Here is a 72,089-nt window from a genome sequence, read left to right on the forward strand (position 1 = left end):
AATCATTTATATTAATAAGGCTAATTTTTCACATAAAATTAAAAAATAAAGATGTGAACTGCATTAAAATTCAAGACTATAGGGTCACGGAATTGGTCACACATCTTTTTCATATGGGCACATAAAAAAGGATCAATCCTGGCCTTGGATCCTGCAGAGGGGTACTAACCCCTCTGTATGATTGAATCATCCCTGATTTTCTATGGGATAGTAACCAAACAAGTCCTATGTATGATTAATGATTTAGTCTGTTTTTGGGTCTTGTCTATGCTACCCGGCCCATTGGGGTAGTGCCCAAATTGGATCCAACGGTCTATTATTTTTAGCATTTGATATGATATTATTTTAAATGGGATCATTTCAAATGAAAAAAAATATGGGCCCTTGGATCTAGTACATGAACAGTGTCCATGTGCTAGCATAGACAAAGCCCTGTTTTTGGAAGGTGCAGCCTGTCTAGGGGGTCATAGCAACAGTGCCGCACAAGGCCCACAAACGGAGAAAGCCCTAAAAAAATCATTTATTTTTAGTAATTTTATTTATGTTTTTCTTTAATTGTGAGTATATCGGTCTATTTCTGATTGAGAATTGATAGGTGTCGAGTTTACATATCTGAGATTCTGAATGTGTCATTTCGAGTCCATTATACATTGTTTTATTGTGTCGAGTCCGCATTTTATTCATTTATTTCATAATTTGTTCATATGGGTCACTATTCACTTGAGTTGGTGTTTTACATGAGGAAGAGACAAAAACATGAAATCAAGGCTTGACTAAAAGTTGAACAAAACTTGAAAATAAATAAAAAAAAGATCAGACTTTTATGATGCCACATTCGAATTTGCTCGAAATAAATGAGGAAGTAGCATAAGAAAGAAGGCAAAGAATCCCGAAAATAACTGCCCAAACCCTGTATCGGGTCTAGAATAGAATTCGCGCGGCTTCGTAAAAAAATTGATCGGAAAATTGCTACGAAAAAAATATCCGAACCCTTATACAAACCACACAGACCCATTCCAAATGGGACATGGAACTTGGTCCGAACCATGTGTCCATTCACAGAATATTTCCCCATTTCGTGCAAAATTTCGGGATTTATGTAAACTTTTGTTTGAGTTTGGTTTTTAGACATTCTTGGTCACGAAATATTAGGAAAATTAAGTTTTCTCACGAGGGAATATAAAGGAAAACATTGGCGCAACTTGAAGGATTTTGAAAAAAAAAATAAAAATTGACGGCTAGGTCATGAGAGAAGGGGACGAGACATGAAGAACTCAAGAAGGAACAAGAATCGCAAAAGCTTGTTTTTTTTTTTTTTTTTTTTATCTTTTTTCCTTTTTTTTATTTTCATATTTGTTGGGATTTGGGTGATCCTATCCAAAACAATTATGTTTAATTTGACTTTTTTTTTAATATTAAATTTAATTTTTAAGCATTCTTGATTCTGTTATTGTGTTTATTGCATCTTTGATGCATCATCTACTTCGAAGTTATTTTTATATGTTATAATCGAGATCGACAATAGATTTTATAACATGAAAGAATAACATAATTCATGGATCTATAACTTATATAGACATATGAGATTGAGTAAATGTCCAATAGGTCAAAATCTATAGGATTCCACGGTTCTTTAATGTGAATGCAATTGGTAAATAATACAATGACACGCGTCACCTGGTTATTTCATTTTGTCAATTAGATCAATATAACACGACATAGTATATTGATAGTGATAGGATCGGTTGAGGGAATGAACTTAAACTTTTTGATAAACGGAAGTCTCGAGTTACTGTAGCAGTTAACTCTCAAACTACTTTAATTAGTTCAGTTAAGGTTGATCAACTAAATTTTTTTTCTTCTCGTGTGTCGATGTTAATTTGCAAACAAGTTTGTTATGCGAAATTAGGGGTGGGTCGGTATGGTATACCGTACCGAAAATCGATTACCGTATATCGTACCGAAAAAATCGATATGAAATTTTTTCATACCAATACCGTACTGTATACCGAATAAACCGGAGTTTCGGTATGGAAAAAATCTATACCGTGTACCGATATCGAATTCAAAAAAAATTCGGTATACCGAAAAATTGTCGGTATACCGAAAAAAATTCGGTATACCGGCAAAAAAGTCGGTATACCGAAAATTTTCATATATATATTTTTTAAAAAAAATTATTTTTTGGTATATACCGGTATACCGAAAAAAAAAATTTACCATACCGATACCGATACCAAAAATTTCAGTACGGTATATACCGATTTTTTCGGTACAGTTTTCCGGTATTTCGGTATTTTTTCCCACCCCTGTGCGGAATAATGCAAACTAACATATTGAACTTGCAAAGATAGAGTAAGATTGCACAGGGGTTGTTAATGGATGTTCGGAGATTTCAAAAACTCTTACGTCATCCCTTCTTCCATCTCGAAAGGATTCACTCAGAATTTGACTATTATAATACACTTGCAACAACCCACTCCAAGATTAGGACTTACACATACTTCATATCTCAGAACTCCTAAAAATACTCAAGAACACAGTTCACGACTGCTTCTTGTTATAATGATGTTTGTAGCACCTCAACTGATTACACTTGTTGTTACACAACACTTTTTACAACACTTAACACTAGTATCCTTCACTACACGTATGTGCTCTTTCGTGTTCTTCGTCTCTTCGAATATGATCCTGAATTATGCTCGATGTTACTCAACTAATGTGAGGACCTTGATTAGAATCATCTAATCAAGAAATAATCATTCAATCGATGTTAAAAGTCAAGGCAGAATAAGTAAAAAAAATATTTTTTTTAAAGAACATGCCCGGACCCCATGCACACCTCCGTGCATTTATCTAAAGTGAACACGGACCCCGCACCACCTCCGTGTCCGGGTCCGGGTCCGTGTAAAATCAATACACTAAAAACCCGACTTTCTGTCTCACCACACGGACCCTCACCCGAAGGTGGCACGGGGTCTGTGCATGAACAAAACTGCAAACTCCAAAAAAGCGAAGGTACACGGACCCTTGGACGGATGTGGCACGGGGTCCGTGCCCTGTTGCACTAGCAGAAATTAAGGCATGGCAGAACAGATTCCCAAAGTCAAATCAACTCAACACATATAATTCAACATGCATTTAAACTCGAAACTCGTAAAAAATCATACAAGCAGTTCTAGAGTTATTCGAACATTACATAAACAAAACACATGCTTCAGTTCTGAATTACAAAGCCCAAAATACAATCAAGTTCGAATAAACAACTCGACTTCTAAAACACCAAGTCCTCACTTCTATCAACTCAACAACCTAGCCATGTGATCTCTGAGTTGATCATGCCCCACCTGTTTTCAAGCACACATACAAAGACAAGACAACAACCGGATAATCCGGTGAGAATAATATTCCTAGTAAAAGAGACAGAACATGCAATATCAAACATATATCAAATCATGATATATAACAACCATATAATTCAAGAAGAACTATAAATGAGATGCATGCCCTTTTAAATTCGAGATTATCAATTCGAATAATCAAAAGGTAATTCGGTTCTCTGATTCTTCTGTTGGGATCCCGAGGGTAAAATATCACAACAATCACACTGACTCTCCCCTCGAGGTGGATGATGTATATTTCAATCCTCTAGACTCCGGAGGAACTATAGAGAGTTGATCGGTCATCATAGTAATTCGCGTACCAATGTCACTCGACTATAATCCCCAGAACGTCTAATTCAAAATAAAACAAATCAATTGGATCAATATGAATGCATGAAAAACCGTAATACATTCAATCATATAAAACAGGAAATTCACTTAAACATGCAAATATGTGATTCTTTGAAATACTCGAATCAAGTCGGATTCGAGTAACTTGTCTCATTCAAGTCGAAGTCGTCTTATACCTTTCTCGGTAAATCCAAGTGCTCCAAACCTGGACAATCAACGATAATCTCATATCAAAACTCGTCCAAAATCAAAACAATCGTCAATAAAGAATCTATAATATACCGGCTTCAACTCTAAAAACGATCCAAAATCCGCAACCTCGAACTCAAGTGCCTTCAAACCAATCTGTAAGGAGCGATAACAGATCAATAAATATATTCAAACTCAAAGGAATCCGGTTCAAGTAATTCAACTCATACAATAATTCAAAACTCCGAATCGGCGGCATAACGACTATAATTCGACAATCCAAAATCACAGACAGCAGTAATACAATTCAACCAATTCATAACAAGTCCCATCTCAATCAAAACCATCAATCTCCAAATCCCCATTTTCGAAAATCACTAAAAAATTCATAATAAATCCAACCGTCGTTCTTTTTTCCGACCCGTCTTCAAAATAACGATAAGAACTAACTCAAGAACATCATACCCAAAAAGAATTGAATTCCAACAACATCCAAAAAATGAAATATAACTGATCGGAGAAATACTTACGATAGAACGAAGCTCTCGTTGCCGGGATCGCAAAACTAACTTCGGATTTAAATTCTACCAGACGGATCAAGCAAAACCCGGAGCAGAAAAGCTTGAAGATCTCGTTTCTTCTTTCAATGGTGGGCGTCGGTTTTGGAGAAGGAGAAGGGAAGGGAGAAAAAACTTAGTCAACCCATCAAGTTGTAGATAATATATAAAATCTCTATTTTGCACTTTAGACCCTGAAATTTTTGAAATTTGCAAAAAAGTCTCTGATCAATATCAAATCAGCCTTCCATTTTTGTTATCTCCGATTATCTCGAATAAATTCAATTAAGATAAATTTGGGGTGTTACAGTATGCGAGTATCTTTTTTAAGCCGGATGATTTGTAGTGTCCCAAAAAAATGGGTATTTATACTCGGTGGGTAACGGCTCATTTGAATTCAAATCAATTTCGTTACCTTGTCTCTTCCGCAGGCATTCCCTGACACGATGATACATTGTTGTGTCTCTGCTTTCAGTGCTTGGTCTTGTATGAAAAATTTTATCCATAAGAGTTTCGTTGATTTGAATTGGCTTGCTCAGACTCTTGATCATTTTAGACTTCAGTTGAGTTGAAGCCAAGTGATTCAGTTTAGCTCCGTAAACTGAATCGAGATGTACTCATACTTTCAGTTGAGCTCTGCTCAATTGCTCTGATAGCTGACTGAAACTGATTCTGGATTGACCATGTTTAGTTTATCTCTTTGCCTTTGATACGCTAAGGTCAATGGTCAACTCAGTTGATCTGTGATGTAGACTGAATTATGTCAATATCAAAACTCTGTAATTCCAAAAGATAGATTAGAGAATCCTGTCAAAAGCATGACTTAAGGATTGAATTAAATCATTAGAAAAAATTAATGGATAGGTGAACCGAGATCCTAACAATCGTTTGTGTATTGATTGAGTTTAATTTATTTATATTATATTTGTTTCATCATTTTATTTAAATTTCAAATTAGTTTATTCACATCTTTGTTAAAGTTAACTAGAGAATTATGTTTGAGGTAATTTTGTTGTAAATCAATCTCTGTGGACGATAATTGTAATTGTTACGGTATATTAAAACTTGATTCGTACACTTGCGGTAATATCGAGAAGCTTTGAGAGATCTAACTTGTGAATTATTTGTGGTATAAAAGCTCAATCAAGAATCAATATGAGAATTCCTAAACTTTAAATCACTAAACCTAAGGTTGTATATATATATATATATATATGGAATATAACTTAAATAGTTAAATGATCCAGTGAGTTTGACCATTTTATGTTTTAGTCTTGTAAGTATTCAATTTTTGTTTTGGTGTTATAAATTAAGTTGTGTTTTGGTTTTAATTTAGTGTATTGATCATAAAGTGTTGACGTGACATCGGAAAAAACTAATGTGGCAGATGAAAATGTCTACGTGACATTGAAAAATGTTGATGCACCTGCTGCCACATCAATACTCAAATGACTAAAAACCAAAACATAACCTAACTTACATGACCAAAACCCAAAATTGAATATTTACATGAGGGATAACAACATTTTTAGTCTTGTTATTTGCACTTTTTTGATTTTTTGGTCTTATTAACGGTGAATTTGTATTTTCATTTCTGTAACTTTTTTAAAAATTTTTTGTTCTTGATATAATTTTTATTTTTAGTCCTCTAACTTGTGTATTGTTTTCATTTTTCATCCTTTAACTTGTATTTTTTTTTAAATTTTTGATCTTTTCGTGATTAATAAAAAAAGATCAAAAATAAAAATAACTACAAGCTAAAGGACAAAAATGTTAACAACATACAAGTTACAAGACTAAAAATGAAAATTCACCATAATGACAAAAAATGAAAAAAAAAACATGCAAGTTATAAAACTTAAAATACAAATTCACTATTAAAATAGACCAAAAGTGAAACAGGACCAATAATATAGTTCTCCCACTTACATGTCAAATTACAAAACGAGCAAACTTACGCAATTATTTTAACTATTATCTCTTTTTTCACCAAAAAATGAATTGTTTTCCGAATTCATTCACTGCATACAAAATATTACTATTCCAGTGGCGGTTGCATATGCATATGTAAATTAATAAGTTTTTTTTAATATAATAAAATTGAAGTGTTTGAGATCCACCATGACCCAGACAAAACTGAATGCATTAGCTATGATTTCGATTGAGAGTGAGTTTCAAATAAAAAAACTTGACTATGAAATATGGATGGATGAGTTTGCAAATAAAACTGCAAGAAGGCCAGTTTTTCATAGTTAATCGTAATAAGAGGTTTTTTTTGCCCTTAGCTATATTTCTATTACCTTTTTTTTTTGAAGATTCTATTTCTATTATCTAATGACACTAATTATTGACAATGTGGAATATAAATATAATGTTGTTCATATAATAAATATCAGTTTATGTATTCAGTTGATAAAATTATCTCTACAGCATCAACTTTATATATATTTTTATATTATGAATAAAAATGACTCAAACTTTATCTTCATAATTTGGAAAATTTGTTTGACGAAAGCCGCTTTTTAAACTATACTTCAAAATCTAGGACCGACCTTACTTTTTGGTTTATGTCGATCTTATAGACAACAAAATATTTTGCCATCCATATATCCAAAATACTAACGTGGTTTGGTCTCACTGGTCAATCAATCAGTATTCAGTACTGATTGATGCGTATTACAAATTAGAATCAAAAGATATTTCCTCCTCTGGTATGTGCATTTTTTGTATATCACTCGAATCCTGTAGAGGCGTTATTTTTTTTTTTTTTTTTGTATAATTCGACCATACAATCTGTAGTGGGTTTTTTTTTTTTGTTTCTGGAAATTGGTTTAATGTATATGGGGTACTTGAAATTTGTAGCAATTCTGGGGAATTACAGGGATATAATCTCGTTTCCTTTGATAAGAGGTTTGATTCTTATACAATTTTGGCAAACACTACGTTTTCTTATCTGTTTTTTTTTTGGGGAGTTGCATTTTTTGATGTGTAAATTAAATATCATAATATTGGAGGGACTCTGGATGACAATGATAAATAGAATTGTGATAAATGTATATTGACCGCTTAATTCGGTATTAACTAGCAAGTGAACTAGGTCAAGTAATAGTAAAATGGACAGAGAGTCCAAGTATCGATCCCACAAAGACGGTAGTCAATTTTCAAAAATTAATTATTTAGCTTAATCTAGACAGAAATAATAAATAGGAGGCAATAAACTAAATAAAAATTTAATTATTAAAAATAATAAGAAATAAAATAGCTGAAAGATAAATTTAATTAAATTGAGACAACCAAGACACACGAAGGTACCGAACAATTTATGCAAACAAGTGGCAAATCTAAGATCCAGATTTAATCTTAAATCACGGGGAATTATCTTATCTTGTTTAACAGTCTATTTCTAGAATATGTTAAACCTATTTAAGTTAAAACAGATTAATTTTCATAATTCTAATCAAACATGAATGCATTCAATATTTGTGATAATTCAGTTTTCACCTAAAATCGCATACTGAAACCGAATACTATTTTTAGTCGGTTTAACCATATGTCAATTATTGGAGCGATCGAAATCAATTCTTCCTCTGTCGACTTGGAATCAATTAACAAGCAAGTAAATAGTTGATCAGAAATCCAACAATCAATAATATTAACAAAAATCCAAAAATCCTAAATAAACATCCAAATATTCAACATACAATTGTCTGGCCCAATCTCGCGATTTTGGTTAAATAAAAACTACTCAATAATTGAAAACAATATTCAAACAAAATAAAAAAGAAGAAAGAAGAAACTAAGATGGAGCGTTCTTCAAATCTTCAATCTCCAAGCCTCCTAGCCGCCGTTTCTCTGATGCGATTCCAACCCCCACTATCTGATATTTTATCTCTTATTTATATGTCTTTGAAAGCCCATAAAATAAAGCCCAAAAAGTTAAGAATTTTAATTTCCGAAATTTTATTTTTTTTGATTCTGCGACATGAAGGGTCCGTGCCAACCTCCATGTGCCATCTGCCTCAAATTATTTTTTTCCTCGCGACATGTCCGGACCCTGTGCCACCTCCGTGCATGGGACCGTGCATACATATGTGTTAGCGCGCAGTTTTCTTGAAAAAATCATATCTTGAGTTCTAGTCGTCGGATCGAGCCGAATTTGGATAGCAGCTTTAAAATATCTTGAACTTGATTTTGAACGGTGGAGATCAGATTTAGATCTCTCTATCATTAAAAATGAATTTTTGATCATAGTTGCTCCGTAATTCATGCTTGTGGCTCTTCTCTTGCTCCAAAAATTATGATTTCTTTAATATTTCTACAAAAATCAACCCGAAGAGTGAAATGCACACACATGCAATAAATCATGAATAAAACTTATAAACAATATGAATGCATGCAAAATAAACATAAAAATAACACAAAATAATGCATACAAAATGCACTTATCATACATATAAGTTACTCGTAGTTTTTGAAATTACAAAATTATCTCGAATGCACCGAATGCAGATGTAACTGTGTACGTACATACAACATTTTTCGATATTACCTCCAAAGGTAATTCTTCCACTGGTGAATTATCGTACCTACCTTGTACTTAAAATCAATGAGAAATCAATGATGTATTGTGTAAATTTTTTAGTGACATGACAAAAACCATATCAACCAGCAACATCAACAAAGTGCTCTAATTGCAATACTTCATCCTTTTTTTTTTTTTTTTTTTTTGCCTTGACATGCTAAATGATCGACAAGAAAACTAGATCCAACTAGAATTTTCGACGAAATATTTGCTTTAATCATATTTTGTGTTCGAGTTGGAGAGCTTGAAAATTTTGAGTTATTTCTCATTTATGGTTTGTTTTGCGTTTACGATTTCAAGGTTGTTTAAATTTAATTTTTGTAATTTGATTAGATTATCGTCCATAAAAAAAATATTTTAGGTTGTGTTTGAAATCAGTGTGTTTCAAATTCCTCACTCAAATAAATAATTTATGTTTGGGTAAAAGTAGATATTTCAAATTTCTCCTTTTTCCAATGATGTTTACTTCAGTACTTTGCAATGTTTTGAAATGACAACAAACTAATGTTATTTAAAATTCACGAATTTCAAATCCTTCCTCTCATTTGATCCAAATACAACTTAAAAGAGGCAAATTAGTCTATTCTACTTTGAGAGTTTTGTTACACTGCATAAGGTGAATTGCAACCCATGTGTAAAAAAAAAGGCAAAAACTCCTATGAAACGGTTTCAAGGGTCATTTTTATGAGACGGGTCATTTTTATGAGTTATCCATTAAAAAGTATTACAATTTATGCCAAAAGTATTACTTATTATTATAAATATGGGTAGGGTTGACCCGTCTCACGGATGAGACCGTCTCACAGGAGTGTTACTAAAAAAAAAATCCCCTAAAAGAAATCTTTTTATAATAAAGAAGACGGTGCATTGTATATGACTTTGTTTCGAGATATAATTTGCCAGTGTTAGAAGCCTCTTATATGAAGTTGTTTTGGGGCTGTCACTTAAATCTTAATTGTATTCCATGGGATTATGTGAAATTCTTATCTAGGGTTGTCTGGCTTAGCTTGAGTTTATTATCAACACAAGCAATATTATGAGTGTAAAAGTACTTAATGAAAAAAAAAGGTTTTTTTGTCGATTTTAAAAGTTTGATAATTATTATTTTTTTTGGGAAATATGTTAAATACAATATTCTAATAATTTGTATTTGCTCATTTTTTTTTAAAAAAAACAAGTTTACATTTTAATTTATGTATACAAACTACTCCATATGAAAATTGCCAACACTGTGTAATGTGTAGTTGACTTTCATTTTTTTTTCTATACTTGTTGTATAATAATGATATTCTGAAAATGCACGTTTTATGCTTTTATATTAAAAAAATGAGTTTATGTTATTTTGGAAAAGTCACATTTGCTCTCGCTTTTGTTTCATGTTATTATTAATCGATTTTGAGGGTGTTCTTTGAAATCTATATGTTAGGTCATAAATCCAATATGAGTTTCACCCCAAAAGGCTTGACTATTGGGTGATATAACCTTCTGGATTTATAAACTATTCTTTATTAGTTTTTAATGTTCGATGTGAGACATTTACAACATTGTCGACCCCTCGAGGATCTAACGTTCACGACTGTCCACTCTAAACTGCTTTACACACCTTTCAGCATTCAATGCATGCATCATCCACTTTAATTCAGCCTATAATTTGCTCTTTAATTTTTTGTACAATTATCCAATGGTAGTCCTTTTATAGGTCGTCCTTTAGGTTATAAATTCAAGAGGACTAGCATCTCAAAAGGCTTGTCTATTGAATGGTATAACATTTCTGGGATTATAAGATACTTTTTGCTAGTTTTTAATGTCCGATGTGAGACATTTCGAACATCTATATGCAGATTCTTAGAAGTTTGTTATATGATTCATTTGTTTAAGAAAAAGATAGAGATAGAGAGAGCTTTCTAATATTATCCTCGTCATTTTCTTCTAATTTGACAGTGAAACTAGTTTTCAAAATACGCATTTGGAGATTCAAGTGAGATTTTCCATTATCCTCTCTTAATAAATGGGGAGAAAATGACAGAATAATGTGTAAGATGGATCATAGTTTGCGACTCTGATTGATTTCTCTGGTTGAGTTCTAAGTTTTCCTCTCTGAACTGGAAATTCTCGATTCATATTCTATTTCATGACTATTTGAAACCATATTCAATTTTTTCTTGGGTGTATAGAAATTCTTACAAAAAATGGTTTGCTAATGAACAAACTGAAATGGTGCAAACTAGTTTAAAGATGCACTGGTAGGTTTTCCGCTAGCATTATTCATCATACTCGTTGAGCAGCAATGTTTGATCATACTGACACACAGATCGGATAGGATTTTTAAGTTGTTATGCAGCTTGAAATATTTGAGCTATATGTTCAAATATTTTGGTAACACGATAAGTATCTTATCTACAACTGTTGTCAAAGCCAAAAACACGTATCTAATTCTCATTAGTTGAAAGTTGGTGCAATAACGAGAATTGAATCAACATTTACCTTTGCTAGCAAATTAAATTAATGGAAATGTGGTGTTTTGGCTGTTACACAGCAGACAATATTTATATAACTCGTTATAAAGTGGCAAATGTTTGGTCTTGCAACATACTTGCATAGTTGCTATAGCACAACCATCTTAAAGATGCATTTATATTTTGAATGAAGTTTGAGGTTTTAAAATATGTAGGGGAGAAGGGTTTGTTTGCTTTCGCCCCACCTCATCAAGGCATTGATGGAGAATGGACTGATCGATCTGGAGTGATTTTGTACAGATGGAATGATAAAGATAATAGGCCTAACACAGGTAGAGCAAACTGGAAAAAGAGATGGAGTTGTTGTGGAGAATACTTACCTTATCTCTTTAGTAATTTACATGTATATCGCAATGTAAGTTAGGATTTTATATTGTGCATATCTAAAAAAATATTTGCTAACACCAAGCCTTGTCGACGGGGATGGCACTCGTCGTATGATGATGGATCCACTTTGTATTAATTAGTAGATGTTTTTCACGTAGTCATGGGGAATTTCTTTGTTGCTTCTGAGAAATGAGCAGAGGAAAGAAGTTGCTTGATGTGTTTTCGAAAAATAGTGGGCATTAAAAGAGAATATAGTTCCAATTTCATTGCTTCAGAAGTTCACATTGCTAGATAACTTCCTATTTTTTCGTGTGGTATTTTTAGGGTCATTTACATTCACTTTCCCTATACTTTACGTATTTGGTACTAAACTCCCTTATCAAGTATAAACATTTTAACATGTAGGTGAATGCAAATTACCCGACATTTTTTTTAAATATACATATCAATGCAACTGTGAAAAGAAGAAAATTTGGACTACCTACTTACAAAGTTACGATATAAGTCGACGTCAGGTTAAATTTTTATTTTGTTTGGGTTTGTTTATGAAAGATTGTTTGGTGAGGGAAAAGTTATAAGATCTTATTTTTTGAACCTCTTCCGAACAACTCGAGTAATTTGAATTTCTTAATTATGCCCACTATCTTTTATTCTAGGATTGATTCAACAATAATCAAGTATATGACGTAAAACTTTGGAAATAGCAACTCCTTTATTGAGTGCTTCATGTAAAAAGGGGGGAATTCACTTGTTTCCATGTAACATGTGTTGAAGTTTTAGCTTCTGTTTGGACAAGTATTTATAAAAATTTTCAAATTATTACAATGTGTTGAAGTGCTTCATGTAAAAAGGGGGGAATTCACTTTTTTCAATTTTTTTTTATAAAATATTTTAAAATTTATTTTAAAAATAAATATGTGTTTGGACAACTGTTCTATAAAAATATTTTGACATTTCAAAAGTAATATTGTTTTGATATTCATCATTATCTTCCACTCTAAAAAAAACACCTGAATTCTTCTTTAAAAATTATATTTGGATAAAACTTTTCAATAAATATCTTTCAAAAACATGTTATAAAAATATTGTCCAATAACATGCTTTAAGTTTTTTTCACTTATAAAACAAAAAACGTTTTTAAAGTTCTTGTCCATATAAAACCTTAGATTTTACATCATGTATATATATGCTAATACATAAAATGATATAGACATCATGATACAAGGATGAATAAAAAGACCAGGTCTTATGTAAAACGGTCTCGTGAATTTTTATCGGTGAGACGGTCATATGGATATTTATTTGTGAGATGTGTCAACTATGTTCATATTTACAATAAATGAATAATATTTTTCGTAGATTGAATTAAGATTGGAGATTTGTCCATAAAGTTAACATGTCAAACAAACGCACCGGAGTTTTTGTGATCACCTGCACCCTAGGATGCAGGTGATCATATATATATATATATAAGTATTTTTCAGCTGCTCAACAATATTTTTCCAACTCGTTCCCAACCACTAAAACCCGATTGTTTTTTTAAATTTTTTGCATAACTAAAACACGGTACCGAATTTTAGTGGTCGGCAACGAGTTGGGCATCATTGATTGGGCAGCTGAATATATATATATATATATATATATATATATATATAGAGTTTTGCTATCCTGTCCACCCACCGTGCCCACCTAATGTGCCCACCATGAGGTGGCACTCAACTATTGGACGCACAATTCATCACATCCAATAGTTGAGTGTCACCTCATGGTGGACACATTAGGTGGGCACGGTGAGTGGGCAGGATAGCAAAATTGTATATATATATATATATATATATATATATATATATAAATGATGATATAACCTACGACCTCTGCATTGGATGTGGATTGAAAAACTCGAAACAGACGTAATAATTTGTAAATCACGTAAACAAGACGTACATATTCAAACCATCACGACTATTATATGGTTATATTCTATACTATTTTACACTATATTATAAGAGAGAGCATCTTATCATAATTATCTCGATATAACTACTTAAAAATTTCAGTGACGACCCTTACTTTTAATTTATTTACTAATTATTCTTTGTCTCTTTGTATTTTTTAATTATGGTTTTTTTACTCTTATTTTTTAGATTATATTTGTTGACACAAAATTTTAAAATAAAATATATTACTCTATTTAATTAAAAAATATATTATTCATGAAAAATAATAATAATTATTGCTCTTATTATTGTTATTATTATTATTATTATTATTTAAACATACCACCTGTTTATCGATCTATTTTTTTTTAAAGAATGAATCTATGTTATGATTATAATTATTATAATGATAATGATATTATTACGTGGAAGGTCTAATCCATGCTGACATCATCATCGGGGGAAATACTGGTGGATACCATTCCATATTAATTTAAGCTCGAATGGCCAATTTACCCTAAATTCGCTCCCCAATTTCGCATTTCTCGAGTGGCAGAAGCACTCCTCGGCCAGCCGCGAATTTACTTGGGGCGGATTTCATACAACGCCATGTCAAGGCGGTAAATGATTTTGGAAAATTCGACTTTACCACCTAATCGTGCTGTGAATATTAATTGATTCGTGTTTTTTCCCCGAGTCACAAGATCTGTGCTTTTATTTTGTGTCAATCGGTGGTCTTGGGTATCTTTGGCGTTGGGATTTATATTTACAATCTATCTGTGTGTTTTTTTTCCTAAACGACTTGGAAATCCGCACAGCTAACCTGTGTGTACTGACTAAATCTTTGGGCTAACACGAAATCGCAGTGAGTAAGCCCTGTGCGACATAATTCGCCCAAGAAAGTGTTAGTTGGGGAATCAAATCTAACCAATTATCAAGAACTTACCTGGTCGGACACCCTTGGGGGCTCTGTGTTCTTTTTTCGAATTTATTTGGGATGGGGTTAGTGTCAAATTAGAGATGCTAGGGCAGTGTAAAAAGAATTGAAGCGTACATAGTTAATGGGTTTACATTTCAATTGGATGGGTTGTCGACTTTCTGTGTTCAACTGGGTAAAATTTGTTATCCCATCTGTGATGGGGAGAGGATTGTAAAATGCTGTTCAAAGAATTAGTTTTGTCAAATGTTCTTTACTTGCATGACTTGGCTGCTGAATATCATCTAATTTCTCTCTGTCGGTATTTGGATAGTCTTTTACCTAATATATATTGAATTTTTTCATTATTTTATTTTGCCTATTTGTGTAGCACTACTCATGTGTTCAAGAAATGTGACCAATGTTTTGAAATTGTTATTGCTGAAGAGTTGAAGTTTCATACATTTGTTGGAATGCCATGGTTTTTAATCAAGATTATTTTGGCTATAGGTTGTTTTACCACTTATATTCTCTTCCCTGTGTTGCTTATAACAAGATATTAAATTATGGTTGCTTAGTTCTTTCAGACATCCACTCAGTTGTCCTACTAGATTGAATTCTATAATTTTTTTCCTGGAGTTGGTGCATAAAATTCTTTAATAACTAGTGAAATATCATCAGGAGAATTATATTTCTTTTAGTTTGTCTCTTTGAGAACTTTACTTATTTCTATATTTTTTTATTTGTCATCTCCCAACAATTATTGCAAAGAAAACACGAATGCGTGCGCATAAGTGTGTCTTGGCTAGATGATGTTGGTTTTTATGCCTGGACTAGGATTTAGGGCATCCTTACACCTTAGCATGACTTGGGCTTTAACGCCTATCTCCACATGCTTATGGTTGTCGGTTTTGCACCACCTTATTTTGTTAAACTATATATCAGTGGTTTATGGACAGGTTTGAAGGGATTAATTGACATGTTTTCTCCTTTGTCTTCTACAGGGTTCAGTGCAAATTCTTTGCTCACGGAGCATGTTTAAAAGGAGAACATTGTGAGTTTTCACATGACTGGAGCGCCCCTCCGAATAACGTAATTTTCTGTCAACCTGCTGGGGCTTAAAAGCAATTGTTTATGGTATAATGTTATCCATTTTTCTATGTTATTCCAGATATGTACCTTCTACCAGAAAGGAATATGTGCTTATGGCAGTAGATGTAGATATGAACATGTCAAACCTTCAAGGTTACATTCTTCGGTTTCATCTACTGCAGCAGAGCTTTCCTTCTCCGTGGTGCAGTCTTCGGGAACTGCTGGATATGATGCTTATAGTTCCCCAGCCTTAATTGCTGAACATTCAGCTGCTAATGGATCTTTCCATCCTCCTCCTAAACCCGCGTGGGGGGAAAATTTGGGGTATCAAGATTTACCAGAGAGTGGTCAAGAAGCTAGATCTCTGAAGAGTGTTGATCCTGCTGACCAATCTATCTGTTCGTTTGCTGCGGCTGGTGATTGTCCTCGTGGGAATAAATGTCCTCACCTTCATGGTGACCCATGTCCTACCTGTGGGAAGCTGTGCTTGCATCCTTACAGGCCACAAGAAAGAGAGGAACATATGAAAACATGTGAGAGAATGCAAAAACACTTGGAAGAATTGAGGCATAGTCAAGAAATAGAGTGCAGTGTGTGTCTTGAGCGTGTCCTCTCAAAGCCTATATCTGCGGAAAGAAAATTTGGAATATTATCAGAGTGTGATCATCCATTCTGTATATCATGTATCAGGAATTGGCGTGGTAGTTCTCCGACATCCGGTTTGGATGTTAATGCTGCGCTAAGAGCTTGCCCTATTTGTCGAAAACTTTCATACTTTGTCATTCCTAGTGTCATTTGGTATTCCTCAAAAGAGGAAAAGCAGCAGATTGTCGATAGCTACAAGCAAAAACTCAAGTACAGCTCCCTCCACTTCCTCCTATTTAGCTTTTATCCCCCCCTCCTTCTTTCATTAACAATTACTTATCTTCCAGGTCTATTGATTGCAAGCACTTCGACTTTGGTAATGGGACCTGCCCATTTGGGACAAGTTGTTTCTACAAGGTATTTACGGTCTCCCTAAAAAACTACGTGTTAGACCAATCCATTTAACTTCCAATGGTATTTTAACTTCCTTTAGTTTTTCCATTTCCTAAAAGTTTCTATGGGCCATTGCTTGAACATAGCTTATGTTAGTTTTCTATTGGTTTAACATTTAATTGTTAAGAGGGTGGTATTTTGGCTCTTTTGTTGTGATATATGATACTCAAGAAGATAGATAGGCAGCCAATTGAGGCTGTGACTGTTTGTTGGAGGTTCCTAAACTTCATCTCCCAGGTCCTGGCCAGGAAATAAAGAAGGAAACTTATTAGAGCTGGCATGTTTGTAATAATCTAGGTTTCTGTGTTTTTATGAGATATGCAACTGGCTGTTGTGGATACAGCTGCTTAAGTTTCCTTGGGATCGGAAAATATTTTGCCCCATCTTAAAATAAGTGCAGGTCAGTCTTTGGAACTGATCTGGTTGGTGTTTTTACTTTTTTGTGTTTGAGAATAGTACTATGGAAATGATGGCTTTTAATGCAGTTGGCTTACGTCTACTTATTGCCAAAAGAGGAAAGAGCTATGCTGTTTTGAGATATACTTTTAGGCATATAAGTTAAAGCCAACGATGCATTTTCCTAGACACAATGCCGATTTCTTGCGCATAGGGGCATTCCAAGGCAAAACCCTTCAATGAGGCGTGCACCTTGGCCATGAATCCCATGTTTTTGTGCATATTAAAAGTTCAAATCGCATTTAAGCATGCCTCAAATAAAAGAATTATTTATTTCAATTGAATTACAATTTATCAATATTTGATTAAACGCTACTATTTTTTTTTCTTAGTATTATTATTCAGATTCAGTGGTTTGTAAAGTTTATATCAGATGCTTGATGATATGCTTTTCGTAATACCTAAACTCTCGAATTTTACTTTTAATTCACCTAGCTTCAATGAGGCGGATGCCTTTGATTGCCCTTTGAGTTTAAGGTCCGTGACTCTTGTGCACTTTAGTGCTTCTTGCATCTTTAATGATCATGATTTGGTGGCTGCTATCCTACGTTTGTGTTTTTATTTTCAGCATTTAATGAAGACATTGTAAAATTGTTGCCTTATTTGTGGTATATCCATCTAAATGATTACATCTTTAAATTCATCGTTAAAATGCGGTTGTGAATGTAATTTTTACAATGCAGAGGTGTTGCCACATCTAATACGAAGGGAGTATTGTTGTTTGGGTATCTTTATTCTACTTCTTGCTCCTTTCTGTTAGCTGTGGTATTCAAGATTTTTATGCTAAAACTTCGCCAAGAATTTTGATATTTCGTCGTCTAAAATCTGTTTCATCGATTCTTGTTGGGAACTGAAATTTTGATTACGTTTGGTTACTGGTTTATTACCTTGCTCCTTGTGGAAATCTATGTGCGTACCTAATTTTTTTGTCGTATTCAAGTGATATGACCTATGGATTCGTCATTCTGTGATGATAATGATATATGTTCCATATTGGTGTAATCTTTTCTCCCGTTTGCTTATTTGAAATTTAAATAACCTCAATGCTTGTATTTTAGTAACGCATAATTCAAATATGTTTCATGTCAAAGCAAACATTCAATGCAATATGTTACTTGATTTTTTTGTCATGGGTTTGAGTAATCTGTTTTGAAGTTATTGTGATCTAAGTAGCTTCTTTCTTGATATTTTTTCATTTGTAAACCAAAAATTCATGCAAAGTTGTCTTATTTTAAATGATTTGGGAAAAGTTGTGAGAATGCGTTTGAAAAATAAAAAAATATATGTTTTGTATTATTTTTTGGAAGTTTTATTGTGAATCCTGTAAGATTTTTTTTTTAAAAAACATCAATTTTAAGGTATGTTTGGATTGAATTTATGTCAATGAGATGATTGAGATATTTTACAGTTTTAATTTAATTAATTTAATTTAAAATATATTATATTTGATAAAATATGATACATCAATAGAACATATTATTTTTAAGAAGTGGTGGAAAGTTGAATTATAAATAAATATTATGTCAAGATGTGTAGAACTTGGTTAGATTTTTTTTTTCCCAAAAGGATCGAAAGTGGGGTGGTTATATTTGTTTTAACCCGGGCATTAGAAATGGTCTTGGAAAAAGGTCAATTTTTGGTGGCCCTTTCTCAAGCTTTTATGTGTGGTCTGTGAATTGTGAGTCAGAGGAATCAAGTGATAAAATGGGCTGTAGACATTGTCTTTTGCACGAATAATGTTGAAATGGTTTTGAGAAAGAAGTTCTTAAAAGAGAGAGCTCTTGGGGGATGTTTCCAAGCGAAATAGAACTTTGTACATATTTTGTTAGTCAAACAGCCTTTAACAGACGCTGAGATTAGATTTTTGGCGTCTAGATTTTAAACCATTTTCCATGTGTTTTACTTCATGAAATGAAATATTTCTAAGGAACTGTAATTTTTTTCAGAATTTTTTTGCAAGTAATTTCTTTGCTTTACTGTGAAGTATTAAATTCTTAATAGTTGTGATGATTTATTCCAAGGATTGGGCAGCCGGCTTGATTTTGATTCCTATATCAGAATTGAAGTGCTTAATTCATTATTAGATATCTCATATCTGATTTTGAAATTTATATTGATGTTATTTTGCTACGATGTTTTCTTCTTATCCTCTCTTTGTCTATATCAAAGACTTTACGAGCATGTTGCACCTAGCTTTCTAAAGCAGCATTATCACATACATTTGACCATTAGCCTAACCAAAATGCAACACAAGTCCAAAGTGTTCACTACACCTATTATCAGCCTTCTTGATGATGCAAGTCTTTAATGGTTCGATGCTCATCATGATTACTTTTCATGCCATAAAGCTACAAACATTGTCTTGCCCTAAATGGTGTGAATTTGTGGACAGATTATTCAAGCTACCTTTTGAGAATGCCCATACCCTTTCCTGTTATCATTTTCATCTTTTGTTTGCCAAACATTTTAAGTAACTCTTTAACCCTCCAATCTTTGTAGATCCCCATTTCGAGATGAACCATCACCAGGCTTTATGAAGAAATGACATCCTTTTGTTATAGTGTCTTCGTAAATAGATAATATATTGCTATTGATGTTAAAGAGTGAAAATCATGACATGGCCACGAACTGAAATAATTCTGGAAAAAATTATCATGATTCACATGTACATTTGGGATTATATTTCTCCACATTTTAAATAAATCGCAGCAGTCCCTGAAGCTTAAATTTCGCAAGTATCATCATTCACCCTAAATATTCGTTGTTGAAGTTTCTAAACCTTAAACATTAGCATATTCTGAGGCTAGGAAGTTGTAGAGATCATTAATTTTGTATTTTGTGGGTTTATTTTATGAAAAATGAAGTTGGTGAGTTGAGATTTCATCATCCTGAAAAATGTCAAATGTTACTCTATTACTCTTTATATTGTTGATGGTAGTTGATGCTAATTATTGTTCACGTACCCTTATAAGTTATCATTGTATCAAAGAATTAAATTCCTAGGGGTGGAGACCATTGTCTTAGTGTGGGATACTTAAATCCAAATTTACATCTGAATTGGTATCTCTCTGAATCCTAAGGCAAAGGCATTTTGTACTCATTTTATTGATGGCTTTTGAAAATTGTGGGGAACTTTTACTAGTTTTAATCTTATCAATGTTTTATAAGTAATTTTCCTTTAGCGCACTCCTTTTCTTATTGTAAACTTGGTTGGCTTATTCCATTGACACATCAGTTTGTTGTGTTCCAGCATACTGTCAAGCCTGGCTCATTTTTATGGAATGCTTCATTCCAACCTTATTTAAACAGGTCAAGATTTCAGGACATAGATGAAGTTCAATCGAGCTCTGACATCTTAGCTACGAATGGCTTACTTGACCAATTTTATGGGAGCAACATTCCAATAGAAAGTGAGGAATTGGATAATGATACTATTGAAGATTTAAACAATATAGTGGCAGAGATGAGGGCGATGATATCTATCCTACGGGATAACTGATGCGAGTGACTATATTAATGAAAATACTAGAGCTCCTTCAGCTGTTTCATTCTATTTAGTTGCGAAAAACGTGATCCAGTAATTAATAGTCAGCAGAATTTTGCAGTGTAAACCTGTGTACCATTTCATGAGTATAAATTTGTGACTGGAGAATAAATTAAATCTTGATATTGGGGCCTGATGCTGGACATTTTGGCTGACGATATTAAAGTGCTCCATGCTGGCTTTGTTTTGCTTTGGATATATTTATGGATTTGTCGAGTTCCAAATCTTGAATTGCATTTATTTCACATTTAATCGTAGGAGCGAGTTGTGATGTTTGCACCAAATTTATTGATGGCATGCTATGCAATGCTTCACGCGTGATTGAGGATTTGTTCGGGTTTTGTAAATTACAATGTTTTCGTTGCAATTAATATTTCACACATTTACTAATTGGAGTGAAATAATACTGCAAGTTTAGTGTATTGATGAGTATCAACTGCCTTGAAAATTGGTTTGGTCAAACTGGAATCGGGGAATCAATGCAACATTATTTGATTTTCTTGTTTGCTTCTTGGCACAGTGGCCATGAGTTAAAATTTGGGCTGTTCTGTCAATTTTAAATTGTTGGTGCTAAGACGATTATTAGTTCGTGACAACAAAAGACACCGGACATGTAATTGGCACAAATTGCTGAAGTATGTTTACGTTTATAATGATGGGAGCTTACTTAGAAATTCCTCTTTATCTGATCCGTGTATATTTGTGAATACAATCATCTTACTACTAAGTGCTTCATTTCTCACATGCATGCGAATGTTTACAAATCCCTTTGTTTTAGCAACTTTTCATATGGATTCCATTTTTACAGCATGCATATCGAGATGGTACGCTTGAGGAAGTGGTTCTTCGCCATCTTGGGGATGAAGATGGAAATACAGTGATTGTTAAAGATATTAGGTCACGTTTGTCCAATTATTTTTTAAATAATGTTTGCAACATATTGTTCATACATTTTCTTAGTAGTTTGTGTTTTATTTGCGACTTATGTTGTTTTCAGACTCTCCGATTTTCTTAGTGACTTGCATTTGAGGTGATGAGAACTTTGAAAATATCACGGAGTTTTTCAGGTATCAATCTTTTCTCCCCACTTCTATAATCATCGTACTTTGTATTTATGATTTTGTGTCTTCAATAGTGTTCTATTTTTAGGCAGCAATAAATGCTGTTTCAAGTGAATATTGTTCTTATGGGCTAGTACGAAGTTGGGTATTTTATTTTTCAACTTCATCATTTTCCGTTATTTTCTTTTCTTTTTTTTTCTTTTTTTGATAGGAAACGAGATTATATTATACAATAACCAGCTATTAATTACAAAAAGCGGACAAAATATCCGCGCACGAAGCACTAAATTTCAAAGCATATTTTCCGTTAACTCTTTTGAAACAAAGACATGTTATATTTATTATAGTCAATTACTTTGAACAATTACAGAAATCTTTACTCTTATCATCAAGGCGCTTTTGGCTCAAGTTTTTTATGATGCGACTTTTAGGCTTGTGTTTAATTCATCATGGTATCGAATTACTGACCATATAATTACAATGTGTTCCGTTTATTCATTTATTGATCGTGCGGATGCAGGAAATTTGGTAGCATACCGTTGCATGCCATCTGATCTGACTGAAATTTCGATGACTAATGGATGAATAATGACTTAATCTGAGGTAAGTCTATCTTTCTGAACCATTAGAATTATGTTTCAGTATTCCATTCATTTTGGATATTTCAATGCTTTGGGTTGTAAGTTTCATGCATCTGCCCACGTCCTTACCCAATTACGAATATTCATTTCAGATTCCTGTTATAATTGAGACGTTTGACAAGATCTATCCACAGAGATCTGCTTTTCCCAAAAAAACTGGGTATCAGACAAGAAAATCTGTGGCAGATGGAATTGCTATCTGAATTTCAAAAGTGAGGGTTTTGTATGAATCTTGGTTATCCATGCGCCCTTTGCTATGAAATTCAGTGGCCGTTTTCTCAATTTATTCATAAGACCTTCCTTATTTATTATGTTGTGACAAAATACTTGAGCAATATCTGTCATCATAGATTTCCGCAGTTACTCTTCTATTAAACTGAGTATGCCTCGATACTTGGTAGACACGTCGAGCAGTGTTATCCTGAACTTGATCCGAATAGTTGGCATGCGAACATGTTTTTTTTTTGGGTAGTTTATCTAGAATTAGATTATGAAAGTTGCATCTGTGGCTGTAATTGTAGAGGTTGATATTATCGGTCATAGAGAAGAACGGAAATGGGGGTAGATGAGATGCTTTGGTTCTCTGATTTCCACCACGGCTCCAACTTCCATCATGCATGAACCAATCATCTGACTGGCTTGACCTTCAATTGAAATTGTCTGTTACTCGTTTGGTACTTCATGGACACTTTGAAATCCTCTTAGCCATGAAAAATGTTTTCTACTTTATCCAAGGATACCATGTAAGAATGGTCTTTTTGAGCTCTGCATGAGATTGTTGGCTGCTTAAGCCTCTTTTTCGTCTTTAAACCCGATACCTTGAGAAACTTCAGTAGTGACATGATATCTGCAATGTCTCCACATTACTCATCATTTTCTCATTAAATTTGGGATAAAAAAATTGCCATGTTCCTTGTACTGCATAGCTCACATTTTTTCCTTCTCGATAATTTCAGATACTACATTTTCCCTAGATGCAATGCGAGCACTGGATTCAAGATTGAAGACTGCAAGGCATGTCAACCACAATATACAAATAATTTGGATTGTATTCAAGAAAGAGATCTTATGCATACAATATATATTGATAAATTGGTTCAAATATTATACCAACTGTGTATGAATGTAATTGAAAGGAGAACGAATATGCAATAAATGCTGTCGTCGAACCTCGTTCGAGTCAAATATCAGGCACGACGTCGTGTTGTTTTGAATTTGTACTGGGCTAAGGTTGATCAATTAGCTCACTGGTGGATAAATAGGTGTTTTGGGGAGTTGAGGTATTGTATTCGAGTCCCCCATTGAATGCCTACATGTAAAAGATTTGTGTTGGACAGTGTTGAACATTGGAAAAATATAGTTGCGGCATATTCCCCTGTAGTACTCAACATTGAAGCATTGCCCTGGATTCATATAATGTGGATTGTAAAATTTTCAACATGAGATTCTCATTTATGTTCATTCAATCAACTCAGTAGAGATGTTATGCAAAAGAGGATCTAAGATTATTTGTTTTTTGAGTCGGTAGGAGTTCGTTACAATCGAGTTTTGAACTTGATATTTTATCACAAACGGGGGACTTTGTTGTCAAATGAGCTGAAAGCATCGACAAAAATGGATTTTGGACTTTGTACCTATTTTTTTCTTTCGAAAGTCTTGTACGGTCAAGGTTTAGATAATTAGGATTTTTTTTAATGATCATTTATCAACTAATTATGACCATAAAAAACCAATGAACTCACAAGCTGAACCTCATGTTCGTCCTAATTATTCAAGGGTGGTTAGGAAAATCCCAACCCTTAACATGGCGAGCCCTATATAAAGCAATGTTCTAAAAAGTTTGATTAAGTCTCGCTTCATTTCGCTTTAGCTTGAAGTTTTTTTAAAACGCTTCGCTTCGGCTAAAAGCGATAAAAAAAAACGGTCAAACATAGGTTGATCATGTCAAATGTCATTAAATACGCTTAAATGTGATTTTTTTGAAAATCAAAATTGATTAATAAGACTAAAATAGATCATAAATTAGCGTTTTTATTAAATTGTTTATAGTCAAATGGATACATTGCAAAATAAATTACATTTTTTTAAATAAAATCCAAATTAAATTACTCTCTCCGTCCCGATTAAATTGTCTTGTTTTGTTTTTCACACAGATTAAGAAAAATTTATTGGAAAAACAAATTTTATATAAACTTCCTATTTCATCTATGTTTAATGTATTAAAAAATGATTGCACAATTTTCAAGGTGTAGTTAATAGGAGTATATTAGTAAATGAGTGTAAAAAATATTATTAAATATGTTATATGACTATATATTTGGAACAAACAAAAAAGAAAATATAGACATTATAAATTTATAATTGGGACGAAGGTAGTAGTATTTTAAAATATTTAAATAAAACGTTGATTGCTTAGTTGGAGTAAAATGATATATGATAAACAGTCAAAACTCTTTGTAGAGATTAATGATCTTCATAAATATCAATTAATATCAAGATTCAAGACTCTTGTGCTCAATTAATATCAACATTATCATCCTTATATTAACACTGTTAATTAATCTTCATAAATATCAATTAATATCAAGACTCTTGTGCTCAATTAATATCAACATTATCATCCTTATATTAACACTGTTAATTAATCTTCATAAATATCAATTAATATCAAGACTCTTGTGCTCAATTAATATCAACATTATCATCCTTATATTAATACTGTAACTCCACACGAGCCAATGGATATCTGACAATGGATCGCTTTGGGTCAACCCTTTTGAAAAGTAATAACTAGATATTTGTTGTGGCAATTAGGAGTTTTCAAAGAGATACTTTTTGAACTTTTGTCTCCTTCAAAGGGATTTCTGCAGTGCTGATTTGTGCGTCTACAGTTAGTTACATCTCATTTGAAGCCAGTCTCAAGTCTGAGGTATGCAAGTCACTTCACCTTGGGATTTTCCTTTCGTTTTAATCTCTATTTCATGTTTCTGACTCTTCGTAAAATCTTGTGAGCAGCCACCATTTTTTTTTTTTTTTTGGAGTGAATCTCTCTCAGAATTTCGGCTTGTTGCACTCAGCTAAAAATGGAAACCAAGCAAAAGCTAATTTAGGTGTCATTTTTAGGCCAAAACCTGTTGCTTTTATTGTTTGAGACACCAAAGTATGTTGCCAAGTACGGAAGAGAATGGGATTAAAAAACTTGACTTGTTTAGTTTGATTAATTATTTTTCTCGTATGCAACTGAAGTTGAATTTTTTATGTTCAGGAGATTTGTTAGTTGTGCGTGTGTGTGTGTGCTGGAGTGATGCATTTGTGCTGGAATGCTTTATGGATAATCTATCATCCCTGAAACCGTGTGTCAGCCATAAATTACTTCACATTGCACAAAAAATGAGAGTATATGCATTGTATGCTGGCTGAAATTCATGGAACCTTTAAATTGTTGAAAGTACTCGATAAATATGATGCATATGAAAAACCATCTTTAGCAAAATATTCATGGCCACAGAAGCCAAAAGCATGTTCCTTTTGTATGTAAAATTCTGGAAATTAAGACTGCCCATGCAATATTTTAGGCTAAATGTGTAAATGTGTTCTCTGGTTACGAGATTGATGAAACAAAGTTCGGTTTATTGCTACTACTTGGAGCTTGTATTGATGGGGGTACTCACTGCAGGAATCCAAGTTATTTTCACTTTCCGCGGACTTTCTTGAGATGGAAGATGGATTGCAAAAGTCTCCAAGGCCAGGATATCCTGCAGACATTCCTGATGCAAAATATCTTTCTGGACTATGTACAATACTGGCTGCTGTAATCCAGGATGCAAAAGACAAGATCTCCCATATAGAATACATCTTTTGCAGTCAACTTTTTCCTAATTTTCACTTGAAAAATCAAAGCCTCCAGAAAATATATTCTGACGCGAGGGATGCTGCAGAAGATATATATAAAGAAAAGGAAAAAGACTTGCTACTTCAAATCAAGAAGCTCCAGTGTGAAAAACAGCAGGTTATGGAAGAAAAAGCTGTTGAATTGAATGAGTGGATACAAGTACATAAAAATATGCAGAAGGTTCTTGATTCAAAAGATTCCCTGATACTACGGCATGAGAACACAATTAAAGAGGTTGAAGGGCAGAAAAATATTATCTTGAAAAAGCAATTGTTTCTGGAGGCTGAAACTGAGAAGTTGCACCTGGAGCTGGTGAAGAAGTCTGAGGAAGTTGATGAGCTGCTGGCAGAACTTCGAGGTAAGACGCGAGAAGTAGAGAATGGGAAGGATTTGCGAGAACATTTACGTAAGAAAATTGAACATCAAGTCTCAAAGATGATGAATAACGAACAGGCTGTGAATAAGTATGTGAAGGAAAATAGTCTTCTCACATCCAAAGTAGGGAGTTTGGTGAATTGTGTTGATGAGCTGAAGAAAGAACTTTCAAAGAAAAATAATGATTTGGAGGAGGCAAAAAAAGTACATCAACAGTTGCTCCTACATATCGGTTCATTTGTTTTGAAAGGGCAAAGAGAGGGACAGAATTGGAAGGATTTGAGAATGAGAGGAAAATGCTTCTGGATAAACAGAAAGTTCTAGAGGAAACAATTGATTCTCTTCGACATATTATTTCCGAAAAAAGTAAAGAGCCTTCTGTTGGAATGGAGTTGCCTGAAAAGTTACTACGGCAGTTCGAGGCTAAAGATTCTGAATTACTGTCTGGAAAGAGGAAACCTCAGGAGCTTATTGCTCATTCGAAGAAGCCGAAATCTCAGTATGACTACGCGTGCAAAAAACTTGATCTTATCACAGAACCTATGCTATCCCATAATGAAATAGAGGATGATAGTGAAATATTCAGACATGATCAGAGTCCTCCAACTTCACACGGTAAGTTCAATGTTTGCGCTTTTCTGGTGTGCAAGTTTACTCCTTCCAGCACATGGATTGCATCATTTTTCCACACAGGTTTCAACTGGACTCATTGGAAATATAAATTGATCAGCATCTTTCTGTATTGAGCGTGTAGTCGATTAATACGAGGAGGTTTACTGTTTTCGATCCTCTATTTTTTGCCAGTTCCAAGCTAATGATCCTCTATTGTTTGACAGTACCAAGCTAAGCATGTATAGAGATGTATTTGGCTTTGTTTCTGCATACACAACAAAGTTCTGATTGTTATCATCAGCATTTCTAATTTCAGATAATGCGAACAAGGCATCTTCAAAAGCTGTTGATGATGCTAGTGAAGTAACCAGACCAAAGGAAGAACAAGAACTGTTACCGGACGACACAGGACCCCTACTGATTGAAAGAACAAATCCAGCATCATCATCTACCACAAGTGCTTCAGTTTCACCAAAATGCCCGATTGGTAAGAAGTCATATACGTCCCATCAGAGCCGGCTCCTTGATACTCCACTGGAGAATGTGAAAGAAAATTGGGAAAAAGTGATAAAGGAGGAGACACACAATTACTAATGCTACAAGTTTTGTGTATTTGATGAGCATCAACTACCTAGAACCATTAGTTTGGTCGAGCTGTCATTCGGGTATTCGATGCAACATTATTTAAGTGATTTTCTTGTTTGCATCTTGTCAAACTAGTTATAGTTTGGCCTGTCCTGTCAATTTTAAGCTGTTGATGCCAGGATAAACACCAGTTCGCGGCCACGAATGACACCAGATATGTAATTGCTCACAAGTTGCTGAAGTGATATATGTTTCGACGAAGATGGATCAAGGATTATGTTTGCCTAATTTTCTACGTTCAAGTTTTAGGTTCTTTTTATTGTTCATCAAAAACTAAAATTGATTGTTTATAAAAAGTTGAGTAATTATGAACATAAAAAACCTATGAACTCACAAGTTGAATCTCATGTCCATCCTGATTATCCAAGGGTTAGGAAAATCCCAACCCTTAATAATGGCCAGCCTATATAAACTTGTTTTGATCTATTACAATTTAAAATTGTAGTTGTTGAATTAAAAATCGCGTCCGGGGTAGTTGAAGTAAATTTAGATTTTTCGGTAAATTTTAAGTTAGATGAGTATATTCAAAAACATTAATCAAACCGTTGTTGAATTTGTTATAGTCCATTGTCAAATAAACTACGTTTTTTGATATATTCCAAATGAAATGAGTATTTCTAAATATTTAAAAATAAAGCTTTGATTATTTTGTTGCAACGTAATGAACTAATGATATATCTTGACACAGAAACTCATTTGACGACAACTTCTCACGAATCAAAATTTTAATTAATTAATTTTTTCACTTTAAAGATTGAATCGACCCATATCTTACATGAAACCCTCAACCCTTTTAGAAAATTGCGCCACGTTGAAGTTTTCAAATAGATATTCTCCCGCGCTTTGAGTTTTTGGTTTTCTGCATTGGCAGATCTCGCGGTGGAATTTGGGATTTAGGGTTCAACATTTATCCGCACAGGCGACAACTTTCATCTCCGCAATCTCCCTGTGAGCGAATTCATTCCTCTCTCTCAACGACCAAGAGAGAATTCTTATCATCTGGTCAGATTTCTGCTGCGTTTTCTGATTTGTGTGTATACAGTTTCTTCTCATTCGAAGTCAGACTTCCGAGGTATACTACTTGATCGTGGATTTCGCTTTACTTTTCTGTTTTATATTAATTTCTGCTGTGATTTATTATACATTTTCCGGCCGTTTTCGACTGGTTGTAAAATCTGTGAGCAGACGATTTTCTACTGTTTTGCGTTTTTGTTGTTGGAGAGATTGCTATCATTTATCTCAAAATTTCAGCTTGTGACATTCAGCTAAATGGAGTTTTGTGTTTACCAGTCGAGCTAGTTTAGGTGTCACTTTTAGGCCGAAACCTATTGCTTTTACTGTTTGAGGCACAAAAAGCTATTACAAAATACTGAAGAAAATGGTGTTTTAAAAATTGACCGGTTTTGTTTGAATTTCCATAGCAGATTACGGAAGTGACCAAAGAAAAAGAGCAATAAGTCTTAATAAATCGGAAATCAGAAAGGCGTGGCATTTGTCAGGTATTTGAGCTAGATTTTAAGCTCGCACACTTTTGAACACTATTTCAAATTATCTTTATGAGAATAAAGAGATTTAATGGTGTTGTCGATTTAAGTCGAGCATATTAGAGGCCTTTCAACTCCTACTGGTGGACACTAGGTCGAGCATAGTAGAGGGCTTTCAACTCCTAGAAACAATTATAAATAATCAGTGGGTCCAAGACTCTCATGTACTAGATATTCACGGTGTAATCAAGTGAGGGAAACATATGCCCCTTCACATTCTAGCATTACGATAGAGTCTATTGGTTAGGTGATAAATATGCCATCATCTATCCATTTGCATCACTTCTCTTTGGAGCAAACTCTCTTAAAGTCCACATGGAGTCCAAATTAGGCAGTTACTGTTGTGAAATTTAGTTATTAGAATTTTTTGTTATAAACTAAAGAGCAGTATGTGCTGCAGAAGTAGCTACTTTATAGAATTGGAGGTTAATTTTGTCATAGTATTTTGAAGGATTTGCTTTACACATAATTGTCAAAAGCGCGGAAGGGCACGATTTAAGGGCAAAGCCCTTTGCCTGCACTTCAGTGCGATTCACATTGAAACGCGCTTTGGAGAAAAACATAAAATGTGATTTCTCTTCTGTTTACCATAAAAAAAGAGCTGGAAAACCCAAACATGCCCTCACATTTTAATAGTTGATATTTAAAAGATGAAGATGATGATAATTTCAATATTTGATATCTCCTGTTTCATATTTTAAGAAAAATGAATTTATTTTAATTTTTTAGAATATTTATTTATTGCGTTTTACTTCCGAAGCATGCACTTGCTTTGCACTTAAAGCCCCAGGACACTTGAGCTCTTTAATGCGCCTTGCGCTTTTGAAAACTTTGGTTTATATTGTTTTTCGACAAGAAATCCATCAATCTAGCTCTAAATGATTTTGGAATCGATTGGTAGGAATACATATTTTTTATTTTTGCTTCAGTCTGATGCAGTAGAAGATAATACCTACTCTCGATTCATTGGATTACTTTTGATGCTCTCATGGTAGTGTATGGCTGTATGCAATTAACTCTGAAATATTTTAAAGACAAGATTTGTGGATAATCTATCTTCCCGGAAGTGATGTGCTGGAGTGCTCTCTGGATAATCTATCTTCCCTGAAACCATTTATCAGCCATGCCTATTGCGGGACCATTCTGTAACATAAATTACTTCACATTGCACAAAATTTGAGAAAGATGCATTGTATGATGTCTGAAATTTATGGAACCTTTGAATTGTCAAAGGTACTCGATAAATATGATGGATACGAAAAACTGGCTTTAGCAAATATACATTTCCGCAGAAGCCGAAAACACATTCCTGTTTGTAAGTAAAATTATGGAAAGATTGCCGTGCAATTTTTTAGGTTAAATTTGTAAATTTGTTCTTTGCGGTTACAAGATTGACAAAAGAAAGTTCATTTTATTGCTACTACTTGGAGCTTGTAGGGGTCACCACTCACCACTGCAGGAATCCAAGTTATTTTCACTTTCCGCTGACTTTCTTGAGATGGAAGGCGGATTGCAAAAGTCTCCAAGACCAGGATATCCTGCAGAAATTCCTGATGCAAAATATCTTTCTGGACTAAGTACAATTCTGGTTGCTACAATCCAGGATGCAAAAGACAAGATTTCCCAGATAGAATACATCTTTTGCAGTCAACTTTTTCCTAATTTTCACTTGATAACTCAAAGCCTCCAGAAAATATATTCTGACGCGAGGGAAGCTGCAGAAGATATATATAAAGAAAAGGAAAAAGACTTGCTACTTCAAATCAAGAAGCTCCAGTGTGAAAAACAGCAGGTTATGGAAGAAAAAGCTGTTGAATCGAATGAGTGGATACAAGTAATTAAAAATATGCAGACGGTTCTTGATTCAAAAGATTCCCAGATACTACGGCATGAGAACACAATTAAAGAGGTTGAAGAAAAAAATATCATTATCTCGAAAACGCAATTGCTTCTGGATGTTGAAACTCAGAAGTTGCAACTGGAGCTGGTGAAGAAGTCTGAGGAGGTTGATGAGGCAATGAAAGTGCTCAACAAGCTTCTTCAAATAAATCAATCAAGTGCCTCTGTACAGAAAGGTATACAGTTGAAGGAGTATGAAGACAAGGCAAATGAATTCATTTCAGAACTTGAAAATAAGGGTTGGAGATTTGATCAGCTGCTGTCAGGACTTCAAGAAAAGACACGAGAAGTAGAGAGTGGGAAGAAATTGCAAGAAAACTTACTTAAGAAAATTGAATATCAAGCCTCAGAGATATTAAATAACGAACAGCTAGTGAATAAGCATGTGAAAGAGAGTAGTCTTCTCATGTCCAAAATAGGGGGTTTGGTGAATTTTGTTGATGAACTGAAGAAAGAACTTTTGAAGAAAAATAATGATTTGGAGGAGGAAAAAAAGGTGCAGGAACAGTTGCTCCTGCAGATTGATTCATTTGGTTTTCAAAGGGAAAAGAGAGAGATAGAATTGGAAGGATTTGAGAACGAGAGAAGATTGCTTCTGGATAAACAAAAAGTTCTAGAGGAAACAATAGATTCTCTTCAACAAATTATTTCTAAAAAAAGTAAGCCTTCTGTTGGAATGGAATTGCAAAGAGAGTTATTACAGCAGTTTGAGGCTAAAGATTCAGAATTACTGTCTGAAAAGAGGAAACACCAGGAGCTTATTTGTCGTTATAAGAAGCTGAAATCTCAGTACAACTATGCGTGCAAAAAATTTGATCTTACACCAGAAACTATGCTCTCCCACAACAAAATAGAAGATGATAGTGAAATATTCAGACATGATCAGAGTCCTGCAACTTCACGTGGTAAGTTCAATGTTTGTGCTTTTCTGGTGTGCAAGTTTACTCCTTCCAGCACACGGATTACATCAGTAGTTGATCAATATGAGGAGGTTTACTGTTTTTGATCCTCTATTGTTATGGTACCAATCTATGCATGTAAGATGTATTTGAATTTCTTTCTAAATATAAAATAAAGTTCTGATTTGTTATTATCAGCAATTCTAAATTTTTCAGATATTGAGAACAAGGCTTCAAAAGCGGTTGAAACTGCTATCGAAGTAACCAAACCACAGGAAGAACAAGAACTATTGTGGAACAACAAAGGAACCTTATTGATTGAAAGAACAAATCCAGCATCATCTACCACAAGCACTTCAGTTTCACCAAAATGCCCGATTGGTATAAAGTCACACCTTCCAAGTGCTGCAAAACGCCCTATCTCGTATTGGAGAGATACGAGGTCCCATCAGAGTCGTCTGGGGCCTGATCCACATGATGATTTCCTTGATACCCCACTGGAGAATGTGAAAGAAAATTGGGGAAAAGTAATAACGGGGGAAACACATAAATGTCCTAAACAGGATGTACAGAATAAGAAATTTAGTAACTCTGACAATGATGATGAAACACAGGACATGAATGTAGATCCTGAACCGCGAAGAAGACAAATGCCACCTTCAACTCGCGGAACTTCAGGTTTTAAGTACATAGAACCTGTAAGAAAAAAATCTGACAGGGAAAGCCTGAAAGGCATGGAATGCAAGCAATGCAAGAAGTTTTACGATGCTATTCTCCCTAATGGAAAAGAAAATGCCGATGGGAACTGGAAAAATATGCGCTGCGAACACCACAACGAAGTTTCAAGACATCGATACAGGTATGAACCTCCTTCGACTCCTGAAGGATTTTGGAATATCGGATTTGAATCTGAAATTTAAGTACATTTGCTTTTTAATATAGATGTAGCATCACTTGTCATAGCAATTGCAAATAAATCATTTGTATTATTTAATCAAGAAACTGGCAACCATTATAGAATTTGGAGGAAGAATTACTATATTTCATTGTTCCTACATCAGTTTGTTAATGTCAAGAAGCCTATATAATGCTCAGCTAGTTCTTAGAGTCGAAAAGCATTTAAGATCTTATTATTGTGAACTATTGATGGTGGATGTGGATCACTCAAAACAGGTTAGTTACACGGAATTATATTTAATGTTAAGGAACTTGACGATTTTCTGAATGTACAATCGTAATTAAGAACTATTTCTCGTTTTTGAAAAGTTTATATAAAGTCCTATATTACAACAAATATTATTTGTATTTCTTTTCTAGGAACTAATACTCAAATTATTTAGGAGGATCGTATAATTCTCTCCAAAATATTGCAAGTTTCCGACTTCTATCGTCAAACAAATGTCTCTTAGCATCAATAAAGAGACCATCTATGCTTTCCATAGTGATTCATTCTTCAATATATATATTGGCTTCTAATTCACATATACTTCATTTCAGCCGATCCAAATATTTTTTTTTCTCTATCTCTGATTTGAGTGTCAAATGGAGTTTATCATGAACATCACTATATTGTGTTTGCTTCTGATCATCAGCTATGATTGCCGGATCACCATTAGAGAAACATAATGAGTTATGATATATATAAATACACGGTTACACACACAGTTACATGTCTCTATTGGGATAATTTTATAATTTCAAAAACAACACGTAACGTATATTTAAATATGTCATTTTTCAAAAATAGTTGCACAAAAAAATTACTCGTGTAAAAGTTACATGGTGGCATTTAACATTTTCATGTGGCGTCGTAAATTTTTGACATTTTCATACGTGAGAAATTATTAAACAGAAACAGATTTGTTACATTCTCAAGATTTTTTTTTTTTTTTTTTGAGATAGTTACATTCTCAAGATTATCTGATGATTAAATTAGGTCTTTGCGTACGATATATAAAAATTTGCTTACTGCAAACATATAAGTAATATTGCACGGTTAGGAGATAATCTGATTTACTTACTATTTTTTAATTATTAAAGGTTATGTATATCAAATGATGTTGCATTCTTCTTTTTCTCAAAAAACCAAGTTTAGATTTTTCTTTACAATTTAATTAGTTGATTTTACGCATGCAAATTATGGTTTATTTTTAGTTCTACGTATAAATAATTATTCCCGGTTGCTACTAGACAATATAGTATTTTGCCAGTATAATCACATGAAAATTCGATCGGAACCCTCTCAAGGTTCAAGCTGAAATTAAATTGAAAGATTTGTCATCAGATATTTCATTTACAATTATCTTTCATAACACCAAAAATAATCTTAAATAAGATATAACAAAATATTGCTGAAGTTTTGAACTTGACCTCAAATCCGGTCTAAATAATAAACTAAAACAATAATAAATTTTCCTAAAAAAAAAATGATTAATTTCTAAAATAGTTTTCTCGTTTTGATTTTTTAAAATTTTTAAAACGGACTGAAGAACAAGAAAGGCATATGAACTTGATAATCACTTTTGCTTTTACTTAAAATAAATATGAATCCCATTCCCATGCAGAGCGACTCTCAACATTCCCTATTGCTTTTTTCCCATATAAAAAAGGTAGCTGAATTCAGAAGAACAGAATGTCCTCAAAAAAAGCAACAAAATCTTCATAACTTCTTTAGTATATAATACTTCATGCTGACTAAATAACTGGATATAGAAAACAAGAGAAGGTATAACACTAATATAACTTAATCGAATATCGATTCAATAAGTGAAACTGGCAATAATTCAGCAAATTAAGAACTATACACATGTGAGAATCATTGAAACTTACAAAAATCGAAGCAAAGTTACAAATGCTGTTCGAAAAATTTCGAGATGGTACTCAATCTGTAAACAAATTGAACAACAAATCCAAAACATTACTTTTTGGCTTTATCACATGGATTCATGCCACTTTTTATAACTTTAGCTCCGAGTATTATACCTTCCTCCATTTTTGTCCTGGAGCTACTTCTTCAGCAAAAAAATTCTTTTCTTTACTTGTCAAGAAGACATATTTGTTCTTTGGGGTAATGCTTTTTATAACATGAATTGCTTTGCTTCCGAATTGAGTTAGCGGTTTCTTGAAGGAGCCTGTTACTTGTAATCGGAGAAAGAGCATGAAATTAGTGGTAGAAGTTATAGATGCACATGATCTTATTCCAAAAGATGGAGAAGGATCATCAAGTCCATATGTAGAAGTTGATTTCGAAAACCAAACTAGCCGAACCAAAACGATCCCAAAAAACCTCCACCCCATTTGGAACCAGAGAATTTTCTTTGATTTTGATAAAACCAAAAGCTACCACCACAAATTTATTGAAGTTTCTGTGTATAATGAGAAAAGACCAGTTCCAGGCAGAAGTTTTCTTGGAAGAGTCAGAATCCCTTGCTTAAATATTGTTAGGCAAGGTGAGGAAGTTTACCAAAGTTTCAAGTTGGAAAACAAGTCTTTTCTTTCATTTGTCAAAGGTGAAATTGGCCTCAAAATTTATACCTTACCTGTTTCAGAGACCACAAACCTTATAAATAACCCCCCTTGTTTTCCTCGTCCTCCAAGCCCGGCTTCCAACGATTCTTCCTCCGTCACAGAAAAAACAGAAGCCTGCAGCTGCTCTTCACTTGACTTAACTGACCTTAGTATCGATCATACAAAAACTGAGGTCACCAGCAAGGTTCTAACAGAGGAACCTAAGAAAGTTAGTGAAGAGAGCACTGAAATCAGACCAGCAACTACTGATTGGATTCAAAAGCATCAAGTTATGCAGCAGCCAGCTTTCTCATTGCGGAAAAGATCACCGAAAGAAGTCGAATCAACTATGCATCATCATCAAGTTAATCAACAAGCTCATCATCTTAGTCATGACGAAGATGAGTATGAGGTGAAAGAAGCAAATCCCAACCTCGGTGAGCGTTGGGCGGTTGGCGGATCATATGGTGGAAGAGGGTGGATGAGTGGTGAAAGAATGACAAACACATTTGATCTTGTTGAGCAGATGTTTTATCTTTATGTTAGAGTAGTTAAGGCCAAAGATCTTCCAGCTAGCTCCATTACTTCTAGCTGTGATCCTTACGTGGAAGTGAAACTTGGTAACTATAAAGGAAGAACAAAACATTTCGAAAAGAAGATGAATCCTGAATGGAACCAAGTATTCGCTTTCTCTAAGGAGAGGATTCAGTCATCGAGTTTGGAAGTTTTCGTGAAGGATAAAGAAATGGTGGGAAGAGATGATTATCTTGGAAGGGTGGTTTTCGATTTGAATGAGATCCCAACAAGGGTTCCACCTGATAGCCCTCTGGCTCCTCAATGGTATAGACTTGAGGACCGGCGCGGAGAAGGGAAAGTGAGGGGAGAGATCATGGTTGCTGTTTGGATGGGGACTCAAGCTGATGAAGCATTTACAGATTCTTGGCATGCTGATGCTGCATCTGTTTATGGAGAGGGAGTTTTCAACATCAGGTCCAAGGTATATGTTTCTCCAAAACTTTGGTACTTAAGACTGAATGTCATTGAAGCTCAGGACATCGTTCCAAACGACAGGAGTCGTCTCCCGGAGGTCTTCGTGAAAGTCCAGGTGGGTAGTCAAGTGCTCAAAACCGTGATATGCCCAGCTCGCACAGCGAATCCTATGTGGAACGAAGATTTAGTTTTCGTAGCCGCTGAGCCATTTGAAGAGCAGCTTCTTCTGACTGTGGAGGATCAGGTGCACTCTTCGAAAGACGACGTGTTGGGAAGATTAAGTTTTCCTCTCAGCACAGTTGAGAAGAGACTGGATCACCGACCTGTGCATTCTCGTTGGTTCAACCTCGAAAAGTTCGGGTTCGGTGCCATGGAATCAGATAGGAGGAATGAACTTAAATTTTCAAGCAGAATACACTTAAGGGTGTGCCTTGAAGGTGGATATCATGTGCTGGATGAATCAACTATGTGCATAAGTGATCAAAGGCCAACTGCGAAACAGCTTTGGAAGCCTCCCGTAGGAATACTTGAAGTAGGCATATTAAATGCACAAGGGCTTCTCCCAATGAAGATGAAGGATGGTAGGGGAAGCACAGATGCTTACTGCGTAGCCAAATATGGGCAAAAATGGGTTAGAACAAGGACCATTCTCAACAGTTTCAGCCCAAAATGGAACGAGCAATACACGTGGGAAGTCTACGATCCATGCACTGTCATAACATTGGGAGTCTTTGACAACTGCCACTTAGGAACTCATGAGAAGCCTGGTGCAGCACGCGACTCACGGATCGGGAAGGTTCGTATAAGATTATCCACCCTTGAAGCTCACCGTATCTACACAAGTTCCTACCCTCTTATTGTTTTACACCCTACTGGGGTCAAGAAAATGGGTGAACTCCAACTAGCAGTTAGATTCACCAGCCTCTCTTTATCCCACATGATATACATATACGGCCACCCTTTGCTCCCAAAAATGCATTACCTGCATCCCTTCACCGTAAAACAAGTCGAGAATTTGAGATACCAAGCCATGAATATCGTAGCCACGAGGCTTAGTCGTGCTGAACCGCCTCTCAGAAAGGAGGTAGTCGAGTACATGCTAGATGTCGATTCCCACATGTGGAGTATGAGAAGAAGCAAAGCAAATTTTTTTCGAGTCATGGCACTTGTATCCGGTATCATATCCGCAAACCATTGGTTTGGCGATGTTTGCCAATGGAAGAACCCCATCACCTCAGTCCTAGTCCATGTCCTGTTTCTGATACTGATCTGGTATCCTGGGTTGATACTTCCAACACTCTTTTTGTACATGTTCCTCATTGGAATATGGAACTACAGGTACCGGCCGAAGCATCCGCCCCATATGGATACGAAACTTTCATGGGCAGAAGCAGCATATCCAGATGAACTTGATGAAGAGTTCGACACATTCCCTACTTCTAGACCACAAGACGCTGTTCGAATGAGGTATGACAGACTAAGAAGCGTCGCAGGCAGGATTCAGACGGTGGTGGGAGACGTTGCAACACAAGGGGAGAGATTCCAGTCTCTTTTAAGCTGGAGGGATCCAAGAGCCACAAGTCTATTCATAGTGTTCTGTCTTTGTGCAGCTGTGGTTCTCTATGTGACTCCATTCCGAGTGGTGAGCCTTGTTTCAGGATTGTACGTGCTTCGGCACCCGAGGTTTCGGAGCAAGCTTCCCTCCGTCCCCAGCAATTTCTTCAAGAGACTGGCTGCTCAGACTGATAGCATGCTGTGATGCACCTTTGACAAAATTTGTTTCATAATTTATCATCTTCTTTTATATGTTTTCATGTACAAGTTTGGTTTAGTAAACGGAATAATGTGTTCTATTAGTTTGTTTGGCCTCATTGTACTATATTAATAAATCAATACTTTGTGATATTTCTGTGTTGTTTGTTGCAAATTAGTAATTGTCCAGCAGAAATATTCATTTATCTTACTTGTCATCAAGGCTCTTTGCTCAATCTTTTAAATAGTAGTCACTAATTTTTTAGCTATGAAAATGGCCAAAAACAAGATCACGAAATAGAATGGAAGATGAATTTTCGGCTAGTTCATTACCCATATATATTGGAAAGAAATTGATCAAACTTACTGACTCAATTATTAATTTGTTCCAAATGTGTTGATGAATTCTGTGTTTGCCTTGTTTGTTAAAAGTTATTTTAATAGACTTTTAAAAATTATTCATGACTGTCCTATCCAATATCATCACTTTGTCAAATTATAGAAATTATTAAAATATTTCTTTATATTTTGAAAAGAGATAATAATCAAAATAGTTGTGAGGGCCCGTTATTTTAATCAAAATTAAAATTCAATCATTGATAAACAAATGAAAGAGTGATTTAAAAATTTTCGTTCGGAAATATAAAAATTTCGGCATGACTTTCTCATAAATCGGATATATCTGAATAACTCAAATATTCAAAATATATCAACAACATAATAAACATAAACAAATGTTGGCAAGTCACAATCACAATATACGGAATCTAAAAATATAATAGAGCCGGTAAGACTAGATAAATACATAATATCATTCTCAAAATACTCTAAACATAGCATACAACTACTTGAAGCATTCTCCCGTAAATGTAGAAATTTCAATTATATATATAAATAATATTTGGGTGACATTGACACGATACAACACCTAGAAAAGATTGAGTTTACTCTCAAAAAGCTCTGGTACTTCTTAATACCATCACCACAAAACGTGATGGCGGTGGTGATGAGAAGAAAAATAACGACAAGAGAGAAGAATATGGTGATTGATAAGACGTTGGAAATAGAGATGAAAATAAAGATGATACATATTTTCACATATAATATGCGGTGTGTATTGGTATGTCATTTTTTACTATATATTTTTTGGGTTAAAACTTGATACGGTTTGATTTATTTCAATTCATGCGTGTTACAAAAATTCAAATATGTATTTTAATATCGTCATATCTTTGATATTCTCGAATACATATTTTTAAGCACGCGATTTAATTATTTGAAATTTCTCAATATAAAATAATTACTCTTAATTATAATCAAATAAAATATAATTAACACGGGTCTTTACAAAAGTTGTCAAATTTGTATATTTTCATTTGGACAAAATATAACATATAATAAATAGATTTTATGTAATGAAATCAAAATGTTTTTTGTAAAAAAAGAAAAAAAAAAAAAGAAAAAAAGAGGGGGATAAGTTTTCAATGGATAAAGCTGTGAAGGCACGCACTTTCACAGAAACCCAAAACGAGCAAGAATGGCGACTGTTGCACCGTCTTCATCTCTACTATCTTCCACTTTCCTGCAAAACCCCACGAAACCCTTCAAATCCCATCTCCCAAAGCTCAGTTTCCAGCTTCCCAGACACCAATTTCTACCTCTGAAAGAGCTCACCCACCTTTCAAATCCCACAAGGCTTTGTGCGGTTGTCGCCCAAGTTTCTACCGCGGAGCCGTCGTCTGAGGCTGCCAGAAGATTGTACGTCGGCAACATTCCGCGTAATGTTACCACTGATGAGATCCGCATAATTGTTGAAGAGCATGGTGCCGTTGAGAGAGCTGAGGTAGTTTTTTTTTTTTCCGCTGAATGTTTAATCAATTTTCATTGTTTGGTACTTGTATAATATAATTGTATTCTAGGAGTGGGTGGTTTTGTGGATTTTCGGGCTAAAGTTGTGACCTTTCATGCTCGAATTGTGTTATATATGGGCTCAAGAATTCGTATGTGGTTGCCTTTCTTCATTAGAGGAGCCGACTCTGCGGTGCCTGTCCCGTCCCTATTATTTTGGAGTCAGCTTAGCAGTTGGAGGGTCGTGTAGTCTTGTGCATAATGATTACATTTTGAGAAATTTGAACAAGTTTGAATTGAGTTTAGTCATCATAATTGAATCAAGTTGTAAGTATTCAGCAGGTGAAGGAGGATATCGAGTCTTCATTTAATGATCCTAACCACAAGATACACAATTACGATTCCATTCTCGATAAAATTATATTCCAATAGGATATAAACATCACCATTGCACAATTGGGGTGAACTTATCAAGAAGCACAACTTTAAATAGATATGGTTGTACACAAAGTTAGGAGGTTTTCAGTATTTACGACTTCTGGCTATTCAAGATTCTTTAAGTGGACCACTTCATTGTGGTCCAAATTAACATAACATTGCCAATGCTGTGTTTGTAGGTCATGTATGATAAGTACTCAGGAAGGAGCCGAAGATTTGCATTTGTTACTATGAAGTCAGCAGAGGAGGCAACTGCTGCTGTTGAAAAGCTTAACGGGACGGTAAGATTATCTGTTTTGAAAGTTTTATGAGCTTGCAATGAACTATAATTATCGATTTGGTGTATGAACTTTGCTCAAATTTGTTCCACACTCTTTTTTCTTAGGAAATTGGAGGACGAACAATCAAAGTTAACATAACAGAAAAACCGTTGGCATCGTCAGATGCATCTTTTCTTCAAGTGGAAGATTCTAAATTCATTGACAGTCCCTACAAAGTTTATGTGGGCAATCTTGCAAAGAGTGTAACTACAGAAACACTGAAAAACTTTTTCTCAGAAAAGGGGAAAGTTCTCAGTGCAAAGGTATCCCGACTTCCAGGGACCTCAAAATCCAGTGGATATGGCTTTGTTTCCTTCTCTTCAGAGGAGGATGTGGAAACTGCCATATCAGTTCTAAATAATACGGTGGGTGGTCGTATAAATTTTTAGGATGAGCTTATGGTATTCCAGTTATTCGTACACGTGACACACATGGAAAAAATTATGTTGCAGTTTGATAATCTTAAATCTAAGCTAAGCTAGTTATGCATCCCCGCTCCATTTTAATGTCCTGTATTCCATGGGATACTCAAACTGCAAATAAATTTATCGAAATTTAATGAGTTGTTACTCTCTCAAGAGATGGTTCATTGCATCTTTGAAATCCTTGTATCCTTTCTTACATCCTACGTTGTTTGCAGGTTCTCGAGGGACAGAAGATTCGGGTTAATAAAGCATAGGATTGGCGGCGGTTAGCAGCATTTTGTATCTGCGATTGCATTTGATTGTGCTATAGAGATTTAGATATTTAACATTGAAAGAATCAAGAGTGAAGGCGAAAGTTTGATTATCAGCAGACTGTAAAATTTTGTGGTGTTGGAAGCTGTAAGCCTGTAATGGCCCGAATTATCAAATCAATAGTTTCTCCAATTAAAATCATTGAAAGTATATATCTTGTAATGATAGTTGGATTTGAATTGTTGAGTCACTTGAGATTGGTCTCAAATAATCGAGTTTGGAGCAAGCTTAGTGCTCGACAAAAGATTCAAGTTTTATAGTTTCAATATCTATACTGTACAGTCTGTACCAAACTGTCAAAATTCAAATTCCATCCATAAAAAATATTGTACATAAAAACGCTTATAATAAGCACGCAACTGGTGTGTAGTATTGCTAGTGTAAATATGATTCTACATTTTTTTTTTGATTTTATATAATTAAAATTATTTTATAAACACAAAGATATTTTTTCCATTTATTTTTATGATGATGAAACTAGAGCTGTCAAATGAGTGGGTTTGTCCTGCTTCGCTCCAACCCGCGGTCCGTTTAGGCCCGTTTCCAAACGGAGTATTAAAATCCCAATCTGCAATGTCGTATGTTGCGGGTAGGCGGGCCAACCCGTCAAATTTTTTTAAAAAAATAAAAATAATACAAAAAACAACATTAGTATTTTAGATTGAAAAATAATATTAGCAATGTTACACAGGAACAAAAAAATATTACAATCAAATAATAATATAAAATTTTTATATTAACGGCCCATTTGGTTGGTAGTATTAGGTGGGATAGTGTCAAATAAAATAGGCTAAACCATGGATTGATAGCATGTTTTGTAATGGACCCTAATATCTCCTACATGGGATATATCGTTATTAAGTTGGCTTAAATAAACTCACAGAAAACCCATATATTATGTATCCCTCTTTCTATCCTCCTTGGCCGTTCCAAGAATACCCCCAACAAGTTTCCATTCTTTTCCGCGACGAAATGGAAGGCGACGATTAGGGTATTTCTTTTTCTGCGGTAAACCCCTCCAATGTGCAGGTAACCACAAAGCACCATAATCGTTGACGACTACATCCAAGCAAATGGATCGATTGAGTTCTGATATACTGATGTTTTCTTCTCTTTACTTTTTACAGAGGCGTTTTCAAGACTCGGTGCTAGTTAGGTAAGTTTCTTCACATAATTGGCTCACGAAATTGGATTTTGTGGTGTTGGGGGATTAGTTAAAATTAATTCTAAGATTGTTCTTGGCCACAAATCTGCAATACTTAAAAAACAGAAAATACATGATTCGTAGTATCCAAAGTCTGTCAGAATTTTGACATGAAGAAAGAATAAGCAGATTTTGACTCAATTAATGTTATTCATTTTTAATTGTAATTTAGTGTGAAGTACCTTTGAAGATGGCCATTAAGCGTAGGCATGTTGTACTTTTTGTGATGTTACACCAAATAATGTGTCATTCAATGTTGATATTGTTACTTGTGAGACGGTATCTACAAAAAAAGCGTGCAAAACTATTCCGTGAAAGGCGTAGGTCATCATCATCGTACAGCATGACCCAAAAAATCGGTGTTCAAATGAACCATTTGAGCAGGATTATTAACATAGGAGATATGCAGTGCGTGGTAAACTTAAGGATGAATAGAAATGCATTCGCACGATTGTGTTACTTGGTGACCCATGTTAGAGGGTTAGTAGAGGGGAGATATGCACGTATTGAAGAGAAAGTCGCTACATTCCTGTCTATACTGGCTGATCACAAGAAAAACCGAGTGGTTGATCATGACTATGTACGTAGTGGACATACCATAAGCATACATTTCCACAAAGTTCTCCAATCAATACTCATGTTACATCCCATACTACTGGTTAAACCGTCGCCGATTGATGACACTTGCATTAACGATAGTTGGAAATGGTTCAAGGTAATTTCCAAATGTTTTCATTTCTTGTACAAAATATACAAGTATTTTTTACAAAATAACCAGTAGTATGTGATTGTACAGGGATGTCTTGGTGCATTGGACGGAACGTATATCAGTGTAAATGTACCGTCCATGGAAAAGGCACGATATAGAATAAGAAAAGGTACAATTTCAGTCAACGTTCTGGGGGTCTGCAATCGTGACATGAAGTTCATATATGCACTTACGGGGTGGGGGGATCTGCAGCAGATTCGAGAGTTCTTCGCGATGCATTGACTGGTGATGATGTTTTTAAAGTTCCTAGAGGTTCTTTACATTCTGAACTTTTCTTATCACTGCGATTGTTTACTTTAGTCATGCACTATAATTGTAGATTCTGAAAAAACTTTTTCATAACCTTATTTTTGCTGAAATAAATTTCTGGTTTGGTATTTAGGTTGATATTATCTATGTGACAATGGATACGCCAACGTCGAGAGCTTTTTGACTCCTTACAGGAGAGTACGTTACCATAGGGATGCTTGGGGAAACCGTTCAATTGGACCGCAAAATCATAAGGAGTTATTCAACTGGAGACACTCTCAAGCTCGTAACGTGATTGAAAGAGCGTTTGGCTTGCTGAAAAAACGATGGGCCATATTTCGAAGTCCTTCTTTCTATCCGTTGAAAACACAAAACAAAATCATCTTGGCTTGTATGTTGTTGCATAACTTTGTTAGGACTGAAATGCTCGATGACCCCATTGAGGAATTAAACGACGAGGTTGTAAGTCCAGGCCCTGAGTTACATGACGAATTCATCAACAGCTTTGAATCATCAGATGTTTGGGACATATGGAGGGAGAACCTTGCAATGTCAATGTGGAATAATTTTAATTAAAAAACTCAACTTGTGTATGGTTTCGTAGTAATGTTTGAGTTAATGTACTGGTTTAATCCGAAGTTGTTTAGATTTTTAAAACTTTGCAATGTCAGTGAATGATTTAATGGTATTTTGTGGTCGAATATTTCCAATGTGATGGGTATCTGTTTATTATTTTATGGTTGCATTTCTGTGTTGTTTGGTAATATTCTTTTTAGGATATCAATTAACCTTTAGATTGTATTTCATTTGGTATTTGGATCTGTGTATCAACTAGTGCAGAATAATGGACAGTGGAGCAACTGGTGAGAGTTGTGTTGGCAAGGGCAGGAAAATTGATAAGACAAGACGCATTTGGAGTGAGCGTGAAGAAGAGGTTCTGATACAAGCACTAAAAGAGGCATCCACTGAAGGTTGGAAAAGCAGCAACGGATTTCGGCCAGGGTACTTGGGGTTTCTTGAAAATCGCTTGAAAGCAGCATTCCCCGAAGCAAATTTGCGCGGGAATCCCCATATTTACTCAAAGGTTCACGTGTGGAAGAAACTTTATGGTGCATTGGTGGGAATACTGACTAAAAGTGGAGTCGGATGGAATGACACCAAGAAGACAATTGAAGCTTCAACTGACGTGTGGGAATCACTTATTAAGGTAGTTATTTAAAATTATACGTATCATCTTGTTTTTCAACTCAGACAAAGTGACTTTGTTGTTCTCTTTTGCATATGTAGGCAGACCACAATGTACGTACACTCAAACACAAGAGGTGGATCTATTATCACGACTGGACAGAAATCTTTGGTAACGATCGGGCACACGGCAATAAACGTGATCACTTTATCTCTACAGTTCAAGAAGTCCTTGCGATGACACCTGATGTACCAACAAATACAAGGATGACCTTGGAGGATTTGTTTGATGTTGACGAGGGAGCTGCTGAGTCGATGACTGTATCTGTCACACCCTCGTCCATACCATTGTCTGCTGGAAATAAGAAGGGTAAGAAACGTAAGCAACAGGACGATGATGATGATGTAATTGTAGAAGCCATAACTACTTTTGCACACATGACCAAGGATACAATGAAGGACCTCATCAAAGAATTGAAAACAGAGAAACATGAGGATGAGGAGAAGCTGAATCTGCTACAAGATAGGGTAGTGAAGGCGATGGAAACAATACATGAGTTGACTGACGAAGAGAAAGTCACTGTTACCGAATTATTGGTGGACAACCACGCGAAGTTATCATTGTTCTTGCGTTACAAGCATCCTGAAAGATTGAGCTTAGCGAGACGATTGCTACGGGGAGGGCCGTTTTCAGGATTTTGATGACTTGTGTTAGTGGAATGGTTTGGAATGAAGTTATATTTTGGAAGTAATGGACTTGTTTTGATTATTAAGATACCATGCCTTTGATGCAACCGGTGTTTTGGTGATATGGACTATGACAGCAAAGTCCATGAAAAACTTGGCAGAATGTTTTTGTTCGTGAAACTAGTCTGCAATGCATGTATCTTTTTCATGCATGTGGTAATCTGTTTATGTAATATAGTAATGGTGACAAAGGCATGTTGTAACAAATTTTCCAGAGGGTTAGGAGCTCTGAACAGTTTATATATAACAATTATTTTGCTTCATATTGTGTTCCATGATCTGTGCAGTTTGTTGTTTGTGATAAATATGATTTTCATCTGCACTTGCTTTCGCATAGCATTACCTTCATAAGTGATTCCCAAAACTTTACAGGTTGTGGCAGAAATAAATATATCAATCTTATATTTGGATGGTTAACATTGTGTTACTTGATCATTTCATTAAGCGATTATACCAAATTAAAATTTATATAAGCAGCCAGGATCACTTAACTAATAGGCTTCGAAATCAGTAATTAAATATAGTTAACACTTCAAACACATAAGCAGAGACTTATGTTTCAGAAAATTAGAAGTACAAAACATGCACTTCAGAAGGTTTATAGCATACAATGTTCGGATATAGCAGTACATGACAAATATCATGTCATCACATTACATAGCCAATTTCTTACATAGGATATGTAGGACCTCTCACTTAGTTAGACCCTGTCTTACATAACATACAAAGTTTTGATTTGGAGTAGATGCAAATTTTAATACCTGCGCAATTGAAAATTCATAAAATAGATTAGATTTCAAAACACATAAATAAACAAAAGATTCATTTTTGAAATAGTGGCTTTCACCTTATTCACAAAGTTAGGACAAGTTAGCTCAGTTCTTATGTTTTCTCAAATGTTGTAAAAAAAAAAATGGCTTTGTATACATATATATTTAAATCAAACTAAAATCTCTCCAGGTGAATGAAGAACTGACGAATCTGGGCATAAACTTATATATAGTATAAAGGCATAAGTGGTGATAGAAAAGTCACTATAAACATAATTAATATAAATTACAAGTGTTGGCCTTCAACCAGGAAATACTTTGATACTGTAATTTACCTCAATGTTGTCTATTGGGGATTAGGTCTTTGTATTTCTTGTATCAATCACTACCGAAAATGAACGAATCCTCTTCCAGAAGCAATTCTAGCTACTAATATACCAAAAATTCAAAACGATTTAAAATTTAGTATGCACTTCACCTTCAACATCTATATAGGTCGGATTCCAGTACATTCCTCAATTTTTTAAAAACATACTGGGAAGAAATATCATCAAAGGCGAATAAATTCAGAGAACGAAATAGTGCAGATCCAACGAGAATAGGATAAATTATAATCGTTACCCTTGAAAAATCGCCACACACACATCAGATCCAACCTTCACATGCTTTTCTTTTCTCCATGCTCATCGAGATGTTGGGGCAGAAAATGAGGAAGGACGTGGGTTTTCTTTAAGATATCATTGAGATAATAAGTAAATCGTGAAATATAGTAGAGACATTTTGGGTAGTTGGTCGTTAATCCATATCTATCTAAAATTTTATCACTTGCACCAAACAAGATACAAAAATAATTTATAAATTAATCATTTACACCAAACAATACAATTAATACATCATATATAAATTATCAATTTATTATCCAACAACTTATCAATCTCTCAGTTATCCCATCACACGAACTAAACGGGCCCTAACTGTTATATTTTGTATAAAAACTAACATCTAAATAATATGAAAGATATTAAAAGCACATCAAATACTAGTTTTATTTTTATTTTTTAAAAAATACTTTAAAAAAGTGTTTCTATGACATATTTTTAAATAAAATAAATTTTTTAAAAAAACTAGCGGGCCGGCCTATCAGCCGTGATCCGTTTAGGCCCACCTCCAAACAGACTAGTAAAACCATCACCCAACTAGTCAATTTTTTTATTGCGGGACATGTTGGTCCAACGGATCTAACCCGTTTCAACGGCTCTAGATGAAACACACAAGTCCTAACCCTTTACCTTTAAGTTCTGAGTAAATTTCGGGTTAACATATTAATTTTCAAATTATACTAGTCATTTTTACTATTACTAAATAAGATTTTTGAATTAATTTATTTTTTAAATAATTATCATTCTTAAAAAAATAAGTCTTCATTTGGATAAGTATTTATAAATTCTTTTTATAAAATGTTTTAAAAAATTTTTAACTTTTAAAATAAATATGTGTTTGGACGACTATTCTATAATTTTTTTTAACATTTCTAAAGTAACTTGTTTTGAATTCCATCATTGTCTTATTGTTCTAAAGACATTGATAGAAATCGTATTGCAATTGTAGGATAAAATCAAGAGTCGGTATTGTCCGCGATGTACAACACCAAAGACAACACAGTGCAACAAAAAATAAATATGTAAAATAAATAAAAAAATAAGACCAGAGATTAATTTTTCACAAGTATAAAAACTCATGCGGGTGCCTTAGGGCTAAATATCACTAGAAAAAGTAAGATCAGTCTTACAAAGTAATACTAGTGATTTTACGAAACATCAATAAATCCTAAATTTCTCAACAAGTTGAGAAATCAAACTTGCATCCTAAATAAATTAGAGTAAAACAAATCAGATGCAACTCTCGTAGCCTAAATTTGAAGAGACGAAAAAGATCTTCGATCAACACAGTTCCCACAGCGTTGTCTATGATGTCTTCAACACGAACAGCAGCACGGGGAAAACAGCAACGACGGCTGCAAAATCAGCTTCAGAAATCTTCAAATTCTTCAACAGATTTCTTCAGTATATGCGCAGAGAATTATCGTCTGAAGCTCTGTTCTTTCTTGTGCATGAAAACCTCCTTTTATGGATTGAAATCCAAGTCTTAAAGGTTTTCTTAGATAGAGTCCTACAATCTAACAAATATATTTATCAAGATATTCAAAATATACATAAGATATTTGCAAAATATTTTAACTTGTCTAAAAAGCAAAATCAATTAATATCTAAGATTTTAAGGGCCGAAAATTTCAAGGAATCAAATTCCTTTCAATATCCCCTTTTTGCTTTCTGGACAAAACATAGCACACGTAAGAGTAAACATCAACTCTCCCTGAGTTTAAAATGCTTCTCCCCCTGAATTGTAAGTCTCCCCCTGAAGGTGTTGTCCCTCGTGTTGGCAACACCAAGGATAACATCAACTTTAACACTTAGGGATTCTATAATTCACATCTCAGAGCATAAGTGGGATAGAAGTAGTTAGTATAGTTAAAGCATATCAAAGCAATTAAGGCACATAACTAGATCAAAAATAAAAAAAAATCAAAAAAATTAAAGCAAAGATGAGATAAGGAAAAAATATGGAGTGACACCAATGAATCAAAAATTGATCAGTATCAGATCCCTCCTGATCTTTAGTGTCCTCATCATCATTGTCCTTGGTCCCAGATGGACCAGCCTCATCTTGTGCATTATCTCCCCCTTTTTGGCCAGAAATTCCAAGTCTTGTACGACAATCATCTAACAAGGCTCCATAAAGATCCAAGTCCTCCTGGGATTGGGCAATCTTTGTTTCAGCATGAGCCATGAGAGACTGAATGATAGTGAGAGAGAAATCCAGAGTGGATTGTTGAGGCACAGTTTATTCAGTGTTGTCTTCCATGTTGGTAACACCGAGAACAACATCAGGATTAAGAACAGCAGCAGCAGATTTAAACCAAAGAAGGTTAAGGTCAAGCTTTCTCTTCACTCTTATTAAAGCAGTTGCAACTTGCAGATTTTCAGTTAGTTCAGAGATACCTTCACCAGTATCATGAAGCAAACCTTGAAACTCCAAAATTCCATAGATCAAAGATGGAAAAAGCAGCTTGATGGATTTTAATCTTCCATCTGCAAACTGGAGTATAGTCTTTAATACGAGCTTGCTAAAAATGAACGTGCTCTCAGTCCTTATAGAAAATGACACAAACTTTTGTGGTCGAGTCACCACAGTGGAGCTTGTAGAAAGCATCCAATTGCATACAATTGTTTTGTGTACGATAGAGTAAAAGGATGTGAGCTGTGCAGCAGAGAGTTGTCTAGGAAACTTTTGAGCAAACCACCGGTAAGTACAACAGTAACTTCATGAATATGTGGGTGGTTCCCTTCTTCAACATCCGGCATGTCACAAAGAGTATTGATTGTGGCAGGGTTAACTCAAAAAGTTTTTTTCTCACAAAAATTCCAGCATTGGTTTCCTACTGTAGGGAACCACTGCAGTAAAAATATAAAATAGCTTTTGATCCTTCAAAAATTCAACCAGATTGATCCTTCCATAAGCGTCCACATCGATATTATTCTCATCAATCAGCCTCGATTCACATACAAGAGCCACACAGCAGAATCTTCTTCAGAGTAGAACTTGAAGAAAAAAACAGTAGTCAAATAAAACTCAGCAGCATCCGTGTTGTCTGTGATGTTGGCAACACCAGCATTAACATCATCTTCCTCGGAAACTTGATTCCTCACTAGCTTAAGCATCAGACTTATCTTAGATGTGGAGGAATTATAAGATACATTGGGCCTGATTGCAACAAATTATTCCAGTGTCTCTTTATCAAGCTTATCATCGGAAGGTTGAGCAAAAACAACCACAGAAATATCAGCCTTCCCTTGCTTTAGAATGTCCAGAACTTTAGTCAGGGAAGCTTCATTATCATCATAAAAGACAATTTTCTCAGTAGAAATGGGAGGAACAAAAATATCTAATTCAATAATCGATCGATACTCGGCAATAAGGCTTCATAGTATACACCGTCTTCCTTTTCCTGACTTATTTTTTTCACTGCATGATCCATCGAAGATTGTATATCGGCATGAGTGATCTGCAAAAAATCAGTTGTGGTAGCAGTGCTGCGCACAATGTTGGCAACACGAGACACAACATCGGATTCAGACCAAGTTAGGTCTATTTTCCATTTCAGCAAATTATGAACAACCTTCAATTCTTCACCAACCAGAGAAAAAAACTCATCAATGTCTCGGATACAGGCATATTATTCCAGAATCCCAAAGATGAGGGATGGAAAAATGCAAATTTGAGGACTTTATCAACCTCCATCAGCAAATTGGAATATGAACTTGAATATCAACTTCACCAAACTTGAAAGGACATCAAGTTTCAACTGCAAAATGTACCACAATTTGTACTTGGTTACCTGATAAGTGTATTTTATACACTTAATTTATATATGATTTTAATTATTAATTATTTGTTTCGAGCAGATTTATGTGGGTGTTTTGTTGTTTTTGTGAGTGTAGGAAATTATTGATTTTATGTGGAAATGAGAGGAAAAAGGAGAAAAGAAGAATAAAAGAAAGGAAAAAGAAAAGAAGAGAAAATTGAAGAAAAGAAAAGAAACGTACAGTAAAGAGAGGTTAATGGGCCTTTTGTTATTGGGCCAAGAGAATTCTTATCAGCGCTCTTTGTCAGCGTTTCTTCAAGAGCTAACGCGCAATGCTATGTTTCTGGGAGAATTGGAAATTACGAGTTGAAGGCGCGCCCGCGCCGTCTATTGAGCGTCCGCCCCGTTGCTGATTTGGAAATTTTAATTATTTCGGGTAATTAATTCTATGGGCTTTTTGAAGGGCTTTTGCTGAGAAGTATAAAAGGATTTTTATCTGAAAATAAGAGAGGAGGAGCCGCCACACACTCATAATACAGAAATCAGAGAATTGATCGTGTGATTTTCCTAAGGATTTTTCTGGAGCTTAACTGAAGAACGAAGACGGAGTTTGATAGTCCGGACACGGCGTCGACGACGGATTTGTTTCTTATCTTTTATTTAATTCTGAACATGTTTGGATTTATTATTTATTGTTTTCAGAATTTTATTATGAACTAATTTTTATAGTCTAGAGGTCGGATGGAACCTGGTGTAGACACTTTCATGAATTTTTGATTTTATTGAATTGAATTTCTTCTAGATTAATTGTTTTTTTTCTAGAATTGATTGTCTTTTCAATTATCTGATCAATAATTGATTTGTTATATTTATTTGAAATCATTGCTCGGGAGAGGGGATTTTGAATAGGACATTAGAAAATACACTGCTAATTATTTATACAGCTCGGGAGAGTGTATGATTTTAACAGAGCTTTTAAAGAGAACATTGTTTTGTGCTAGATCACTGCGATAAATTCTTAATAGGAATATTGGAATTGAATTGTAGTTGATAAACATTATTTGTTGCTCGGGAGAGGGAAATAATATACGTAAGTGTTCTTGGTTATTAATTGATTGGAATTCATGAAGATTAATTAATTAGGATTGATTGTTGTTGAAACCAGGTGAAATCTATACCTCTAGACCGTTTTTCTCTGATTGATTATTCCTGAAAGTTGTGTGCGTGCTATCTAAAATCATCTTAATTATTTTATTTTTATTGCAAAATTCTTGATTATTGATTTTTTAGATAAAGTTTAGACTATTTTAATTATAAGTACTAAATATTTTCATTTTACTCCCTGTGGGATCGATATTTGAATTATTCACTATATTAAAACTTGACACTCGTACACTTGCAAGAAAATTTCACAACAAGTTTTTGGCGCCGTTGCCGGGGAGTAAATTTTGATTATTTTTTTAGTCTTGTTACCAATTAGTCTAGATTTTAATTTAGAGTTTTTTTTTATTTTAAGTTACTAATTAATTTTTTCTTATCTTTTAATTGCAGTCTATGCAACGATCTCAAAGTGCTAATTCTCTATTGTTTGGTCCGGAGATCGAGCGCACTGCACGTGCTTTAAGACGAGCTAGAAGAGAAGAAATTGAAAGAATGGCTGAACAAGAAGCAAATCAAGCTCCCCTAGTGCCTATTAGAGATCACTTCAGACCGACGATCCAGGCTCACTATTCTGGAATCGCTCGAGGAACTATCAATGCAAACAATTTTGAGCTGAAGCCTGCATTGATCAACATGGTTCAACAGAACCAATTTAATGGGAGCGCCACTGCCGATCCTTATCTACACCTACGCACCTTTTTGGAGATAACCGATACGGTAAAAATTAATGGTGTGTCTGAGGATATTATACTCTTACGCTTGTTTCCGTTTTCTCTCAGGGATCAAGCCAGAAGTTGGTTGCAATCACTGCCGCTTGGAAGCATCACTACTTGGGAGGTGATGGCAGAAAAATTTCTTGCAAAATATTTTCCTCCTGCCAAAACCACCCAACTGAAGATCGAGATCAGCACCTTTCGGCAGATGGATTCTGAACAGCTCTACAAGGCGTGGGAAAGGTATAAAGAATTATTAAGACGTTGTCCTAACCACAATTTTGCAGATTGGGAATAGATCGAGTGGTTTTACAACGGACTGAATGTGCCTACAAGGATGAATGTCGATTCTGCTGCTGGAGGTACTATATTTGCAAAGGATCATGTTCAGGCTTATGATATGTTGGAGGAGATGATGGTCAATAGTTTCCAATGGCCATCTGAGCGTATAGGAGTAAAGAAGCCGGCTGGAGTGTATGCAGTGGATCCTCTCACGTCCATCACTGCTCAATTATCTACACTGACTACACAGGTAGCTTCTTTGAATAAAATTAATATTGCAGATTCAACTGGAGTTGAAGGATCACCGGCCATAGAGCAAGTCAATTATATAAATCCAAATGGCTACCGAGGATATGGAGGCTATAGAGGTAACCCTGTCCCAAATACTTATTATCCTAGCTTGCGTAATCATGAAAATTTTTCGTATGCTAACAATAAAAATGTGCTGAATCCTTCGGGATTCAATACAAACAAGGATGAGGGTAAGAAGTCGTTGGAGGATGTGGTTAGTACTTTTGTGCAGGAATCAGGTAAGAGGATGGCGAGAACTGAGTCTCGACTTGACAGTTTGGAGACGCACATGGCCAACATGGGCGCAGTGTTGCAATCCATGGAGACTAGTATTGGGCAGTTGGCGAACGCACTGAAGGACAACAATCGCGGCCAGTTCCCTAGCAATACTGAGGTGAATCCCAAGGAGCAGTGCAATGCCATCGAAGTGCGGAGTGCCAAAGACGTTGGAGTTCAAATTCCTACTGTTGCGGATAAGAAACTTGAGGAAAAAGTTGAGGAGAAAGAGAAGGAGCTTGAATCTGAGCCAAAACCGATGTATAAGCCTTCACTTCCATACCCACAAAGGTTCAAGAAAAAAGCATTGGACGAGCAATTTTCCAAGTTCTTGGAGATTTTTAAGAAGATTCACATCAACATTCCCTTTGCTGAAGCTTTGGAGCAAATGCCGAATTATGCGAAGTTCATCAAGGAGGTGATGTCCAAAAAGAGGAGGCTGCTAGAGAACGAGGTAGTGAATTTAACGGAAGAGTGCAGTGCGGTGCTCCAAAAGAAGATGCCACAAAAGCTTAAGGATCCAGGGAGTTTTACTATTCCTTGCACTATTGGCTCTTCTTATTTTAATAATGCACTTTGCGATTTAGGAGCTAGCATTAATCTCATGTCCTTGTCTGTTTTCAGGAGCTTAGGACTTGGTGAGGTGAAGCCCACCATGATCGCGTTGCAGTTGGCTGATCGATCTATCACATATCCGCTTGGAATCATTGAAGATGTTTTGGTAAAAGTAGATAAATTTATTTTTCCAGCGGATTTTGTTGTGTTAGATATGGAGGAGGATGCAAACATGCCCCTGATATTGGGGAGACCTTTCTTGGCCACTGCCGATGCCAAGATAGAGGTGAAGAGAGGTGCATTGTCAATGGGTGTGGACGGTGAGAGTGTAATTTTTAATATATTCATGAAGTCATCTAACACCCCTATTGAAAAATTATGCTTGATAGAGCCGGTTATGAATTTGGAGGGTCGTTCAAAAGCCGACATTGCGGTTGATTCATCGAACATGAGAGCGCCAAAACCACCAAAGAAGGCCACGAAAAAAGCAAAATTTAAAAGGCGGTTCGTGGAATTTATTTGGCGAGTGAAAGAGAAAGGGAAGAATTAATCCCGTTAAAGTCGGGCTGACGACTTTAAACCAAGCGCTACTTGGGAGGCAACCCAAGCATTTTCTTTTATTTTATTTTATTTGTTTTTATTTTTAGTTTATTTAATTTTTGTTATTTAATTGTTTTAAGTATTTTTTTATTTATTTTAAATTTTTGAGCTAATTTTTCTTAATTTTCAAAAATTTGCAGGCTCCAGAAATCTCAAATTCGAGCAAGAGGCGCGCTTGCCCCATTTATGGGAGCGCCCGCGCCTTACCTGGATGAAAGTGGATTTATTTTACGACTTAAAGGCGCGCCCGCGTCACTCCATTCGAGCGCCCGCGCCACTCCATTCAAGCGCCCGCGCCTCCCCTTCGTTGCACTAATACACGAACAGGGCATGACACCTGCCTAACTTGCGCCAACAAGATCATGCGATAGCTCTTCCACCAGCGCAATCGCGCCCCTACAGCGCTGCATCCTAGCGCTAATGCGCTCCTTAATAGCGCACCCTTAAGCACTAACGCGCATCTCCTAGCGCTATCGCGCTCTTCAGCAGCACTCCTCATTAGCACTATCGTGCTCTTCACCAGCGCAACATCAAGCGCTATCGCGCGATTGAACAGCGCATGATTAGGCGCTATCGCGCACGCATTACTTCAGAAGTTTAAAAGCCCACTCCAGAGTCTACTCCTTCCAGAATTTAGAAATCACGATCCCTCGTTCGAGTCCATCTTTAAATCTCACACACTGGCACGATCATCGTAAATCCTCCACTCAACAAAATATCATCATCTCAAGGATTTTGATCTTGATTACAAGGCAGAGATTCTCAGAATTGGTCTTGCTCCATCTACGCTTGTTTCTGGGAATTTGGAGAATTTGGAAAATGTTATTCGTGAACGGTACAAAAGCTGAAATTTTATCTATTACATTTGATTCGTGATAAATGTTGTGATTTGAGGCTATTGGGTTGTCTGATGATAAATGTTGTGATTTGAGGCTATTGGGTTGTCTGAGCTGTGGTGTTGAGTACGTTTGATACAGTGAAATTCTATATCATTTTATTTGTGCCTACCAAGTGTTTGTTGAATTGCTTGGGTTGTATTTGAACGTTGGTTGCTGGAATTGTTTGGAGTTTAGTGCATTGTTTGAGGCATTTGATTTGATTTGAGTTGAATTATTGAATTACAATGCCACCGAAAACCAAAGGGAAAGGAGCAATTTCTTCGTCCTCTGCTGCTTCATATGATAGACACAGATTTTGGAATGCCACAGCAGAGGAGTATTGTTTTGATGTAATGGAGCGAGGGATGCACAAAGAAAGAGGAATGAGTTTGAGAGAGCATACTGCGCCGGCGTTAATTGAAGCTAAGAGAAGAGTTGGGAGACATTTGTGAGGAGTCCACCAGATGCTGTTATATTATTGATTCATGAGTTTTATGCAAATTTGATGGTCAAAGACGTGAATCTGAAAGTTCGAGTTCGAGGGAAATTGGTGCCTTTTGATAAGAGTACAATTAACCGTCTCTATGAAATGCCGGATTTGGACATTTCTGATGATGATTATGAGGTATTTAAGAATGAGTCATATCCAGAGAATATTGTAATTCAAACTTTGTGTCATGATGGGGCGGAATGGAAGAGGAATGCAAAGGATGAAGCTGTTACATTTCCATCCATATTTCTTAGACGAGAAGCGAATAATTGGCATGAGTTTGTGGCTGCCAGAATTTTGTCATCTGGGCATATATCTGATGTGACTAAGGTTAGAGCTGGTCTTGTGTACTGCATTGTCACTGGAAAATCTGTTGATGCTGGGAGGGTGATTCAGGAGTCTATTATTGCTGCAGTTAGGTTTTCCTCGACTATCAGCTTACCCCACTCGTATTTGATTACTCAACTTTGCCGGTTAGCTGGTGTTGTGTGGGATGATACGGAGCAGATTCTTCCAATTCGAGGTCCTATAAGAATTACTGGTGCATTGAGACGGGACAAGAAGAAGAAAGCAGCCAGTACTTCTGAACAGGCAGCTGAACCACCGCAACCCTCGGAGCCACTACCACACTTTGAGCCAGCACCTTCCCATTTGGAAGGACCTATGTCACTACCGACGCATCCGGCTACTGAGTATTCTACTCGTTATGATTCTACGGCCGTGCTTACTCAGATGAAGAAGCAGTGGAAGATGATGCGAGCACATATGACATATATGCATGACTTTACTGCCGCTCTCGCCCAGAATTATCCGCCCACTGTTGTGCCTTATCCACCTCCTCCGCAGTGGTCTTCTGATGATACTGCTGCTGCTGCACCTTCTTTCCATGGAGATGATGATGATGACGCCGAGTCCTGATGCTCGGTGTCGAAGGTATGAGTCCCTTGTTCTTTTTATTATTTTTAATCATTAGGGACAATGATTACATTAAGTTTGGGGGTGAATCAATGTTTGATTTAGTTGTTTGGTTGTTTGGTTGAAAGTTGAGTTTTGAATTTCATAGATAAAATTTTTGTTGAGTTTAGTTGTTTTTGGTTGAGTTGAGTTGAATTTAAAAGAAGTTGAGAAATATATGGATGCATGACCAATGAAAAATATTTTTGTGCTATAACTGAAATCCATGATTGTCTACCTATCTGACAAATATTTTTGAAAATATGGAACCAATTAGATGAACAATTTCCTATATACTCTGTGATTAATACTTGAATCTGATTTCTGAGACATACAGACATAGATATGATTGAGGCATTGTTTGAAATTTTTGGGCCTAATTTTCATTGAATTTATCCTTAGTTGCTCATTTGAGCTACACTTGTATATTAGTACATTGAGATACGAGAAAATCTGAATTTTTTTGTGAAAATCATCGTTAACTGCTGATGATTATTTTTTCTGCACTGATTGAGATTTGTATGATTTAATTGTGGATTGAGACTTGTCTAGAACTAGTTCGAACACTCTTCGAGGCGAAATACGGGCAAAACTGAGATTAGGAATGATTTAGGCAATTTTTCTGAATTCGTTTGAGCCTTTCAAGCTACCTATTACTATTTTATCCCTAGTACCTTGTTTGAGCTTTATTGAAAATCGAATGACATGCATGTAAACGTGTGATAAACCCCCATTCGTAATTATTTCAAGGTCCTACATTGACTACCTGAATAGCCTATACACTATTTCCTACCTTTAAGGGAGTAATTTGAATGCTAAAATGTTTTATGCTCCTAGTTTTATTTGTGAGAAAAAGGATTGGTGTGGTGGATGAATTGAAAAGATGAAAAAAAGGTAGTAGAAAAAAGAGTTGAAAAATGTGGTTGAAAAAGTTGTGAAAGAAAGAAAAAATTTGTGAGAGAGTTGTGAAAAAGTTGAGAAATGAAATGAAGGAAGAAAGAATGTGAAATTGTGAATGAAAAAGGAGTTGAAGTTAGAATGAGCATAAAAATATGAATTACTCCTTATTTTGAATTCTTATCCTTCATTTGTAGCCATGAGCCATGCCTTACATTATAAGCTGACTAAGTCCTATTGACCGAGTCTCAGTTGCCCAATATACTAGTGGAGAAGAGTTGCGAGAATTTAGCCTATGGACTGTTGATTGATGCTTTTAATGATTATGAATTTTGATCTAAACACTTACACACTATTATTCTTTGCATTTACCTATTTGTGAGTGTTTTTGATTAATATCCTATATTTGATCCTATGCTATCCTTGAAAAGTCCTCATGATCTATGAATGTTTGAATTGAATTTGGAGAATGGTGTTTTGAACTTGAGTTGTGCAGATTGTGAGTTTATGCGGTTATTATTTTGTGATTGGCTAAAACTTTCAAGTGTTAGTAGGTTGGATATGATTGGATTTGATATTTTTGAAATCATTGATGAGGCCATTGTTCCATAATATTTCTTGACTATTCTTGTTGGTTTTTGATAGAATGAGTTTTTGGAATTTAATAGTTTTGCTCGGGACTAGAAAAAATATAAGTTTGGGGGTATTTGATAAGTGTATTTTATACACTTAATTTATATATGATTTTAATTATTAATTATTTGTTTCGAGCAGATTTATGTGGGTGTTTTGTTGTTTTTGTGAGTGTAGGAAATTATTGATTTTATGTGAAAATGAGAGGAAAAAGGAGAAAAGAAAAATAAAAGAAAGGAAAAAGAAAAGAAGAGAAAATTGAAGAAAAGAAAAGAAACGTACAGTAAAGAGAGGTTAATGGGCCTTTTGTTATTGGGCCAAGAGAATTCTTATGAGCGCTCCTTGTTAGCGTTTCTTCAAGAGCTAACGCACAATGCTATGTTTCTGGGAGAATTGGAAATTACGAGTTGAAGGCGCGCCCGCGCCGTCTATTGAGCGTCCGCCCCGTTGCTGATTTGGAAATTTTAATTATTTCGGGTAATTAATTCTATGGGCTTTTTGAAAGGCTTTTGCTGAGAAGTATAAAAGGATTTTTATCTAAAAATAAGAGAGGAGGAGCCGCCACACACTCATAATACAGAAATCAGAGAATTGATCGTGTGATTTTCCTGAGGATTTTTCTGGAGCTTAACTGAAGAACGAAGACGGAGTTTGATAGTCCGAACACGGCGTCGACGACGGATTTGTTTCTTATCTTTTATTTAATTCTGAACATGTTTGGATTTATTATTTATTGTTTTCAGAATTTTATTATGAACTAATTTTTATAGTCTAGAGGTCGGATGGAACCTGGTGTAGACGCTTTCATGAATTTTTGATTTTATTGAATTGAATTTTTTCTAGATTAATTGTTTTTTCTAGAATTGATTGTCTTTTCAATTATCTGATCAATAATTGATTTGTTATATTTATTTGAAATCATTGCTCGGGAGAGGGGATTTTGAATAGGACATTAGAAAATACACTGCTAATTATTTATACAGCTCGGGAGAGTGTATGATTTTAACAGAGCTTTTAAAGAAAACATTGTTTTGTGCTAGATCACTGCGATAAATTCTTAATAGGAATATTGGAATTGAATTGTAGTTGATAAACATTATTTGTTGCTCGGGAGAGGGAAATAATATACGTAAGTGTTCTTGGTTATTAATTGATTGGAATTCATGAAGATTAATTAATTAGGATTGATTGTTGTTGAAACCAGATGAAATCTATACCTCTAGACCGTTTTTCTCTGATTGATTATTCCTGAAAGTTGTGTGCGTGCTATCTAAAATCATCTTAATTATTTTATTTTTATTGCAAAATTCTTGATTATTGATTTTTTAGATAAAGTTTAAACTATTTTAATTACAAGTACTAAATATTTTCATTTTACTCCCTGTGGGATCGATATCTGAATTATTCACTATATTAAAACTTGACACTCGTACACTTGCGAGGAAATTTCACAACATTACCACAGTAGATTTGGTTGAAAGAGTCTCATTCTTCACAACACTAATTTATTTTCAGCAGAACCCCTTTCTCTTCATCATCAAAAGTGCGATATAAAGCAGTGATAACAACTGAATCAAACATCTATTCGTTCATGCACATACACTCTGTCAAACTTGCTAGATTGCTCAGCATCTCAAGTCTTGAACAAATTCAACCAAATTCAGCCTCTTGCACTCATCCAGGTCAATCTTCTTCTCTTCAATGAACTCATGGTTGACATACAGATGTCAATCAACAATAGAAGCTTCTGAATATAACTTCTGAAATAAGGAAAGTGACATGTCACAATCTGCATAAAAAGTGTTGCTTCTAGTGTTGGCAACACCATTCACAACATCATCACCAAAAAAATCTTTAGTGTTTGCTTCCTCAAATGCATGCATCATTCTCAAAGATGGAAGATGAACTACCAGAAATATTAGGTCTATTATCTGCAAGTTTCTGTTGCATATTTGCATCAGTTTCTTCCTCAATGACAGCAAAAGTAGGCACATGTTTGGAAAAACCAAAACAAAAAGACAATCTGATTAGCACAGAAAGCATATAAGCTTAAATATAATCAAACCGAGAGAATGTATGAAGGAAATTTGATGACTGCAAAGACTAATTAAGCATAAAAATGATCAAATCAATGAGTAATATATGTTTAAAAGAAATCCATTTAACAGTAAAAAGAAATTCAGAATTCAAACATTCACCTTCTAACAAACTCATCCAGAAACACTTACCAACGAAAATTCTTATGGGTATAACTTTTCAAATCAAGGGAATAAAATCCAACCCAATTATGACAATAACCCGAGATTGAAAGCAATAAAAAATTCCCATAAATAACTCCACACCGGCTCAACTCTACTTAATCATTGTCAATCACAAAAATTCAATTTTCAGTAAATAAAGTATTTCACCAAATTTTGTTTGTTTAGAACGTCAAACACTTAACAGGAAATATTCACAATTTTGAATGCATATGCATGTCTTATTTTATGCCTAAAACAGAATGTAACATAAAAATAAAATGAAACCACATGCACATGATATGTTCACAAGTGTAGTGTTGCCTCTCGTGTTGACAACATCATCAACAACACAGTTTTTCAAAAAGTATTTGAAACTTACACACTTGATTACCCTTGATTTCAGAAAATTTCTAGAAGTGGTAGCCTGCATACTAAAAGAACAGTCTTCATTGGACTCAATTAGGTAGCTTTTTCCATTTTCTTCCGATTATTGATGAAGTTTGTACATATGACATTGATAATCAAACTTATTAAAAAGCTGAACACTGAATTTGCGAAATCACATTTCACATGAGACAAGAACATGGAATACACGTACATCCCTCAACTACTTAGTGGTTTAGTTAGAGTTTGATTTGCAAGGGTCAGTGTGTTTAATAAAAATTTTATTGAAAAACTTGGAGCCTGTCGAATCACTGTAACAAAGATTAAAACACTACACATCACAAAGTGAATGCAAAATGCCTAAAACCCTAAGTATGCATGAAAAGAAAAACAACAGTGTTGTCTATGGTGTTGTAATACCGCGACAACACCAGCAAAGGATTATAATGCACACATGCTGAGAGACCTCCGAAGAGTTGAGAATCTCTCGAAATCTAAAGCTTTTGTGAATATAACTGTCAGTTGGTTATTAGTTCCAACAAAATCCATTCGGATCACACCTTTTTTACCAAATCTCGAATAAAGTGACATCGAATGTCAATGTATTTTGTGCGAGAGTGAAATGTCAATCGCACTCAAATCATCACAATAAACAATTAGGGTTCACTTTTAAATTCATAATCCTCTACCATTTGGTTCATCCAAAAGATTTATGAACAAAAACTTCTATTTTCAAGATAAAAACACCCTTTTATAGTGCATTTTCTATCATTCAAAACCCCAGCACAATTAACACAATGAAAACCAACAAGATTGGTATCCCTAGTATACCACAACCCAAAATCCAAGGTGCCGGAGATGTATCTTAAGATACGTTTTACTGCTTTTAAGTGCATGACCTTAGGTTCAGATTTGTACCTAGCACATATACACACACTAAACATGATATCAGCATGAATTGCAGTTAAGTACAAAAAACTTCCAATCATGATGTGGTACATGGTGTTGGCAACACCGATCACAACACCATTCTTACCCAACTTTTCACTAGATCTCATTGGTGTTTTCATGCTCTTAGTATTATCATTACAGATCTTTTTCACCAAAATTTCAACATACTTACTTTGGGACAGAAAAATATCATCATGCATTTTCTTAACTTGAAAACCAAGAAAATAACTCAACTCAACTCAACTACCATGCTTATTTCAAAGATGAAAAACATGCATTCAACAAAATCAACAACATGTTTTTGAGAAGAAGCACAAAAACTAATGTCATCCATGAAAACTTGGCAAACATGTATTTCTCCTTTGAACTTTTGAATAAAAAAAGTTTCATCTACCTTACCTTGTTTGAAGCCAATTTCAAGAAGATATTCAATCAACCTTACCTCATTTGTGGACATGAAACTCATGCATACTAACCCAATCACCTTGAGGTAGTCCACGTTGTCCTTCATTCGAGTTTGCATTGTTCCAGAAGCATCTTCAATAATTTGTGATGATGGATGGTTTTTTTTGTATTTTGATTGAAATGTCTTTACCATCATTTATCAAAACAACATCATCATCGCTTGGTTGATTATACTTAGGTTCAGTCACTGTTGGACTTGATGTTGTGCTTGATGTTGCAACATCAGAGACAACACCTGGATCTTTCAATGAACTGAAAATTTCCAGCAGATCATACACATCATCCTCATCAGTTTTTCCTTTGAGATCTGCAAAATCATCAAAAACTACATTAATAGATTCCATAATTCTTATAGTTCTCAAATTAAACAGTCTATATGCAGGACTAATCGAAGCATATTCAATAACCAAACATTTATCAATTTTGGAATCAAATTTGGCTAGGTGATCTCTTTCATTCAAAACATAAAAAATACAACAAAAAACATGAGAGTATTTAAGGTTTGGCCTCTTTCCCATAAGAGTCTCATAGGAAGTCATAGTAGAACCACTCATTAAGTATACCCGATTCAATACACGACAAGCTGTATCCACGACTTCTGCCCAACATATTTTTGAGATATTATTTAAGCTCAGCATCACCCTAGCTATCTCCTGCAACGTCATATTATTTTTTTTGGCTATGCCATTTTATTGAGGAGTCTTTCTTATCACTCAGCTATGAAAATGAATGGGTCTCAAATTCCTTATCATGGTCGGTCCTGATCCTTCCAACCTTCAAGTTATGCAGGTTAGTAATCTTTGTAAGTAAATTCTTAAAAATATCAAACGTATCTGACTTCTCTCTGATGAATCTTATGCATGTAAAACATGATAAGCCATCGACACACACAAAAGAATACTTCGTACCTCCATATATTTCCAATTTAGTAGGACCCATTAAATTAATGTGCAAAAGTTCAAGGCACCGTGTTGTCCCCAAGTGTTGTAACACGGGGTGCAACACGAGAGTTTTCTTACCTATTTGGCATGCACTACAAACATATGGAACTTCAGAATTCAAAATAGGCATACCTTGGACAGCTTCGTACTTACACAGATTTTTCAATGTCTTCAAATTTACATGACACAATTTTTGGTGCCACAAATCAAGATCATCCACTTTCATGTGGTTGCAGGCAAGTTCCTCTCCAAGTTGGTAGTAATATGCTGATATTGTACCTATCAAAACACATATGTTAGCATTATCAAAAACTTTACAAGTATTTTTATCAAACTTGACATGAAAATCATCACCACACAATTGACTAATGGATATCAAGTTTGAGTTTAGTCTCTCGACATGTAGCACATTGTGAAGCTTTGAAAATTCTTCCACGTTCAATGTTCCTTTGCCAACAATTCTTCCTTTTGCACCACCTCCATAGGTCACTCTACCACCTATTTGTTCGATGTAATCCGTGTGGTGATCTTTCAAACCTGTCATGTGACGTGAGCTTCCACTATGAAAGTACCAGTTGTTGAAAAACTGTGTTCAGATCAATTAAGAATTGATACCCGGTGCAGCGGAAGTTTAAAATTTTATTTTATTATATGGAACGATTCCATATATGGGTATCAAAACTTTTACGATTAAATTTGTTCAAGTAAAAATAAAATCACAATTAAATTTTTACCTCGTCAAGCAAAGGCTTGATCGTGGACTCCAACAGAATTTAATCTGCTCTTCTTGTAAATTTTGGGAACCGATGACAGTCACGATCTATCTCCAGAATTAGGTCCACGAACGAAAAACAGAAACCCTCTGATTGACTGCACTAGAAATCAATCAGAAGTTTTACGTAGAGAATAAACAGATATGATCTGTTAATTCGATTTGTAATTTTTCACAAAAATCACAAGTCGAATTTTCTCCAAAAAGGGATAGAGGATTTCGAAAATCCCCTTGAAAATTCTAGAGTGTATTTTCGAAAATTGCAATATACAATGTATCTAATTTTCGAACCCAACACCTTTATTTATAGATAATTTCTAGTTATAATTGTATCAGGACTCTAACTCCTTAAAGCCCACAGTCCATAACTTAAGCCCAACAAGCCAAGCCCGTTGTTATAGAAATTAATATAAAATTCATCGTGACTCCGATTGATAAACTGATTTCACCAATGTGCACAAAAACCATTTCTGCATCTTTTAGAGTCAAGATAATTTTTCTGAATCCGAATTCAGTGATTTCCAAAAATGCCCATCCCTATGTCATTTTAGGAAATCTCACTCCCTTTAGTTAAGAAGTCCAACTTCTCATTCATTAAATTTAACTATCTCTATGGGGTTTTAGTAATCCATTACTTGTGTAACCCTCAATGGTTCAGGAATACAGCTAGCCGTGGGCTCACAACTCCTTGTGACTCGGAACAACAATTTCCGACTTACCCATCGAATCATGGTAAGAGCGCCTAGCAACATCGCCCCATGATTCCCTAGGTATTACTGATAGTGCCTGCAAGAACCAGTAGATTTTGGTTAGCGTATGGTACGGTCCCTTCAACCAAATATCCCGATCGAATCAACAACCATTGATGCATCGAGAGTCGTTCGAGATTCGATAACTATGCATAACATCTTGGAGATCTATTAATGACATCGCATGTGTTACTAGGAAAACCCATTAACCTAAAACACATCATGTACTCTGGCCAGAGATTCGTCACACTAATATCTCCTCAGATCGCATAGGATATCCACACTCGCAAGTATGTGGTGAATCCTTGTCAACAAAGCATCGACTCCTATATGTGTCGTAACTGTACCCAATCCCGACACCTGATGACCCCAATAGAGTCGGTAAACGAGTCAAAGTACAGTACTAGCATATAGAGTCTCAATGATGTTTCAAGTAATAAGGACTAATGGTGTACAACCAAAACCGCGGACTTTATCCACTCAATAAGTGATAACCACTTGGAAAGTCCGAATAGGGTAGTTCGATCATTCATCATATGAATATCCATTTGCATGCTTTGAACATCTCCATGTCTATTACCAATGAAACGTGGTACTTGGCATCACAAATGCTAGTCTCAATCTCGAGTGATCCTTATCCTTATTTGCGGACGGCTCAATTGACTAGGAACAGTTTAGAATATACAGTGACTATAAGATGTGTTTCATGATAGCCATCCCCATGAGCTACCACATCTTACATACACTATAGTATATTCAAGGTCTTTATCAAAACAACAATAGTATATCATAATATAACAATATGAAGAAAGATAAAGTCAATGCCATTATAAAAGTGTAAATTATATTAAACAAAAGATTGTTTTACATAGAGTCATAAAAGCCCTTAGCCACAAGTTGGCTAATCGGGCACCCACTCTTTCAATCTCCCACTTGCCCTAAAGCCAACTAGTCATACTACGTAATCCCATTACTTCGCGATGTTTGTCAAACAATGGTCCTGGCAAGGGCTTAGTAAGCGGATCGGCGATATTGTCTGTAGAGGCCACTCTCTCGACAGTGATATCTCATCTTTCCACAATCTCCCGGATGATGTGGTATTTCCTCAGTACGTGTTTGGACTTCTGATGAGACCTTGGTTCCTTTGCCTGAGCAACGGCACCCGTGTTGTCACAGTACACCGGGACTGGACCAACAGCTTCAGGAATTACACCCAACTCTTGGATGAATTTCCTTATCCAAACTGCCTCTTTAGCAGCAGCTGATGCTGCAATGTATTCTGCCTCAGTGGTGGAATCCGCTGTGGTGTCCTGCTTGGAACTCTTCCAAGATACAACACTGCCATTGAGCACGAATACAAATCCAGAGGTTGATTTTGAGTCATCCACGTCACATTGGAAGCTAGAGTCGGTATAGCCTTCCAACTTCAATTCTCTCTCTCCATAAACCATGAATAAATTCTTAGTCCTTCGCAAGTACTTAAGAATATCCTTCACGGCTTTCCAATGCATTTGACCGGGATTGGCTTGGTATCTGCTCGTGACGCTCAGAGCATAGGCCACATCCGGTCTGGTAGATAACATCCCATACATGATACTACCTATGGCTGACGCATATGGCACGTGTGTCATCTTCTCTATCTCTTCGTCAGTCTTGGGACACATAGACTTGGATAGAGAAACTCCATGACACATAGGTAGATGTCCTCTCTTGGACTCATCCATAGAAAACCTTTTCAATATGGTGTCGATGTAGGTTGATTGAGTGAGTCCTATCATTCTTTTAGATCTATCTCTATAGATCTGAATTCCTAGAATATAGGATGTCTCACCTAAATCCTTCATCGAGAATCTACCTGATAATCATATCTTTGTTGACTGCAATATCCCTACATCATTCCCCATGAGTAGGATGTCATCAACATAAAGTACTAAGAATGTTACCGCATTCTTAACTACTTTCTTGTACACGCATGGTTCCTCCGGGTTCTTGATAAAACCAAAATCCTTTATCGTTTTATCAAATTTCTGGTTCCAACTTCTTGATGCTTGTTTGAGACCATAGATTGATCTCTGAAGCTTGCATACCTTATGCTCGCTTCCCATGGATGTGTATCCCTCAGGCTGCATCATATAGATCTCTTCCTTAATGTTTCCATTAAAAAATGCAGTCTTTACATCCATTTGTCATATCTCATAGTCATACCATGCTGCTATGGCAATAAGGATTATTATGGACTTGAATATTGCGACTGGTGAAAAGGTTTCATCATAGTCAACTCCTTGGCTTTGAGTATAACCTTTTGCCACCAATCGTGCCTTGTAGGTCAATATCTTTTCATCAGGCCCAAGCTTTCTCTTGTAGATCCATTTGCACCCAATTGGAACAATTCCATCGGGAGGATCTACTAAAGACCAAACTTGGTTAGAATGCATCGAGTCTATTTCCGATTGCATAGCTTCAAGCCATAAATTCGAATCCGCATCAGAAATTGCTTCCTTGAAGTTTCTTGGATCACATCCAATGTCGGGTTCACTTTGATCCCCTTCAAGAAGAAGACCATATCTAATAGGAGGCCTAGAAGTCCTCTCGGATCTCCTAGTAATAGGCGTGTCTTGTGATGATTCTTGAGGTGTAGGATCGCTATTTTGTATCTCGGGTTCTTCTCGAATTTCTTCGAGTTCCATCATCTTGCCTTTCTTATCCAATAAGAATTCATTCTCCAAGAAGGTGACATTCCTTGAAACAAACACTTTTGTTTCAGCAGGATGATAGAAATAATATCCGATTGAATTCTTCGGATACCCTACAAAATAACATAAGGTGGATCGACTATCCAACTTATCTCCCACTGTCTGCTTCACGTAAGCAGGACATCCCCAAATCCTCAAGTACGAATACTTAGGAGCTTTGCCATTCCATAACTCGTATGGTATTTTATCTATTGATTTAGTGTGGACATTGTTCAACAACAATACCGCCGTTTCAAGCGCATAGCCCCAAAATGAAGGTGCGAGCTCAGTGAAGCTCATCATAGATCGAACCATGTCCAACAAAGTTCGATTACGACGCTCCGAGACACCATTCAGCTGAGGTGTCATAGGAGGAGTCCACTGAGAGAGAATCTCATTCTCTTTTAGATAGCTCAAAAACTCGGTACTTAAGTATTCTCCACCTCGATCCGATCGAAGTGTTTTAATACTTCTACCTTGTTTGTTTTCTACTTCAGCCTTGAATTCTTTGAACTTTTCAAATGATTCAAACTTATATTTCATTAAATATAAATACCCATACCTCGAATAATCATCAGTAAAGGTAATGAAGTAGGTGTGACCAAATTTAGTACCGATACTAAATGGTCCGCAAACATCTGTATGGATCAAATCCAACAGATTTTGACTATGCTCAGGTTCCCCTTTGAAAGGAGATTTAGTCATTTTTCCCTTTAGGCAGGACTCACAAGTAGGTAGAGAGTTAATATCAGACATATCAAACATGCCCTCTCCCACTAGCTTGTTCATCCTCCTTGAGGAAATATGACCTAGCCTAGCATGCCAAAGGTTTGCCGGGTTTTGACTATCATTTTTCCTCTTGTTTGTTGTTACCGGCTTATCAACATAATTAATTGGAACGTCTTTTAATTTTAAGCTATATAGATCGTTTTCAAGTTGTCCATTTCCAACAAAACATTCATTCTTGTAAATATTGCAAATCCCATTCACAAAATTGCAAGAAAAACCATCTCTATCAAGCATAGAAATAGATATAATGTTTTTGACCAAATCCGGAACATATAAAACATCTCTAAAAAATAACTTAAAATTGTTCTGCAAAACTAAATAAATGTCTGCTATAGCTTTGGCTTCGACTCTAGAACCATTCCCGAGCCTTAGCTGGGTCTCACCCATCCTTAGCTTACGACTTCTTGTCATCACCTGCAAATCATTGCAAATGTGAGATCCACATCCGGTATCCAATACCCAAGAAGAAGTATTAAGCGAAACATTTATTTCAATGTAAAACATACCTTTGCAGTTCGCAACTGTTCGAGGTATTCCTTGCAGTTACGTTTTCAATGACCGGGTTTCTTGCAGTAATGGCAAACGTTTTCATCTTTTATCCCAATTGAAACCTTGGCCTTTCCCTTCTTATTTGGTACAATCTTCTTGGGCGGGGCAGAACGTTTCTTACCCTTTCCACTTGGTCCTTTCTTAGAGTTAGAAGAGGAGCCAACCAAGAGTACCGGTTTATCCTTCTGTAGTGTGGCTTCATATGTGACAAGCATATTGACCATCTCTTCAAGGGTGGCCTCTATCTTGTTCATATTGAAGTTCATCACAAAACCGTCAAACGATGAAGGAAGTGATAGAAGCAACAAGTCCGCGCTAAGTTCATGCTCCAAAGTCAAGTCGAGTGTTACCAACTTTTCAATGAGCCCAATCATGTGCACCCCATGCTCACGGACCGAAGTCCCATCTCGCATGCGGCTCGTCATGAGCTCTCTGACGGTGGCATACCTCTCCGACCTTGACTGAACTCCAAAGAGTTCCTTGAGGTTCTTGTGAATGTCAGCAGCATTCACGGCATCCTCGAATCTCCTTTGAAGCTCATCAGACATCGAAGCCTGCATGTAGCATTTGGCCTTGATATCATGGTCCTACCATAAATCAAGTTTGGCCAACTCTTCCGGACTTGTATTAGCCGGGGCTTCCTTCGGAGGCGGCTTCTCTAACACGTAGAAAGCTTTTTCCAAAGTAAGAATAATTTTCAACTTACGGAACCATTCCGTATAGTTTGTGCCAGTCAATTTGTTTTGTTCGATAATTGAAAAATAGTGGATTGCGAGAAGTCATTGTAATAGTATACTGAAAAGGAAACAGACAATAATCAATGATTGTTTAATTAATTTACTAAGACATAAAATATGGCGAATTTTAATTTTATGAATTACACTCCCACTATTTTAACGATTTCACTACCCTCTAGTGAAAACGGGAAACTATTTTCCTTAGTGAGAACATGGAGTCCAATTGAAAAATCATGATCCCGAATAATATCAGCCAACCATAATTTTCAAAAGGTAGAGCCCAATTACTTCCAAAGTAACCTCCATGTTTTTACCTCATGTCCAATAAGGGCCCAATAATATGACGCCGTTTATTGTGACATGTCAAGATAACCCATCAATATTAAGTTGTGATGGACGGTCGCCATGTGGATCCCCAATAATATGAGCCAATCCCATGGGAGTTTCACCCAACTTACAACATGTGTCGATCCAATGTACAACTTTCCGACGAACGGGCCCCCCCAATAATATGAGCCGGACCGTATCCGCGGGTAGCATCTCATACATTGATCGTTGATGGAAGGTAGGAATATTTAAACAATATTTAAATTCCCTTTTTATTAATCTTGATATCAATTTTAAATCATATTTAAAATGAGGGATTTTTAATTTTGAAAATTTGTCTCATCATGCAATTTATGTATGCTTGCGGGATTCATACAATTTAGTCTAAACATGCATACATCAATAATATCATATATTATTTAAGGATGATCGATCCCATTAACTAATCGACCCGTGGTTGCCAATCACGAGTCTAAGTCCAATCCTAGGTGATATGCAAGTATGCAATGCAATCCTATTACATTGTGCTTCCAATTTATATTTCTTCGGTCTTCATTGTCTGCTGGGCCCACCATTTCTTCAAATCTTTGTCTCCCACTAAGTCTAATAAATTTACAATAAATTTCGATGACAAATATGGGATACATTTTTAGGGGTGGGAATGGGCCATAAACCAGACCCACTTTTATTACATATGACAATCATATTGGGCTATAAACCAAGCCCATTAATAAATACCAACAACAATAAGACAAATGTAAATCACCTAACATACACCTAAAACATTGGTCATGACAATCGATCATTCTTTATCCATTAATTAATTTAATAATTAAATAATTGGATAAACATGCAAAGACATCATAATTTAAAAGATAAAATCATATTTTATCTTATCCATCCATAAGATCATATCTTATCATCAATTGTACCAAAATAATTAATTTTATAAAATTTAATTTAACGGATAAAATTTATAAATTTTCCAAAAATTCAAATTTATCCAAAAATCAATTTTAAAATTTTCGGACTCGAACAATTCGATCCGATGCCTCGTGAATCAATCAAAAACAATTTTCGATCGGATCAAAAACTAAAATTTCAAAAAATTAAAATTTTAATTAAAAATTAAAAATAATTTTTTCGGGCTGCCCGGGACAATCTCGGGCAGCCCGCGCCCCAAAAAGGGGCCCGGGCTGGGCAGCCCGTCGCTGCCCCTTGGGCAGCGCCAACGCTGCCCAGGGCAGCGACGATCGCTGCTCGATTTCCCCATTAAAATTCAATTTTAAATTTTCGTTTTGTTTCAAAAATCGAGGCTTAAAAATTTT

At 35.3% G+C, this 72,089-nt stretch overlaps 4 protein-coding genes and 1 pseudogene across 9 annotated transcripts; all 5 read left to right on the forward strand.

Annotated features, from left to right (window-relative positions):
• The first annotated feature begins 14,319 nt into the window (after positions 1–14,319).
• Positions 14,320–24,017, forward strand: LOC140879950 (E3 ubiquitin-protein ligase makorin). 3 transcript variants are annotated; one of them, XM_073283947.1, is made up of 9 exons: positions 14,320–14,462; positions 15,763–15,850; positions 15,930–16,705; positions 16,783–16,852; positions 21,697–21,785; positions 21,886–21,955; positions 22,470–22,552; positions 22,683–22,802; positions 23,547–24,017. In XM_073283947.1, exons 1-6 carry the CDS (start codon positions 14,452–14,454, stop codon positions 21,920–21,922), a joined length of 1,071 nt encoding a protein of 356 aa, XP_073140048.1. In that variant the 5' UTR covers positions 14,320–14,451; the 3' UTR covers positions 21,923–21,955; positions 22,470–22,552; positions 22,683–22,802; positions 23,547–24,017. The 3 variants fall into 3 exon arrangements, with proteins under 3 accessions (XP_073140048.1, XP_073140047.1, XP_073140046.1); XM_073283946.1 differs by lacking the exon at positions 22,683–22,802 and having other exon boundaries at positions 23,547–24,015; XM_073283945.1 differs by lacking the exons at positions 21,697–21,785; positions 21,886–21,955; positions 22,470–22,552; positions 22,683–22,802; positions 23,547–24,017 and adding an exon at positions 20,595–21,653.
• Positions 24,018–25,390: 1,373 nt separating this feature from the next.
• Positions 25,391–28,310, forward strand: LOC140879949 (protein gamma response 1-like; annotated as a pseudogene).
• Positions 28,311–28,852: 542 nt separating this feature from the next.
• LOC140879947 (protein gamma response 1) lies at positions 28,853–33,524 on the forward strand. Of its 4 annotated transcripts, none has more exons than XM_073283941.1 (4): positions 28,853–29,186; positions 29,539–29,613; positions 31,096–32,462; positions 32,655–33,524. In XM_073283941.1, exons 3-4 carry the CDS (start codon positions 31,157–31,159, stop codon positions 33,374–33,376), a joined length of 2,028 nt encoding a protein of 675 aa, XP_073140042.1. In that variant the 5' UTR covers positions 28,853–29,186; positions 29,539–29,613; positions 31,096–31,156; the 3' UTR covers positions 33,377–33,524. The 4 variants fall into 4 exon arrangements, with proteins under 4 accessions (XP_073140042.1, XP_073140044.1, XP_073140045.1 ...); XM_073283943.1 differs by having other exon boundaries at positions 31,118–32,462; XM_073283944.1 differs by having other exon boundaries at positions 29,539–32,462; positions 32,673–33,524.
• A 2,089-nt stretch (positions 33,525–35,613) lies between these two features.
• On the forward strand, positions 35,614–38,784 carry LOC140879946 (FT-interacting protein 1-like). The gene has a single exon (XM_073283940.1). The coding sequence runs from the start codon at positions 35,614–35,616 to the stop codon at positions 38,710–38,712; it is 3,099 nt and encodes a 1,032-aa protein (XP_073140041.1). The 3' UTR covers positions 38,713–38,784.
• Positions 38,785–40,199: 1,415 nt separating this feature from the next.
• LOC140883381 (small ribosomal subunit protein cS22-like) lies at positions 40,200–42,279 on the forward strand. Its single transcript, XM_073289823.1, has 4 exons — positions 40,200–40,548; positions 41,171–41,272; positions 41,377–41,676; positions 41,952–42,279. The coding sequence occupies exons 1-4, from the start codon at positions 40,243–40,245 to the stop codon at positions 41,988–41,990; spliced, it is 747 nt and encodes a 248-aa protein (XP_073145924.1). The 5' UTR covers positions 40,200–40,242; the 3' UTR covers positions 41,991–42,279.
• Positions 42,280–72,089: the final 29,810 nt, after the last annotated feature.

The sequence above is a fragment of the Henckelia pumila genome, chromosome 2 (assembly GCF_033568475.1).
Source record: "Henckelia pumila isolate YLH828 chromosome 2, ASM3356847v2, whole genome shotgun sequence".
Taxonomy (NCBI): Eukaryota; Viridiplantae; Streptophyta; class Magnoliopsida; order Lamiales; family Gesneriaceae; genus Henckelia; species Henckelia pumila.

What these genes read in the sequence shown, in the direction of transcription:
- LOC140879950 (XM_073283945.1), top strand. An exon ending in GGAGCGCCCCTCCGAATAAC is followed by an intron (nt 15,851 to 15,929) that starts GTAATTTTCTGT and finishes ATGTTATTCCAG; the next exon opens with ATATGTACCTTCTACCAGAA. An exon ending in GGACAAGTTGTTTCTACAAG is followed by an intron (nt 16,853 to 20,594) that starts GTATTTACGGTC and finishes GTTGTGTTCCAG; the next exon opens with CATACTGTCAAGCCTGGCTC.
- LOC140879947 (XM_073283941.1), top strand. Translation starts at nt 31,157, where the DNA reads ATGGAAGGCGGATTGCAAAAGTCTCCAAGACCAGGATATCCTGCAGAA. An exon ending in GAGTCCTGCAACTTCACGTG is followed by an intron (nt 32,463 to 32,654) that starts GTAAGTTCAATG and finishes TGTTATTATCAG; the next exon opens with CAATTCTAAATTTTTCAGAT.
- LOC140879946 (XM_073283940.1), top strand. Translation starts at nt 35,614, where the DNA reads ATGAAATTAGTGGTAGAAGTTATAGATGCACATGATCTTATTCCAAAA.
- LOC140883381 (XM_073289823.1), top strand. Translation starts at nt 40,243, where the DNA reads ATGGCGACTGTTGCACCGTCTTCATCTCTACTATCTTCCACTTTCCTG. An exon ending in GTGCCGTTGAGAGAGCTGAG is followed by an intron (nt 40,549 to 41,170) that starts GTAGTTTTTTTT and finishes CTGTGTTTGTAG; the next exon opens with GTCATGTATGATAAGTACTC. An exon ending in TTGAAAAGCTTAACGGGACG is followed by an intron (nt 41,273 to 41,376) that starts GTAAGATTATCT and finishes CTTTTTTCTTAG; the next exon opens with GAAATTGGAGGACGAACAAT.